Below are 72089 nucleotides of genomic sequence, written 5' to 3' on the forward strand. Positions count from 1 at the left end.
AGTGACCATGAATATTGTGATTTCTGTGATGCTCTATTTGCATAATTAAGTACAGATGTCTGTGGAATTTTTCTATTTAAGGACTGCTTTTAACTCTGCACAAAACTATCAGCACTAGGTTAAAAAATAATAAGACAAACTTAACACCTTTATTCTTTTGAAAATCACATATATGTAGTTAAGAAAAAACCACATAGAAAACATGAGGTTTTGAATAGAAGGTATTTGAACACCCTAGATTCATGACAGTATATATTTGGATAATAATGAAAAATAGATGATGTTTAAAATACAAACAATAAAAAGTATTTCCTTATGCAGTGAAATAAATTATTTCCATATATTACACAGATGCTTATAAAGAAAGCAATTAAATGATTAGTCAGAAATATTTTAAAGATGCATTTCAAAAAATTTCCCTGGAATGAGACTAGGAATGCTCCTAGGAAATAGAGATGGAGATGTGGCAGATGGGCTCAAGTTCACTGTAAATTTAGAGAAATGACTGCTAAGAATAAGATGTCCCTTAACTCTGATGACATTGACCATTGCTATGGAAGTTCCCAGCTAGAACAAGTAATTTGCATCAAATTATTTTTCTATTTGTAGTTGGCTTTAAGCAGTTCAAAATATTCTAATAGACCATAATTATTTGAAGACCCATTGCTACAAATAATCTTCCATGATGGGATTATTGATGAGCCCTTCATCTTGAGTATATAAAGCAAAAATCAAGCATTTCCATTTAACTTAGTTTTTTTTTCATTGTATTTTTTATATACTTATAAGCATAATCATTCAAATTTGTGTCTTCTGATTAAAGACATCTTTATAAATTCATAATGTGATTTTGGAAAATGTTCTTCATGTACATAAATCTAATTTTTTGTACAGATATTTTTATGCACTAAAATATTCATAGAAACCAAACAAAAGAATGGTCTGAACTAAATGTTGAGCTTTTCTTTTTAATAGTCTTTTATTCCAGTGACTCCAAGTGAAGCTTTCTGAGATATTATATTTACACTTTGCTAGCAAAAGCCAGTCCCCATCATGACAGGACAGCAGCTCTGCCAGGATAGTGCACTATATTCTCTAAAGCCCATCCTCCCAGGCTATGGGTGAAGTCAAATTCTTTCCCTGGGACATTCTATGAAATTTTGCTGTGATAACTGTAGGTCATAACTGCACAAGAAAGTGTTAAACCCCTACTCAAAAGATATGGTGAAACAGGGTTTGTTTCTAATAAGAATTCAGCCCAGGCTGCATGTGATCCCTTGCAGAGGACTAATGTTCTGAGTACTAGCAAGAGATGATTGTGCCTTTAAACATTCTCACTGTGCAAAGAAGCAGATCTAATTATTTTTCTTTCTCTACAAAGACAAACAAAATGGGCAACTCTAAATGCCCTTTTAAAATATCCAGAATAGTATTATATCTAGGCAAAAAAAAATTACACACTTAAATATTATCCCCTACATTACATGAAACTTAGTCGACTTTTCCCTGAAATTGTCCTTATCACCAATCACACCACAGCTGAATCTACTCAGCATTCTCCCTAACATCAAGTGCAAGGAGACTGTCAGCTTCCCATCACTGGGGATATAGACATGTGGCTAGAAAGGCTATAATCCTCCATAATGAAAATTGCATTTGACTTTTCCCATGAATCTAGGAGAATCTTTGTGCCAATGCTGTGAATGAAAGTTATCCCAGTGAAAGCCTGACAGTTCCACCACGAGTTAATTATATCCCATTCTTATCCCAGCCAAAAGAATTAGCTTAGAAATATCTCAGGTCAGATGCTTACTAAGACAAGAAAACACAGCTAAGCAAAGTTGGTCCTGCAGGCTGTTGTCATTGTGTTCATCAGGCATATGCTCTTGTAGCACAGAATTTGGGGAAGGTGGTTTGCATCATTTTTTTGGCCAGCAAAGGAATCCTCAGAATCTTTGTTCTTACACCTGCCCCCTCCCCCCACCCCCCCCCATGGGTTTTGCTTCCCTGCTGCAGCTCATTCTAGCCTGTGTCTCTCTAAATTGGTATTCAGCCACCACAGATACAAGGATCTGCTTTCATGTAAATCAGGATGTCAGGTAAACAACTACACACAAGTAGTGCTCTAGGAAATCAGCAATGGACTAAGATGATGCTGTGAGACAAATGAAAATCTAGACAGTTTAAAAAAAAAAAAACAACAAAACAACCCTGCCCTTTATACCTTAGATTTTAGGTGATATTTCTTCCCTCCTCACTGCTAAGCCCATCTGCTTATATATGCAATCTTTTTTTAAGTCCCTTGTTTAAGAGATCTTCTGCAATCATTTCCATGGCAACTAATTTTCATGTCACAAATAGAAAGCAATGCAGGTTCAAGAGGTGAAAATCAGAGGCATATTGAGATAAACTTTTAAAAAAAATCATGCACCAGCAAAATCAGGTAAAAAGGGACAAATTATGTCAGTTTAAATCAACCACTTGCTATATTATTGATTGAGTTTGCTGTGATGTAGAGCTGCTTTTTGCCAGCTTTGTGCAATCCATGGTGTGACTCTAGTGTGAGATGCAAACTTGGTAATGCCTGAATAGGAAACATTTGGACATAGACATGGTACCCAGGAGGGCAAATTTCCTGTAAGGGTTCCAAAGTGGATGTGGCCCCATGGAACACCAAGCCTCAGGCTCAGGTCAGTGCTGCTGTGGCCACTGGACATGGTGGTGACATGGTGGTGCTGCTTCTCACAGCACCTTTGCAAACATTCACTCTTTTCTCTGAGCCCAAAAAGGGCTCCAGGTGTAACAAACAACTTCTCCATTGCTGAATCCTGGATGCCCAGAAGTATAACAACACTGCAGTAACACCAGCTTAATTTCTAAGGGAAAGTTATTTTCCTTATGGTTTACTCTTGAGCAGACTTAGTATAAGGAATGATTATGGAACTCTCATACTGAAGATCTAGTTTTTCTCTCACAAAAACCAAACAGTGCTGAATTACCTACCCAAAAATCCCTGGAGATAGTCAAAATTTCACTAGGCAAAGGCCCTGGGCACCGGAAACTGGATACATGCTGAGCAGGAGGTTGGATTGCAGCTTTCTGGGCTTCTTTCCTAAGAGTGAAGATTTGCAATTCTATGAATTCAGTGTGTTGGTGTCTCACTGAGCACAAATCCAATTTTCACACCAAGATGCTGGACCAAAGCAAAAGAAACAGCTGACACATATTCCCACAGTGCTCATCAGTGCAGCAATTATAGCAATGTCTTAGAAATGATGACATGCTTCTGTTATGTGATTTATGTTGGTATTTCCCCACCTTAAGTGAATCACATATCTCACTTTGGGTCTATAGTGAAGCAAGGCAACTTTATTATATATTAGGTATTTGCTTCACTTTTTTTTTTCCTAGAGAGAAGGCCAGAAAGTTGCATGTGATCACATCTCCAGGGCAATACCATGTTTCATCATATTCAGATATTTGTGTCCTCTGTTATATAAGGAGGATAAATTTACAGAAACACACCATCAGGAAACCTTAAACTGCTAACTAGGACAAATTGACATGTTGCTGACCATCAGGAACTGCTGATGTAGCCAGCAGGAATATGTTTGACAGAAGAACCAAGAGAAATAACAATCATAAAGGATTTGAATGATCTGAAGGAATGATTTTTTTGCATTCCTTTCATGTGCAGTAGGAAGCTTAAATGACTTCCTGGTGGTTTAATATGTTTAAGTCACACCTTCTGCTTTAAGTTGACATATTTCATTATCAATGCTCTTCTTGCATATGGACTAATTAGGCACTTGTGGGCCTCTTACCATAAGATTATTATTTTAAATCACAGAATCAGCTGGGAAAAAGCTTAGAGAGATAAGAAATTATGGCTGACCAGAATCTATGTGAGAGGGAACTAAATCCTGATTTAGTCACATAAACCTAATTCCTAAGATTCAACACTTCCTAAATTTATTATGAGATCAGTATTCATTTACCAGAAACTAGAAGAGTCAAATCTTAGAAAAAATATTAGAGATGCGGGGGAAGGCAAGTTGTAAAACACAAGCTACTGCAACAGTCTTTCATCTCATTCCTGATCGTCCACAGAAAGCAGAGAAAGATTTATGTGGAAGCAAAGAAGAAAAGTTACAAACCCACAAAACCCCCCAAAACCCAACAAACTTGAATAAGGCAATCTCCTGCAAGTGTAAATGCCAGAAGCCAGCATAATAATCCACATCAGAATCCAGTATTTAATTTCTAGAGGTCGAGGTGGATTTCATAGTAAGAGTTGTGGCTTGGTCATTAAGTCACAGAAGCTGCAAGGCTGCAGTGTGCCCCCAGGCAGAGGCATTTCTCAGCTGTCACCACCATGTACTTCTTCCACAATCCATCCCACAAGCAAGCTGCTAATCTAAAATGACATTAGGACACATCATTTGTCTAAACACATCACCTAAGTGAATCCATTTAAATCCAGGTTTAGCACCTCTCAAATGCACAAAGCCAAATATAATAAAGGCCTGGAGAGAGGCCTTTTGGCAACTCAAGTTTGAAAAATGCATAGAGGAAGATATTTAATTTTCATCTCAAATGAAGGAGCCCAATTCCATTGTGGCACACAGAATAGGATGAAACAAAGCAGTGTAAACTTATAGACACATCAAATCTATTCAAGGCATAACTACATGCAAACTTGGGAGTAAGGTGGAAGTGGCACTATAGGAAATACAGTCACGGCCCACCTTTGGATATGGTACCAATTAAAGTCTAGTATAAAATCTAGCAGCAAATTGATTCACTCAGTACAGAGAAACTGCGTGAGAAGTCTTTAATCTCCAAAAAGCTGTGACCAAAACTCTTTAGGTGATGACAATCCTTAATAAAGAACAGAAAAATCTTAGTCTTGATTTTGTTGGAGAAAATGGCAGATAGGAGAGAGGATCAAACCAGCATCTTAAAATGGCTCAATCCCAAAGCCTGAGGAGAAATAAATTGCAAAAGCATTTAGAAGGACTACTTTTTGAATTTATTTTGATATCAGGATCACTGAACCCAAGCATTCCCTTTAAAGCAATTAAAATAAAAATTAACAGCACGTTAAAAAAAGTATTTAAACTTGAGTTGCTGAAATATTGTTGAATATTTCTGAATCATCTTCAGGAAAACAAATGGCTAAAATCTGCTGCAAGTTATAAAAATGAGACCATGAAAAGAGGTTACTTTGCAGATCCAGCATTTCTGAAAATCTAGTTGTTGAATTTCTTGTTTTTCAAATAAATTGGGTAGGCTTTGGGGGTTTTGTTGCATTTTCTGTTTGCTTGTTTGGGGTTTGTTTGCTTTGGGTTGTTTTTTTTGGTTTTGATTTTCTTTTCATTGAGGGAAAGAGAAGGCAGAAAAGCTGTTTGCCTTCAAGTACCAGATGTGGTAATGGGCAATTATTTTGTATCTTCTTCAAAGGCCTGTGCTGTTAAACCATGGTTTTATGGTGGAGAAAACTCAGAGCAGAGTCTGCTTTACTGATGATTGTCTTGTCATCACTGAAAACCTCATCCTGGACTATATTATTTAACTCAATAATTGAATTATTAAAAGTTCAAACCTGTCCGTTATGGAAAACAGCCAATACAATTAAATTCCAATAGTTACACAAATGTAATTCAGCACTGAGTTTCAGGAGACCAAAATAATTTAGTTTTGAAATAGATTTCTCCAACACCTTTAATGTGAGCTTTTGCTATTGATTCCATCTCAGGAAAAGTTCAAAGTCCTGTTTTGACTGCTTGACTGACTATGTGTGATTCATTGGCTCCATATACTCCAGAAGATGTCAAAAGCTGATGCTAAATGTAAAATTCTGGGCACAATCTTGCTTTACTTTTCTCTTTATGCATACTTTGCTTAGCAAGAAAAGGTTCAAGTATCTTCCTGTAACAGGAGTGAGGGAATGGTTATGAAAAAGTCAGCATAAAAGGATGGAAAAAAAAAATTTCCAATAGTGTCCTGGAAGCAATAATAATTAATATTGCTACTTGTACCTTGGCATCCTCTGTTCAACATATGCCAGCTTGAAGAAATGCTTGCCAAGCCTATATTCCATTTTACCCATTGCTCCAAAAAAAAAAAAAAGTTTAATATGTAGCAAGTCTTCTCCCATAAGAAAAGTGTCATGAATACCTAAAAAATTATGTCAATTTAAAAAAGAATATCACTACCAAATTTATTGATTTAAAAACCCAGTTTTTGTGTTACAACATCTAAATGTCATTTAGATTATTCCTTGCTAGCTGACAAAAAAGAAAAATGAGAATGGTTTAAAAAGCCACATTCGATTATTATTTCCATAACCATGAAATTCAAAATACCAATTTTTTTATCAGTCACCAGACTACAGAAAAATTCAAATATTGCTTTGTGGGTTTGGGGTTTTTTAGGCTATATTAAATTTTCTAATTATTTTCAGTTTGAGACAATGTGATTTTCATGAGCCTGTCTCCCAGTAACAGATGCAGTCCCTGCCCTGCCTGCTTATGACATGGCATATCTGGAAAGAAAATTGATAGAAAAAAATAGTGACCAAAGAAGAATTCTCTATCCCCTTTACAGGGCATGTGTTCATGACCCTCTCTGTCACTCTAGATTGTGCTGGTATCTTTCCAGTTCACAGTAGTTTCTATTCAGTTCCAATTCAGGGTACCAGCCCTGAGCAATTCTCCTTGCTTTTGAGACCAAGGAAACAATGCTGACCTAACATCTACAGCCATTTCTCATTTTAATTAGTACATTTTTATATGAGACATCTGTGGCAATCTTATTTCTCTGTATTTTTTTCTTCAGTTCACAGTATATGTTCTGTGCACTGAACTTGAGCACTACAGGTGGGAAAATAAGACACACTGAGCTATTCAGAGTGCAGACAGACGTGCAGAACCTCATTATTACAGCTCTTAATCCTCTATTCTCATTTTAATGATTGTGACATTTAACAGGACATGGGAAACAATTTGGTTGGTGCACAGCCTCTAACTGCACATCAATATTCTGCTGGCTGGGAGACCTTGGTTTAACTTTGCTCACCTTCTTTGGGTCATTATAACCCATACACTGAACCAAATGTACAAAAGCCCCAGAGTCATAACTATGCTCTGCTTTTTCTTGTTGTGGTGCCCATGACCCCAACAGCAGTGAGAATAACCTCTGCTACAAACATCTATTATGGGTATTCTGCGTGCTTAAAATAACATCTTCACCAGTCAATAAATCATACTTGACACAGAGGAGAAATAAAAAGTAGAGGGAATTTACAGAAACATCACACCTTCCTCTTTAGAAGTAGACAATGAGCAGGATTCAGTTTGATACTTCCATACAGGGCAATTAATAGTAAAACCAGATTGGCTGAGCCAAGCAAAAGGTCAAGTGTCCTTGGAAAAAAAGATGATGGTGAAAGAAGATGAGAAACAAAAAAGAAAGTCAGGTAGAAAACCTCAAAATGCCATTTTAAAGCAGAGTGCAAGGAGGAGAAGTATAACCCTGATGGTCCCGCAGTGCCACCTGGCACACAGTGTAAGGGGTAATCCTGGCACTGCATCCTGACACCTGCTGTGGCAAATTTCAGCACAGCAAAAATATGTTTGCTTACAGATATATCCTGTGAGGGAAATAAAAACGGTTTCAAATCACCACAGTGGCCTTGAGCTGCTGTGGTCTCATACAGTAGATTAGCACAGCAATGCAATCTCACAGCCTGTCCTTTGATGCTCCCTTGTGAACAAAGGAGAGAAACAACTGAGGCCTTAAAATCGACCAAGGCCTTAAATTAAGGCCTTAATTGCGTTTCAGAATAAATTTTATATCAGGAGTCAGTGGACAGACTAATGAACCTTATGAGACTTTAATATGGTCTGTCTAGAAAGCTACTTTTGTGACAGATCATTTGCTGGCAGTTTCTTTGAACAGGCTGTCACTGTCGCAGCCACGCAAGGTTACCAATTTCATGTTGGTTCCCACCTGCCTGCTGCCCTGGGGTCCTGAGAGCTCACGGCTGGGATGGGCACTGATGCTGGCTCTGGAGGAAAGGTGGCACCTCCTAGGAGGTTAGAAGGTGGCACTCTTGTGATAGGAGATGGAAAAATAGAAACAGAAAAGCCCTATGCTATTAGGCTGTAAGACAAGAAAAGATCACCAGAAAAATGTGACAAGCTAAAGCAAGCCAAAGGAGAGTAAACTGTCTTCTCAGATGGCATTAAAGCAAAGCTTTTCAGAAAACTGAGGCATGATGTGTGAATGGAGATTTGTCACCTGGAGGGAAAAACATAGGGGCGAAACAAAACTCTTGTGGACAAACAGCTACTAACCAAACTGCGTTTGTACACCATGTATGATACTGATTTCATTCTTAATGGAAACTGAGTTTATAAGAAAACCAAGGTATTTTCCACTCCAAATTGGATGAGAATCCAATAAACATATGCACATGGCATTTATAGTTCCACGTATACTTGCAATGCAGAAAAAGAAAGAAAAAAATTCTGTTTAGGTAAAACAGTAGTTACAGTCTATATGACTAAAAATAAAAATAAATCCAGATTCAAGAACATGAATCACTGTCAACCTAGACAAGAAAAAAAATACCCTGAAATATGAAAAATACATATGCAATTTTAGATATTTCCATGTATTTCTTTTTCTGTTTTATGTTTAATTTATTTATATACCTTTTAGCATATTGGCTGTCCTACAATGTAGCAATTTATATCTGGGTATCTGCTCCCATATTCAGTTACCTGAACAGCTGTAGTTAAGATACTTTATCTTCCTTTAATGTAAAACAAATTAAACAAAAGTCTTTGATCTAAATACAAATTTTACTACATATAACTAGTCTGCAGAATATAAACATTAAACACATCTTTATTATTGAAGACTAGCTAAGAGGGAATTTTTTTATTAATATCTTGGGTTTGTTTTAGGGAGTTTTGGGGTGGATTTGTTGTTGTTGGGGTGTCTATGTCTGATTTTTTCTGTTCAGGTTTTTGCTTATATCAAGATATCTCCATGAGCCTGCTGCCATACAATTCAATATAGAGCAATTTAGGCTGGAATTAGATTTCAAGTACAATAATTTATTCTAAGGTGATGATTCTTTCCTGACAGCCAGGGATGTCTGCAGAGGAACTGTATGTGCCATTGACTGGGTGGCTCCATGTTGCCATGGGTGCCTCTGGGAGAGGAGCAGGTCTTTTGCCCACCTAACAAATGAGGAAAGTTTCATGCTCTTCTGCTGCACTTGATATTTGGGCTCAGTAGCTTTTTAGAGATGAAAGCAAGATACAATAAGACCTTGGATGTGAATCATGAATCCCTCCCTTAGATTACTTGAGTGATATCAGCTCCTGCTTGGCATCTGATGCCATTTTTCTGTCAGCAGGTTTTTGAGTGGTGAAGGAGCAGACTGGTTTTTCACCCTGGATGGACACTGGCAATTAGTCATAAAGTGAGCTAAAGTATCCAAAGTCCAGTTTCCATAATGGATTAAATAGCATAACAGAGAGGATTTACAAGCTACAGAATACACAATTTTAGGCACCATACTGGACTTTGTCTAGGCTGCTGCAGTAATATTTTTATGCCAATTTTATTTATTACACACTGTTTCAATGCCCTTAAATTAAGGAGGCATCTTCCTGCTTCTTATTGGCATAACTCAGCCAGAGAAGTGGCTGAGAGTTAGGCACAATCCCAGAAATAAGCACTGGCCACCCAGAACAGCAAATCCTATCTAGATAGCATTTATCTCCTGGCCATCTGCTCCTGGACCAGTGCTGGACCAGATCCCTCGGATTCCCTTGATTTTTATCAAGAATGTTCGCTGCTTTCGAGGTGAAATTCCACAATACGTGCTCCACAAGCAATTTTGACAGAACACATTATTAGCCGCAAAATCCTAATTGAAAGAATACCTGCCCTATTCTTGAATTTTCCAGATGTGTAGAACTTGCTACACGTTTCCTCTTTGCCATTCAAATTTCCTAAAGAAGCTATTCCCAGTAGAAGTTCCTAGTAAAAAGCTATTTTACATAAGCTTAAAAAGCAGGGAATGTGTCCCATATTTTCCCTGTAGGGCTGCATCCACCAGGTGTTCCCAAGGCCACTGGAAGGACAGAGGCAGCAGCCCAGCCATTTGAACCTACATTTCTTCCTTGCTCCACAGCATCCAGGTAGTGGGGGCAGTTTGCAACACTGACTGCTGCTTCCCACATGTCAAAAGAGCTCCCTTTCCTCCTGAGGTCCTAAACAAGATGACCATACCCAATCCTTCACAAAATAATGTAAATATAAGGGTATGAAGACATTTCAGGGACTCCTGACACAGGGTCATACAAAAAATGAAACCATTCCTTAGCTGCAGATACAAATGAGCCTTTTCACAGAAGAAACAAGCAACAGAGAGATTATTTATCACCTAGATAGGTAGGGAACAAGGAGAACTAGGGGAGATAAGGACATGTGATGTCAAGTAGTATTGCCACTTCAAAGTTCCTTCTCCTTTCTGACTTTTCTCTCTATTTTTAAATAGATATTTTTATTAGGTACTAGGGTCATGGTACAGCTCACATAAAATTGTAGAACTTGCAAACAAGGACACAGTGCCTGCTGCTCCACATAAACTGAAGGTTAATTGGGACTGAGGTAAAGCAATGCAACAGAACTAATAAAAAGCTTTGTAGTTTTTTCCTACATTTTATTCTTAAGTGCACAGACAAAAAGAATCACAAAAGGACCAAAATTATGGTTATGGCTCTGCAAGTATGAATGTTTTTATACAGAATATCATGATAACCCATATTTTCTTAAAAGTGTTAGGAGTGCTGAAACTTTAGAAAGGCATATCCCATTTTACTGGAATATAGGAAAAATAGAACCAGAGAGAAAAAAAAAGGGAGTATGACCAGATTCTAGCCCAAAAGAGAAAATGACACTTTTTAAAAACATTCTAATTAATTCTGACCATTTTCTTTCTGCAATAAATAAATATAATAAATAATTTGTATGTTTCTCTAGTAAATAAATCCAAACATTTTAAGTTTCCAATTGAATCAACTGGAGCTGCACAATCATAGAAGGCCTGTTGTCCATCTCAGTAGATTTCATGCTGACAGAATTGCCTCTGACCCTGATTGTGCCCATGAAACAGACATTGTTATTTAGTTTTGTCATCTTATTTGGATAAAGAGACGACAGCTGTTGGCTAAGAGGATTTATCACCATATTCTGAAAAATCTGTCTCTTAATTACATTTTTCAACAAGTGTCACTTATACTGTATTTCGCCCCCCCACCTTTGTCCTGGAGCCCAATGCAGTTAATGGTCTGTTCCTCACATCTGTAGCTACATCACTGAATTAACTCTAAGTGAAAACACCTGTTGGAAAGTCACCCTACCTCAGCATAACACATGGGATTGTGGGGAAAAACAGTGCAATTCTGGGGATGCAACTGACTGCTGAAACAATGGCAGCTGGCCAAGAAAAAAACCACCACATAAATACCTTCACAATTTCAACAACAAGCAGTATTTGGTCATTTAGTTCCACTACTTCCTGTTCTTTATATTAGCAGCTGAGTTCTTGGGATGGGCCTGCTAAGTGATTTCCAAGGAGGAATTGCAAAGCAGAAACAACAAAAAGAGGACAGCAACAATCACTATTGACTTCTCCCTCCCACCCCTAGGATTTCGCCAGGATCAATACCTTGATAATAGGGGCTGCTTTAACAAAAAAAGTGTACAGTCAGAAGACTAGGAAACAATCATATATAATGGCCTGCATTCCTGATTCTGAAAGAAAAATATTTGGATATAATTCAGTAATCAAGAGAACAAAGGCATGCCATAATAAAGTAAGAGGGAAAACAAAACATTTGAAGAAAAGTGGTGTGTTGTACATATATTTCATTTTCAGTTCACTTTTTCTTTCCTTCTCACCTCCCCACTACAAATGTTTGGTACACATGGCAAAATATGTTTTTCACTAAGACAACCCTTTTCTGCTGGATTTTCCATCAGTTCTATCTATTAGTCATATCTAGTTCAGATTTTCAGTAATACAGAGGTGGACCCAGGGGAAAGTCTTACCCATTATAATAATTAATCAGGTCAAAGTACTAATACAATTTTTCCAAGGTGCTTCAGGGAGACTGCTGGTGAGGAATGCACTTTTGCCATTAGAGTGGCATTGACTGTGCTGAACCAGTCACACCTTCATATTTCTGATTTCTTGCTGCTGAAGAAACCATCCTCAAAGCTAAATCTGTAATTTGTGTACTGTTGAGGAAGCAACAATGCAATGAAGTTTTACAATTAATGTGTTCCCCCAGCAATCCAGATTGGAATTCAGTGATTCCATACTCCTACCACCTTTGCTACCTTGAGTCAGCCTAGCGTAATAACAACATATGCATTTAAAGTGTTATCTGTCAACTCGCATCTCTCAGAAGCAGAACAACTTCTTGGTTTGCTGCAGCCTCACCTCAAATCAAGGATACAATGTCCTTCTAGGAGACAGAGTATAGTCATTATATAACTTCATCTTGAAGGCTTTCTCATCCCTAATCCTTTCAGTGAAAAACAGGGTAAATGAAAACTCAAGAGCTGAGCTATAAATGTTTGCAAGGTCCTCTAATACGTGGAAGCAGCTAAGAGTGTTTCAGATCACAAATAAAATGTCAGTGACTGAATGAAACCTCTAATGCAGAAATGCTGAAGCTTTGCAGCCTACTGTAGCAGCACTGTGCAAATTTAGCAAGAGAGGGAAAGAGTCCTCATTCTGGAGGCCTTACAATCTAAAATGCAAATGGTGAATTGCTAGCCATGGGACACACAGGCAGCCAGTGCTGAAATGCAGATTGAAATTCAGTGCTCTTGGTGCCCAGTTTAATCTATTGCTTTGTCAGAAAGGCACATGAGACCGCTCCACTCAAATCTGTGCAATGGGACTGATTCAACTCAGAAGCCTTTGCTTTGAGGATAATTGCAGAATTGCTTTGTTTTGTCTTCCTATGTAAATCTGCCATATGGGCCTCAAGCTACTGTAATGAGAGAAAAGAGTTGAGGAGTTTGATAATTCTTGGTTTTAGAAAGAGATTAAGGTCTGGCAGCTGGCATGTATGAAGCAGAAAAATTCAATCTAGCATGCCCAGCTGCACTGTGGAAGTAAGATGAGCCAAAATAGACTCTGCAGACAGGGGAGGCTTGCTCAAGAATTGCCAAAAGTGCTCAGGTACAGAATGTCACAAAAAATTAAGAAAAGGCAGCAGCAAAATCAAAGAGCCTTTCAAAAAGGTGGAAGCAGGTTGAGACATGAAAAGCACAATAATGGCTCCTGTAACCAAAATGTGGGTACATAAAAGAAGATTATCTCAGTAAGGAAATTATCTCTTTGAATGACTGTGGGTAGTCATGAGGAATTCATTAGGTAGTGAAAGAGAATACACTCCATAGCTTTGCTGTCTAAGCAATCTTCACAATTGCACACACTGTACAGTGCTCACAATGTAACTCCTTTGAGCAGTGATATCTAAGAAATTCAGCTAGGTAGAGCTATAGAAAGGAAGCAATGCCTTTTGATCCTCAAAACACCACTTTTTACAAGAGAAGACACAACAAACAAGCTAAAAACAAGAGGCCTAATTCAAGAACATAAAATCAAGATGGGAAAGACATAAAAGACTTGGGGTGATAACAAATTTGAAATTATACATTTAAATAATGAAAATACACATATTTAGACATACTTTATATATTATGTAAATATGAACGTTTACATATACACATGCATACGTGTACATAGTAAACTAAACTTAGTTTACTTGATTCTAGTCCCACATGGCTGTAATGGCTGTGATGCCTGCACAGCCAACTCTGCATTACCATACAGTGGAAATAGTAAAATTATGTTCTCATACTGTAACTATTATGCCAAGCGCTGAACTCAAATTAAGCCAGAGAACACAAATGAGATCAAACACAAAGTGTCTCAAACAATGGCATCTTGATCAATTACCAAGGCATTCAATAATAGAAAACAAGAGTTCTTGACTCATTGCCCACCCAATTGTTAATTTACAATTAAAAAAGGGTTTTACCACATGTAGAACATGGTGCAGAACAAGAATCAATTTTCATATAAAATAAGGTAATTAGCTTAGTGGCAAAACCTTTTTCTCAATATATTACAAATCTGTTTTTTTTTTTTTTTTAATTTTGCTTCTTAATTTCTTAACTGTTAACTAAGATTCTGTGTTCTATTCTACATTTTTATTTTAAGGAGTAAGACACCACACATTGTTGTACATTGTTTGGGCAGAAGGCATTACTGTGCTTTCAGAGTTCTGGACAGACAGAATGAAAAACAAAACCAGACCTCAAGCTATTAGAAAACCTTTTGGATGGTTTGAGAGCTGCAAGTGCTGCTTTAAACAAAACTACTTAAAATTAATTTCAATTCATGATTAATCAATTATTGCAACAGAAAGCAATGGAGTACAAAAGTTGCTATGACAATATTTATGCTCACACTCAGGTAAGATCCATCTTTAAACTCACAAGCTAATTTTTCCACATGAAAATGGTTTGATGAAAACTTGTAATTTTTGCTTAGTAAAAAAGAAGATAATCCTTCAACTGGTATGAAGCCTGCACATTAAAAATCTGAGCTAACAGTGTAAAGTTCGCAATAAGTTTTATTTGCATTTATTTATTGGCATCACAAATGTGATGCAACTGCACATTCCACCTGAAAATATCACTACAACTGTATAAGTATTGGCATCTCCCTAAAAATTATGACGTTTTAGTAGAATATGTCTTCCCTATAAAGTCAGTTCCTGGGTTAAATTTTTTGGGTTTTCACAGAAAACACTTTCATAACCTGAAAGAGAATAGTGTGGATGCAGATATACATATAAAAACATGGTAATATTCAAACACGTACAGGTATATACAAAGGCAGAGAAAATTCACACACACACTATTGGCAAAAGGAATTGGGAAAATGTAGAAAAGATCCCTTTCCACTGATGTGCTTTTCAATGTGAGTGTTGCCTTTAAAAACACACTGCAATATTCATTGAAGTGTTCAAACTAATTGCTCCTGACAGAATTTGATCTGTTTCTTTTCTTATATAAGCCATCACTGGAACATTATTTCCACTCATGTACTTCACTGACTTTCTCACTTTGAAAAGTTATTAACAACAGCTATTCACCTACAATCCAAATCACTGTTTGCCCAGATGAAAAATGGAATTGTAGACTACAGAAATTTTAGGAAGGAACGCATTCAGGCCTCAAGGAACCATGAGGAAGTATGAAAAATCCATGCATAGGCTGGAAAATCAGTCCCTGGCTGCTTTGCCAGATTCAGAGCCAAGGAACTCTGGTTCTAATAAAGGAACTAATAAAGCTAGGCAAAAAGTAATTAATTTCCTGATCGCTTAAAGGAATAGGTAAGTTGGTTGAAATAAAGAAATTTTCCATCCTGCTGCTTCTTTGTAAATGGTAAGACTGACTATTTTTCCTCCTCTTAACACAGGGCTAGAGAGTAAACCTTGCCCTGAAATGAGCACAGTGCTCTTCCACACATCTCATACATATGAAGGTAGATACATGAAGCAAAGCTTTTTAAAAAAAGCTGTAAAATTAAATGTGTCTCTACTTTACAGACCACTCAATAAATGGACAAAAAGAGCTTTGAAAACTTTCTTTGATGAAATTTTCAGTAATTGCTGTCTCTGCTGCTCTTTGTGGACGAGTTTCATTCTGTTCTAGAGTAATCCATTAAAGTTAGAGGAGGGAAGTGCTGGTTCATTAAACAGCTAAGGAGGTGATAACACTGAGTTGGAGCTTCCAAATCACGTCTGTGTGCCTGTTAAATTGAAAATTCTGTTGCCAAAGCAAAATAGCAGTCATTATAGAGAAGAACATCAAACAGCAAAACATTCTAAGGCTTCAAGCCACCTTCCAGAAATGCAAGTAACACTTTCTCCTGAAAACTGTCCTGGGAAGGATCTCCACCTGAGCTTAACATTGTAGTTCAATTGCTTTGCTTGTAAATACAACCCTGATAGAAGAGAAAAACATTAAGCATTGAAGACACTGAAATTTACAGATTGATTTGCCTTAATGGATTTCTTCTTTTCAAGAGAAGGTTGAGTAGGGAAAAGCCATAGTTTGTAAACTTTTTTTAAACTGGTGTAAAGGAATTTCTCAAGTGAGTTTGCTCAATTAAGTCTCTAAGGACAGAAAAGTTTATGAAACTTCCACAGTTTTTTGAAATAATTAATAGCCATTTCTCTGCATGTTTGTTTTGCTGCTTCTACCCACCATCAAAAAACTCCACAGCAAGGGAATAGCTTGCTAAAATTTGGAATTCACTGAACTGGCTCTTTTCTGTTCTGTTCATAGTCGGACTACAGCAACAAGAAAAGAGAAATGTGACATTCCTTCAGTTTGCTTTATGGCAGCAGCCTGCTGGGCTCCCTAGTTATTCCCACTGGTGTGCCAGGCTGCAGCACACATGAAGCAAACTATGTATTTCCCAAGGAGTAAATGCTCAGTGCTGCCCTGGCAAAGTGTGGGTTTCTCAAAGATAATGTAGCACATGCTGCATAACCTCTTTGTAGGCACATATTACAACACAGACTCAGCAAGTGGATTTTGGATAGGACTATTTCTTATACCTCATAGCACTGTGCTCAGTTCACTGATGAAAGGAGTTTTTAAAGTGCATGTAATATTACAGCAGTCTACTCCCCACAACTTTTACTGAAGCTCTTTGCTATGGTTTAAACCCTAAGCCCCACAGAGCTGCTCATACATTCCCCCTGCAGGGATGGGGGAGGAATCAGAAGAGTAGCAGAGAAAACCTGTGGGTGGAGATAATGACAGCTTAATAGTGAAAGCAAAAGCTGTGCACCCAAACAAAGCAAAATATGGAATTCATTCACCACTTCTCATGGGCAGGCAGGTGTTCAGCCATCCCTGGGAGAGCAGGGCTCCATCATGTGGGTGCTTGGGAAGATATAAAGTGCACCACACACCACATCAGCCCTCTTCCTTCCTCTCTTCCTCTTCCCCAGGTGTATGTGCTCAGCCTGACACCACATGTTGTGGGATATCCCTTAGGTCAGCTGGGGTCAGCTGCCCTGGCTGTGTCCCTCCCAGCTCCCTGTGCACCCCCAGCCTCCCCACTGGGGGATGAGGAGCTGGAAAGGCTCTGTGTAAGCTCTGCTCAGCAACAGCAAAATATCTCTGTATTATCAACACCAAATCCCAAACTGAGCTCCATACCAGCTACTCTGAAGGAATTAACTCTATTCTAGCCAAACCCAGCACACACTTCCTTCTACAAATGTTGGCAAGATTATGCCTTTTTGTGTTTGTGTAAAGCTTGCAAGGATGCAGTGACTTCATTCAGGGGAGTTGCCAAACACCTCTATTTCCTCTAGAAAAGAGTGGGAGCTGCAGAAAAGGAGTTTGTCTTCTGAGAAAACCTCCCCTCTGCACAACGCAATAGCTGCTTCAGTAATGCCAATTGACACTAAACCCCAGTGATTTAGGTGCTTAGAGAATCTTTCCTATGCAGGTGGATCAGCAGGAGACAAAGAAGCCCTCCTACAGTTTTTGTTCTATCCCTCCTCCCCATTAGCTACAGCTACTGATACATTTTGGCTTCCAGATCTATAAATAACATTCAAGCCCAACATGTAAATGAAAAGGTGGTTCAGGTACCTTTCCACAAAGATGAAATTAAAAATTCTGAATTAAAAAAATACAAAGCTTCTAATCCTCACCACTAAACTAAGGTTAGTAGGAATGCTTAGTTAAATACATGCAGTAATTTTCTTAATCAGCCAGCACTTCAGAAAGACAGATGCTTCTGTTTATGTTGGTCTATTATCAAGTCCTTTGGTGTCTGAATAATTCTTACGCCTATCCTGAAATTTCATTTACATAAATTTCTTCTGTATTATTCTGCCTTTTGTGACAGATAGTACAAGTATTTTTATTTGGTTGGTTGGCTTATACTTATTGGCCTTGAGAATCACAGTATTTTGTGCATTTCCTGTATCTTTTATCCAACTGTAGAGATAAAAAATTAGGAATAATTACACCACGTGTATGAAAATCAAAAGCTGTATAAGAACTAATTGTAGTCTTGAAGCTTGTGCAGGAAATCCACTGCTGTATCTGTTTTTTATTTACCGAATGTCATCTGTTAGAGCTTTCTAGAGAGGCTTATGCAAACAATATAAATCACAGGCTGGCTGAGGCTGCCAGGGACCTCTGGAGATTATCTGCTCCAGCACTCCACTCAGCAGGGCCAACTAAAGCTGGCTGTGTAGGACCACATCCAGAATGCTCTGAGTATTGCCAAGCATGAAACCTCCACATCCTCTCTGGACAGCCTGGGCCAGTGCTCAGTCACCCTCACAGCAAAGCTTTTCCTGATGCTCAGACAAAAATCTGTTTCAGTCTGCTCTCGTGGTCTCTGCTCCTGTCACTGGGCACCCCTGAGAACCTCTCACTCCTCCTTGCACCTTCCCTTTGGGTAGTTATACACACTGAGATTTGCCTCTTCTCCAGGCTGAAGGATCCCAGATGTGCCAGCCTTTCCTCGTGGGACAGATGCTGCAGTCCCTAAATAACCTTTGTGGCCCTTTGTTGTGCTCTCTCCAGCAGTTCCACAGCTCTTGTGCTGAGAAGTCCAGAACTGGAGCACTGGAGGTGGGGCATCACCAGTGCAGAGTAGAGAGGATGGAACTACTCAGTGCCATCACTTGTCACATGTATCTAAGTTGTATAATATCAGAACAGCTAGGCAGAAATATGAAATCTCCAACTTTGAAACTATACATCTGATTTCATCAATATTGCCTAACAGAATCCTTAAGAAAAAGAAATGACTGAAAGAAGACAGATCTTCTTTCATAATATGTAGATTCCATAGGTAAGAGCCTTTTGTATTTATATTTTTGTGTCATAATTAAATAATTAATTACCCCAAATCTGTTATTTGTTGAAAAAAAGACTGAGGACTCAATTTGTATCCTTAAGTGCATTTCACACAAAGCATCATTGTGACAAGATTTTAGAAACTTTCGTGGCAGTAGCAATGATTTCTTTTTTGACTATGCTCTCTTCAGTAACAGGATGCTGAATGCCATCCTTTTCATTTTTTATGGGAAGGTTTTCTACAATGTTCTAGTGAAAGTGCGAAAAAATGCAAAAAATTTATTAAGAAAACAATCTTAAGAGGAACTTTATTAAGAAAAGAACTTAATATTTTTTTCTGTTCCTACACCATTGTTTTATTTCCCTTACTAAAAATACAACCCACAGCCACTCTTAAGTAAAGCAGTAAATCAGGAGAGCTGTGCAGAATTTAGCTGAGTCTAGATTTAGACAAATTACTCAAGCCTTCTTCCAGATTGAACCACCATGACCCTCTTAGTATAATATCAGCTCATTGTGTATCTGTTTTAGCAAAAGTCTCAGTTGGCATCCAGAATGCAAGCAATTTTCCCCCCTTCCAATGAGTGGTTATTTAAGAAGCACAAATAACAATAGAACTACAATCCATTTCTGTCTATTCTTTGAATCATGAGTAAAGTGAAATAAATACACAGTAGAGTGCCTAGGCTGCACAAGCAAGATTACACAATGCAAGAGTGGTATCAATGTTCCTTGGCCAGCATTTCTCAAGTGCTCCAAAACTATTAATCTTAGAGAAGAGGTTTTCAATCTCCCTGAAATGAAGAACTTTCCTCAACTAATAGATTATCAAACCCTGCAAAATATTGGCTGTAGCTCATCAAATCACTAGCACTATTAACCTGGTAAAGAACTTGCAAGTCTTGTTGCACTGACAGGTTTATGCCATAATTAACAGACAACACAAGAACAAATTATTATAACTATTATTCTAAGGACCAAGGGGATATTTTGTGACCAAAAATTACCTGAATCAACTCCATTTTCCCTTTCATCTTTCAGAGAGCCCTGGATACAGCCATCACTAGCCTACTGCACAGCCCTCACTATAAAAAGTGGTGTTCCACCACAAAGCAAAGCATTCTTGAAATATTTGAGCTTAAGGACTCATTAACCTGTTGAATTTATTAGTTGATTCTGTTACAGAAGCTAATACAAACTTATGTGTCTCTATCAAGAACCATTGTAACATCACAACTCATAACACCTTTCCATATTCAAAGTATATAGTACATCCTAGAATTTTCTTGTTTAAAAGGTGCTGCAAACATGTAAGACATTGCTACATGGCTCACCAGCTTCATATTCTACCAGTGCTTAATACTGCCTCTCTTTATCTCTACATACAGTACAGAAAATAGAAAAGAAACAAATTCCTTCCAGCCTTCAGCTTTAAAAACTAATTCACATTAAAATATGACACTGACTTGTAGCAGAAGAAGCCAGGTGAAGCAAACTGCTCTAGCCAGGCTTTGACAGACAGCTTCAATCAGGCTACTTGTCCTCCATGTGGAAGGTGTAATCCAGGCTGCTGCCAGCTGTTTCCCTAAAAGCTTCTTCCTCATTCTGTACATCAGTATTGCCACAGCAACAACTCATGCAGTAGAAGTCCACTGTGAAACGTGCTGAAGACAGATAAGGATAGGGGAAATGTGCTTCTTGCCTGTGGTTGTACCATTCTGCTCCTTCTCGCAGTCCTGGCAGCACAGAGTAACTGCTGTAGTCTGAAACTCAGGCAGAGGCTGCAGACTTCACTTTGGAGCACCAGCAAAAATTTTACCCCAGCTTGCAACAGCTGGAGATGGCTCAAATCCATCCTGCCTTGCAGCACCATGCAAGGGTCAGGCCACACAGGAGCCTGTGCCTGCCAAAATAGGCAAGGCTTCCTCTGCTGATGAAAAGGAAGCTGTCACCAATCCCACAAGGGCCCTAAGAGACACATAAACCTTCATTTTTATTGTGGTTTTTTTTTTACTAATTGTATCACAGAACCTTTCCTGCTCAGATCTTTCCTTTAAAGGAACCAAATAAGTCTCCACAAAACTAACCAAAACAAAACCAAAAAAGCCCCAAAACCAACCAAACAAAACAAAAAACAAATAAAACTACACCAAACTAAAACAAAAACAGACCCCAAAAACCCCAACAAAAACCGAAGTACCTCAGACAACCAGAAAACAACACCAACTGAAAAAAAACCCACAAAAGTAGCACCCAGCACATAAGATGCATATTGTATAAACTGCAGTGGTTTTAAATGTGCTCTGCAGCACAACAGAGATAAAGGTTGGTGCAAGGAAGTCCAACAGAGCCTGCTTAGAGCCAGTACTTCGAATTCCTCAGAGGCAGCCTAGACACTCCATAGTGACACCCTCCCATTTTCACAATAGGACTTTGTAGATTTTTATTATTCTCCCTAAAGTCATCCTCTGACGTATCTGCATCTGTCTTCTAATAAACACATGTAAACATGACATTATATATATATATATATATATAATGTTAGGGATGAGAGCAGCAGTGTGGGATGCCATCCCACCAGGGCTCACCACTGTGACTCCTGGGGACATTCACCTCCCTGACTCCCTGCAGTGGGGGTCCCATGGCAGACACCATCCCTGCAGAATCCCTCTCTGGTTAATGAGGCTCTTTTTGGCGATTCATTAAGGACTCAAGGATAGTTAAGTCACATACCCTAAAATCAGCTATTTCTTTCCTCTCAGTACACAAATTGCAAACTTCCCAGGATAGAGAGTATCTTCTTTGCACCATGCTAGGCACTGCAGGGCTTTTTGACGTGCTGGTAGTAAATAATAGTGATGGAGAGTGTCAGCTGGAGCAACAAGGAAGCAGTTACCAGCCATACTGACAGCCTGGATAAAAATACCACTAAATCAGAAAACCACTTCCTTGTGGCAATGAATCAAAACTAACTGGGTGTTCCTTGCTGAACTTTTATGGAGATCAAACTGTGCTGAGAAACACCATGTGAGTCAGCCAATAATTCCTCCAAATATCCTTTGGAGCATCCTATCTTCTTTAACATCCTCACTAACAATTTCTGTCGTCTTATTTCCTCAATCATAATTTCCCTCTCAAAAAAAAAAAACAACTTTTTTTTTTTCCCTGAGTAACTTCTAATTGTATGAAGTATTATTTTGCTTCAGAATTTATTCTTTAGAGGCAAAGAAACCTTAAAAACACAGCTTTACTGAATTGATAGTATTTTATTGGCATTTTCATCTTCCTTTTTTGAAAGATTTTTTTTCTGATTTTAGCAAAAACATCTGTTCAAAAGATTGTTTCCCAAGCTGTGCAAATTCATCAGTACTTGCAAATAAGCTGAAGCATTTAAAGAATTTAGACCTTTTTTTTAAGAACAATTTATCCTGATAGCAATAATCATATTTCATTAATGAAATATTTAAGGGTTCTGATATACAGCTTTAGAGGCAATAATCTGTAAAATCCTTAGATGGCATAAATTTGCATAATGCCACTAAAATAAATGTACCTGCACAAATTTCCACTGGTAAAATCTTGGGATTTAAATTTTTTATAGTGAAGCTTGCTGGTCAACAGCAACAGTCATTGGAATTAAAGATTCTCTGTATCAGTTCTCCATCATATCAGAATATAATCAGCAATTCAAAAGCAATGTAAAAAGCAGAATCTAAAATAACTGTCAGGGCATTACCTTTTTGCATTATTCATACCAATATCAAAGGTTAGAGTCTAACAAAAAAAAAAAAGCACCTAAAAATTAGCACTGTAAAACTGTCTCATGTATCATCTTTCAGCTCTTTCCCATTTTTCACGAATGGAATATCACAATCTTTTAAAATCTGTTCAGGGAAATCGCAACATAGCTGACTCATTCTGAAACACACATTTAGTGGTTGTACCTTGTCATGATCTGAAAGACTAAATGATTGATCTACAAGAAGACTCCTTCCTCTGACAAATTATTAGCATTGAAAAACCAGGGGGTTTCTTTTTCTAGATCACATCTGAGCTTTATTCTTGTTTCTTTCAATATTCTTGAAAACAAAGGGCAACATTGTTTTGGTGGGACTTTGGTGTGTTCTGTGTTACAGAGAGGGATGCATTGGTACAAAATCAAATTTCCCAAGAAGGTAAATTACCATTCTCCAGTCCAATGGATCTCTATATTGTAAAGTAGTCATTAAACACATGACAGGGCTTTTTTGCTTTATTTGGGCAGGGGTGGTGGGAGGGGATAACAGGGGGTGTGTGTGGGGGTGTAGTTTTTCCTGCCATCTGGAGTGTCAATTGGTTCTATTTTTTGTTCTATTTCATGTCCATAGAGCTTTGTTGTGTTCTACCTGTGGAAACACACACTGTCTGGGGTTCAACTGGTGTTCTCTCTCCCTTCTTCTCCTCCCTTTTCTTGTTTTCACCAGCTTCTTAAATGTACCACAGCCTACAGTGTGGAACAGAAGCTCTCTCTGCTTTATTTTATGCCAGGCTTATCACCAGCAGCTTTCTGTTGTTCTTCCTATTTTTTCCAAGATTTGCTACTAGTCACAACCAAGATATTCTGTTGTCATGTCACTGGATTCCCTCCTAGCTCTTAAATTTCTCACCTGGGCTGAGCACACACGTGGCAGACACACGTGTTGAGCAAACATATGATGCTTTCCCTGACTTCATGTTATTGTCCAACTGATCTAAAAATTTTTTGCCTTCCTTTGTGTTTTGAGGGCTCTAACGATTGTATACAATGTCACACAAGAACATCCAAAAGAGATATTTGGGTCAGGCTTGCAATGCTGAAAGGATGAACAAACTGTTAAAAAAACCAGAAGACTCAAGCCTTTCTTACTGCATTAGGAAGAAATCCTTCACTGTGTGGTGGTAAAGCACTGGAGCAAGCTCTCTTGAGAGCTGGTGGATGCCTCCTCCCTGGGAGGCTGGACAGGGCTTTGAGGAGCCTGGTCAAGTGGGAGGTGTGCCTGCCCACAGCAGGGGAAGGGAGGGGTAGCACCAGATGATCTTCAGGGGCCCTTCTAACCAAAACTTTTGATGAGTCTGTGATTGTAGCTGCTCTACCTGCTTGCCTCCTGGAACTTCCAGGTGGCCTTTTAGTCAAGAAATACCACTTGACTGTTTTGTGTATGGGTGCAGTCAGAGGGCTGAGTAATAAATCAAATCAAATCTCAAGCTGTATCTGGCACATTGAGAGCCTGTGGCTGAAAGCAGCAGTGAGAATTCCTGCAGTGATCCATTACACCTATCAAAGTCTCCTGTAACCTGTATTCTGTATTCCATTAGATGTTCAGTTACAAACTATTCCCCTGGACTTTTTACCAAGTGGGGGGGATTAAAAAAAGTGTAATCACAGAATGACCTGAACATGCTGCATATACTGGGTCCCACTCACTCCCCTCCTTTCTGATCTGATAAAGACCTAGAATTCTTTGAAGTTCTGATGAATTTTAAACCCACTAAAGCTTTCTGCTAAGTTTTAAGCCTGACCAACACATGCCCTGGGCACCAGTTGAGACAGGACATTTTGCATACTTTATTTTGCTTTCAGAAATATGACTTCACATAGAGAAAAACCTAGGCACTGCCTATCTGACTGGGACTTGATTATTCACCACTATCAATAGGAAAATTGTAAACTTCAATGTCCCTTTAAAATTATGCAGGCTCCCCTAAGGAAACTTGGAAAAATATCAATACTTTCAAGGACTAGAAAGTTCAGGCTATCCCAGTGCTGAGATAAAGCCTGAAGTGGCTTCCTAGAGGCTCACAACAAAGATGCTCCCAATTCTGTGTAGCTTCCCCAGGCTATAAGAGGTGGCTCTGAGCCACCAGATAAAGCAGCACTCCCAGGCTGTGACATCTTTCACATGAAGAGACTCTGACAAGCAGGTGCAGCAGAAGACCCAAAGCAGAATCCTGTGGTTATTGTCTAACCCACCAAGCACTGCAGAATCTGAGTCCAGTCAAACTCCCTACAAAATGGTATCTCACCCTAGATCAATGGATTTCAAATGCTAATATTTTGCCAGCATGGAGCTGATGAAACAGGCATATTTTAATGAAATGGATGCTGCAGTGTTCATACATAAGAGGACTTGCTATTCCTATTGCTTAGAGTTTTGCATACAAAGAATTTTAATACATATGCATAATGCCCTCCATATTCAACTTCTAGCCAAAATATACTTTAAAAAATTCAATATATGTATTTTATTTATCTACTCCAGATAATAGAACTGAGGCCAACAAAAGCCTAATTTCGAGTTGGAAAGCGTTATTAGTATTTCTGAACTACCTCAGATATACATTAAGCTACATTATAAACAACAATTCAGTTGTAAAGTTTTGTCCTAAATATGTGTAAAACTTAGTTTTGGATGAAAAATATTTTGTGGGAAGCAAAGAATTTTATCCATAGGAATCTGGTGCATGGTACAGCTGTTAGGAGTGAGACTGTCAGTACAAGGGCAGCTCTCCCTTTGCTATAAAGGACAATTAGAAATAACAGTACTGACTTTGAGTAAGCCCATAGTACTACCCCCTCACACTGTTTTGCATGATTACAGGAGAGATCTGAGAAATTTCTTTCACTGTTACACACAATATTCAAAGTATGTAACAGAAGACTGTTATGGAAACTGAACATGGGTAAAATATAGCTGAATAATCACCTATTTCCTTACCACCTCAGTGCAGTGGTGAGGATATGAGGCAAAACCAGTTTTATTGTGTTTTTTTTTTCCTAACAACTTACAAGAAAAATTGCCAACCACCACACAACTTGCTTTGATGCTGTAAAGCTGTGCACATTTGGGCTCCCTTTGACTTTGCAAAGCTTCTTTGAGCTAAAAGTGGTATAGCCCTTGAACACATGAGAAGCAGATAGTACTTAGTAAGAGAAAAATGTTAAGAGCTAGCATTTTTTGTTTCTAGATTCCCAGTCAAAAGTAAATGCATTAGCTGGAAAATGAGTTGTTATTTCTTCACTTCAAATTCAATGTTGATATTAATTTAATCCATTTTTTCAGCAGTAAAGGTGGAATACATCATCTCCAGAGACCCCCTTGCAACATTAACTGCTCCACATCTAATTCACTGCTTTTTAATAAATATTGATATTTTTCACCAGGCCACTATACTTAACTGAAATTGTTAGATTACAGATTTTATACTGAAGAGATGGATAAAAAACAAAAAGAAAGCAACATTTCTGCAGTCCTTGTGTTTCTGTAGTTCAGGCAACTTTCTCCTTAATTCTTGCCAAATTATTTTCTACTAATTTTCATGCCAGTTTTTCTCCTGCCCAGTACTGCTGTGGTTTTGATCACCCTACCACATTTCTTTGATGTTGTCAATTAAAACTGAGATTTTTTAAAGATGTGTACCCATATTGCTAAAAAAGGACAAATTTGCTAACTTTAAGCATCAGATTTAAATACCCAATTTGTTAAAAGAGTTGATGGAGCATCCAAAACCAAATTAGTCATTCTAAATTAATGCTGTAAGGTATCAGCAAGTAAACCAGGGCCAGAAAAAGCAACAGGAAGACCTATCCCATCTCCACAAGAGCCTTAGCAATGAGACTCCTTTGAAATGTATTTCCCAGAACAACTTTTTCTTCTCTTTTGTCTAAGTTGTTGTTCCTGGGAGTTCAAACACAAGAGGTTATGTTTACCCAGGGGAATGAAATTGCACTACCCCAAAGCCATCCACAGCCCAGATGGGATTCTTAGACTGAAAGCTCCAGTACTTACTGTGTGGATAAATAAAAAATGAGCATAACATCCTCTACATCAATTTTCTAACATATTTTTATATTAAACCCTTTTTCTAAAGATAAGAGTAAAACTAATTTTCTATACCACAAGTAAACTAAATGCTGAAATAACCTTCCTTATTTTTCAGATATTTAAAAGAGAGATAGCTGTATATCCCTTGTTGTTACTGATGCCTACTGTCTTTGCAATTAAAAGAAAAGAATCCCTGAACATCATAAATAGCACAGTTTTCCAGTGATGTTTTTGAAAAACTTTAAAGGAACCCAAACTTTTGCCTGTTCTGATGCACAGTTACTCAAGAAAAGGTCAGAACCTTAAACATCACATGAAGTAACAGAACAGGCATCTTACAAACATCTCTCATTTTTGGTTTCAGCAGATCTTTGCAGATGGCATAAATGACCAGTGGTAGGTTGAACCATACTTAAATTTCTTATGTTTCCATGCTGAAATGCAACACACCCTTTATCTGCACAGGCTGAGCACAATACATGTATCACCACGTGCTCCCCTAAAAACAATTTGATACAGCTTTACATTACTTAATGTCTTATTTTTTTTAATACTATTTTAAAAAATCCAATTCCTCCAAGGTGCCTCATTCAGTAGCTTATTACTACTACTACTACTTATTAAATTTCAGATTCAATCTCTTTTTATATCACCACATTCACAGGATATAAGAAAAGAGGCTGAGAATTTAGTTTCAAAGGCTGAAACAGCCTATATTAAATTTTCTTTTGGTAAGAATTCTCTAGTGTAACTGGCTATCTTGTGAGGGCAAAGAAGAGAAAGGCAGGCAATGCAAGATTGAATATAATTCACAAAGAAAATTCAAGAAGCTTGATGTCCATTTTAGCTCTCCCTGAAAATTGTAAATGATGTTGCTGATATTCAGCACTGGGCTGCTGATACCCGAAGTGAAGTTCCAGGCAGCCATAATTTCTGCCTAAGACACCTCTAGGATAGGAAATGTAGGCAAAAGCAAGAGATGTAATCACATTGCCTCTGCCTCTGATGGTAGTGCAGTCAGAACTTGTGGGTAGCTGTCTGGAGCAAGGTGACTTGTGCCAGCAGATTGGTCTTAGTCCTTAACCAGGTACACCAAACATGCTCAGAAAATGACATTCCTTCCTTGAGTTAAACAGCACCTACATGACTGAGGCTAGAATAACAGCTTGTGAGATGTACTTCTGGCTTTAGGAGGTTTTTTGTCTTCTTTTAAAAACTCCATTCACTTTCACTAAGTTGAACAGAAGATTTTGCCATTCCCCAGTGCCTTTTATACTGCCAAAGCACTGTACATGGGATTGCTTTGCAACCAGAAAGGTCAGCTAAAGACTGGGCTCCCAAAAAGCAAGTTCATTTTATTTCTTTAAAATGTAATCAATATGATTGGAAATTTTCCATTGTAAATTTCATCTTAACAGACTTCTTATAGCATATTCATCATGAATTAATATTGTTTCTTTGAGCTGCTCCAGACATCAGACAAGCTGTTTTCCTTCTGTTCTGAGTCTAATAGACTAAGAAAAGTTGTGACTTACCGGGTTCAACTGCACTTAAACCATTAAGCTGAAGAATTTAACCATCTACACTATTTCTGCTAATATTTTTTTGTGCTGCAAAAGTAACAAATTCTATCCTCAGTGTGAGCCTCTCTGCTGTTACTTTCTGTCCCTCTCAACTCTGGACACTACTGTCCTCAAACTTGCTTTTCAAAGCTGCTTTCATTTTTTACCTCAATAAACTTGCTGAATATGGCAGCACCAGTAGGGAAAAAACCTAACAGGAGTTCTCATACAAGCTACTAACAATTGAAGTAAAGAAAAAAAAAAGTCCAGATACACAGCAACATTTTGATGTTAGCTTCTGTACAAACATAAGTAGGGAAAGCATAAATTCCACAGCAACTGAAGAATGTAATTATCCCCAGGCTACATGACAGTGAAGGCTATTCAGATATGAAATGAAAACTTCCCTGGAAACATGAACTGCAAGTTCTCATCATATTTTCTGTTGTAAGAAAAGTATTCAGCAAAGCTGGGAGCCAGTGAAAGCTGAAGACTGATGGAAAGAGGTTTATTGATCTAAGTGAAGTGTGAATATTCATTAATACCCTCCTCATGTTATATCTGTGTTTTTAAACAAATGGCTCAATGACAGTTTCTCTTAGAGATACAGAATTGCACTAAACCTACGTGAGGTAAGGGATTGAATTTGCCAAGGTTTTCTGTGACCTTTGCCATTTTGCCAGCCATATTCTTTTGGTATCTACATCTTCAAGTGCTCATGAAAATAACTTGTCACATGAACTCTCCCCCTTTACATGTAGTGTGTATGGGTGGAGGGGTTTTATGTGAAAGGAAAGAAAATCCCTCAGAGCAGCAGCATGGTTTTGTTTGACTCTAGGTATAACACTCGTTTTGCCATACTGCTTCCCCAAAAGACATTTATAAACATATTTTAAAAGGTATTTCAGTCATGAACACCTTTCACAATATAGTCATGCTTACAAATTTCATAGAACTGCTGTGATCTGACTGCAGAATACATTTTTGATTAATCAGACCCAAGGTTTTAATAATGAAACAGCAGGTGGGGTAACTACAAAATTAAAACTCTTAACAGCCTCACAGTAATACAGTCATAAATATAAAAGATTTGAAAACAGCTCATTTGCATTTTTGAAAAACACTCCCAAGAGTTCTGCATTTCTGTTCCAGGAGAGGGCAATGTCTGTGCCAGCTGTGAGGCTCCTGCTGCCTTTGGGGGCTTCCAAGGGAAGGCACATCCCATCCCACATGGCTGAGGGCTGCCTCTCCTTTGGGAAGCACCTGCTGCTTTTCTTGAAGCAGTTTCTGGAACTGTAGGATCTTGTTCAGAGACTGCACACACGCTTTGATCAGCTGCTAAACACCGGGTATTTCCCATCTGAGGAGAGCACCAGCAAGAACGAGGTAAAAGAGGCTTGTCCTAACCTTGCCATTTGAACAGTCACCTTTTGTTCCCATGAACATCTCTGAGCCAGTTCTGTCCTTTCAATTAGCAGCAGTTCAACATTTGGGATATACAGAGTTGTCTTTTTTTTTTTTTTTTTTTTTTTTAAGCAATCTTCTCCATGTATTTTAAGGATTTTGTAAAAAAATTAAAATTAAGTCTGCAAATCCATCCATACTGTAATTTATACTGCTCAGGCTTAAACTGCCACCAGATTGACATTGTGTAACAGTAACTGACACCAATTAAACTGAGGGCTAAAAAGCTGGGCTAATGAGAACAGAATCAGTCTAGGTATTGCATCAAAGTTTAAGATGTTTTCAAAACAGTGACTTTTTATTTTCTTAGCTGAGGGAAAACTTCTGCTTCTAACAGTGATTGCAGAAACATTTCCAGGTTTAAACTGCTGCATCATAAATGAAGGCACTATGATTTATTCCTAGAATTTGTTCTTTTTTACCCTTTTCTCCTTATATAAAATACCAACACTGAGAAAAATGCAGAGTCCAGAAAGGACTCTATTTAATACTTTCCCTTTTCTATAAGAATACCTACTACATATATATATACTACATATACACATACATATAAATACCTTCTTCTGAGATCTCCTTATGGACTAATCAACTTTTAAGGGAAATTATTATTCAAAACCAAAATAACGTATCCTATGGACAGACTTAGTTGCATCCATAGCAGGGTTGAATTTTACATACATACATCAACTCTTTGCTTTCAGCCTCAGGATTTTAGGAAAAGAAACAAAAGCTTTTGACAGCAAATTGTTTACAACACTGACCTATACAAGAGTTAAAAAACTAGAATATTAAACAGATAAGTTTCTTAAAAAAAAAAAGAAGAAAACAATTTATTTGCTAAAGAAAGCTAAGTCCTAAGAGGAAAATGTACTAAAGCAGAGACAATAAAAGGATAATGGTAAAGTTAGGCAGGGTGAAGTAACACCCTGAAGAGTGATGAGATTAGAGATAGGAAAGACTCGCCACTGCTCTTTGTAAGTATTCAAAATTGGCACAGAGGCAGCATGGATCAGCTGATTCCATGTAATACAGCAGCAGAGGGAAAGATATCTCAAGTATTCCTTCCATAATCCAATAAAAAAAGCCACAAACACCTGTTGCAGCATTTCTGAGAGAGAGAGGGCATGAATTATGTCTGGAATGAGATTTGAGCTACTCCAGTCTAGACCTCAGATCTGGACCTTGTGAGGCCATCAAATCAAGGGACCACAATAACCACAAGAAATAGAACCAACCTATGCACTTTTGGGAATTAAAAGCTAATGATTTAATGTGTTTATGTGGCTTGCTGAAATACCATCAAACTGATGATCAACGATTGACAGTTTGTCAAGGGCCTAGACATCCCCTCCTCTGAGAAATAGAAAAGCATGGGAGCAGTTGTCATGCCAGAATATTCCTTTTATGCTATAAGAAGGTTTATGTAACTGGTGGAAAATGAGTTTCTAAGAGTTTCTCTTAGAAGGGAAGAGGATGAATTCTTTGCAGATTTATCTTAAAATAGTCTTCAGAATTAGAGGGATTGTATATATGATTCACCAGGCCAGAAAATAAAAACAGGTTCTCTCTTCTTTCAAGAGACAGAGCAACTGCATTGACCCTAAGATCCTGTTGGAAGTGCTCATTAACTCTGCATAGAGCATGTGTCCCATCAGAATCCTGGTTTGCCTGCCCTCTGGCATTTCATCCCAGGACTAATAATTTAGTGAGATTAAACCAACTACCTCCACCTGCATCATACCAGTGCACTGACCAACTGCAATGGCCCTGCCAGAGCAGATCCACCTGTTCACAATCCAGAATCTCCCATATAAAACACTTGTAAATTCAGATAAAATGGAAGGAGACAAATATATAGGAAAGGCAGAGATAGTTAATAAAGTTTTGACTACTTTTCTTTAATCACAACACTCCCACATAGGTTAAGTGGTCCAAAAATCTCTCTAAATATGTCTGTAGGTAGTTAAACCTGTAATTAGCACAGGTGTAGGTCATTAACTCCTGTAGGTGCCATGGAAGGGTATGGTTGAGGTTTCATTCAAGAGCAATATATTGTGTATATATTACACAGGAGTTTACTCAGCTGTTTCTGGGATAATAAAAGTGGCTTTAAACTAAGCTAAGGTAAAACCAGGTTCAGATAGCAAATATCTTCAGGTGGGACTGAGCCTTGTGAAGGAGCAGCTTGTGGTTTGTCATGTGTGCAGCCATGCAAAAGACTCTGCTAACAGAGGTGGAAAACAGAAATGCACCCAATTTTCCCATTTCATGCATTTTTAAGGAACTGAGAACTTACATCTAAAGGATGTAAAAGAGGACCTGCATAAAGAGGACCAAGCAGATCCAAATCACTGTCTAAGTATCACTGTCTAAGTAGGAAAGTTCATTTCATTTTGAAGAATTCTGTTTAGTTCTAATGAGTTCTGGATGTGGAAATGGGAGAAGCAACTGCCAGATGGAATTTATTTCACACTGTCTGAACTCTTTTCCCCAGAGAGCCACAGGATTCTAACTACAAGGGGAAAGAATACTAAAAAATGGAAGGGGTCTCATCTGTCTCTTGTATTATACTCATTCATAGTAACTATTCTGTTTTACTTTGAACCTGAAACAGAATTCTGAAGGTGTTTTTGTTAAAAAATATTATAAAATAAAAAAATAAATGTGTATATTCATTCATAGAATAACCAGGATAGATGGCTTTTGAAGGTACAAACCAACCAAAGTCCGACTAGAAATGCACATGTAATCCATTGTTCAGCCTTTATCATTTCACCCTCATTCTTTCAATATTGTTGTATTCTTGGCCTCCTCAGAGACTCTGAATAACCACAATGTTATTGATTAAAAGGATAAGATAACTTCAAGATGAGGAAACAATGTAAACCACGTAACCAACTCATTTCATACAGATTACTCATGTGCTGGTAGCTGCCAACAGATTCTGGTTATGCAAGAGTCACTGAGAAGAAATCTAAAGCCCCCCCTTGGATTTGCATTACTGATGAGTCCCTAAGAAATTCACCTTTGGTGGAAAAAAAAAAAAAATCAGTCAAATTAAGTGTCTACCATCCTTTCTAAAACAACAATCAACTTAAATTGGGAAACTTCTGCCCAGACCTGTCAGAGGGTACAGAAAGATACAGAGCAGCAGTGCCACAGAGGATTCTGATTTATAGTAAAACATGAGGAGATGCCAGAGGAGACTGTACAAAATTGCAAGCAGCATTGCAAAATTGTTGCCTCTTCACAGGAAGAGAGCACTCTAGCATTGAATGACAAAAGTATTTTTCCAAAATAACATAGAGAATTTATTATCGATCTGGAAATTAAATTCAGACCTCCTCAGGCCCTGAATCTAAACTTCTGCTGCTTCACATGTCTGGTATCTTTCAGAACTGCACATTTCCAGTGCCTCCAGTTCCCATGTTAAAACAGGAATGTCACTTAGAATAAAATTTTGAGTATCTCACATTTTATCAAAGGCCATTTTCAATAGAGTTCCTTTATATCCAGATGGAGACATCCCAATGAAATACACAGAACATGTTCATATCACCACACTTTTCAAAGACAAACTGTCCTTCTGGCTCCTCCAGAACATAAAAGGAATTTGTCAAAATCACTTAAAACACAACACAAAAAAAAAATGTTTGTTAATTACTGGCAGGTTCACATGTCCAAGTGTTACCCTGGCTGTTGTAGCTGGGCCACAGGTCCAGAGAAAACAGCTACAACATTCAAAAATACAGCACTAGATGTACTGAGAACAATCCACTTGTTCAAAGAAGGGAAAGATAACAGGAATTATATTTATTTCTCCATAAATAACTATTGCACTAATTGTTCTGAGTGCAACATGAGTGTAAAGCTCAAAAAAAGGTAATTGACATTTCATACAGAGCATTGCCAAGGCAACACCACAGCCTTCCACAGTCAGGTTCACACTTCACCCTTTGGCTCAGCTGGATTTGGCACCACCACTTGCACAAAGTACCTAAGAAAAAGTGTGCCCATGACCCTCAAGACCAATGGGTGTCATTTTAAAAGCAGAAAGGCTTCTGTGCATATCACATCACAGATGCTCTAAAAAGTCCACTACATCCTGCAGATGAATAGCCAAGCCTAATCACACATTTGACCTTTACCAATATACAAACAGGATGGCAGGAGAGACTATTTTAATCAGATTTGAATGCATGTGAGAGGCCAACACGCAAATTATATGGATTATGCAATTATGCTTCTATCTAACATTTCAGCAGAAAGCAAGAGAGATTCCTGTTGCAATTGCCACAAATCACAATAGCACTCAGATTATAAATTAAAACACAGTTTGTGAAACACTCATAGACTTCCATGGGCTAAAAAAAAAAAAAACTATTCTCAGACTGACTTTTGTAGATGTAACAGCACAGGCCCTGTTGCTGTGTGTCAAACAGAACTTCACAGGCTCACTGATCTTTGCTGCACAGGGAGGGTACATTTGCAATTATTTTTGTTGCAAGATTTCTCCCCATCTCCAGACAGGGTGGGGAGCAGGAGATCCAAAAAATGGTATAGAAAAAACCCACACATTCTCAATACAGTGGAGTGACACAAAGAAAACTTAGAGTGCTTATTGAGCTAGCTCTACCCTCACAAACTGTGCTCTCAGCCCTCAAGAAAGTCTCCACATGCATGTTAGTAGCCAGAATAGATGACTATTGGATATGTTCAGGGGTGACCTTTGTGCAAGAAGGAATAGATGAAGGAAAGAAACTAAATGAAGAGGAAGACGGCAAATGAAGATGGAAGCTGCCCAGAAATAGCCAAATAAATAATTGAACCAGACAATGAGTCTGTTGATTCTATGGCCTCCATGAAAATTATAACAAATGGTGGAAAGTAGTTCCCCCAGGGACAGACAAAATTATGAATATCACTGGGCAGTAATGGATTGAAGAACAATAGAGGACAGGATTAGATTCTGATCTTCAGGCTGATCTCTTGGCTGGGGTCAAAAAGGCTGAAACCTCTGGTGGATCAAAGCTGGAAAGGCAGCATGTTTCTCTGTGGGCTGGCAGGTCAGGCAAGAGAAGTAAACTTATAATTACATAGAGTTAAATGTACATGGAGTTAAACTATGTTAGGCTTTTACTCTCTTTAATCAGGGCCCTAACACGCCTACCTAAAATCTCCCACCATGTTTCTGGAGATGCACCTTCCAGCTTTTTTCTGTGGTTACTTTACCATGCAATATTTCCATGGGATCTCTGGAATTAGCATAAACCACACATTAGCTGTTGTTCCAGACCACATATGCTGATTTTATGGCTTTGCTTCTGCTTTTGATCAAGCTAAACCTAAGTTCACTTTTGACCCTTGCCTCATTTCCAATCCATTTTAATGATCCAATAGCACAAAGGCCAGTAATTTATTTTTTTTTAGTCACACAGAAATTAAATTGTTTTCTTTAGCAACACTGTCTAAGTGCTACTAATATTCTGGGAGGCACAAACTGGCAATTAAATAGATTTTTATAAAACTGCCATTTTGTTAGATGAAAAGCTGTCTAAAAGAATAAGGAGAACATAATTTCAGCTGCAGGTTAAGGGAAATGTAACTTTAACACTTTTTTTGGGGTTTTTTTTTTGTTTTGTTCTTATTTACACCTTCTATGTTGAAATACTGACTTATTCCAATAACAGAAGAGGACATGTATTAGCTCTCCACTGTAGATACCATATTGTATCTGAAATAAAATAAAAGGGGTTTAAAAGGATAAAAAGGAAACATACATTACTCAGAGAAAAAGCCATTGATGGATAACTGTTATTGAACCAGAAAGAAATAATGAGGCCATGGATAGCAAGTGAAAAAGATGGGTTTAAGAGTGAACATTTAAAAGACAGTGACACATTGCATCAGGAGCTTTCTCTTCTTTCTCTGAGAATGCAAAAGACATAATAAACAAGAAAGGAGGAATTCAAGTATGTGAATCTAAGAAGAAACATGAAGGAAATTGCAGCCTGTGAGATGTGGTCTAATCAGGAAGCTGACAGAACTGCTTAACTTCCAGAATAAAGTCTATAGAAAGGATGGATTCCTATAGACAGAAAAGGGTGCAGAGACACATTGCAGAAGGAGGAGCAGCACATGGTAGAAGAAAAGAAAGATATGCATGCTGACTGCAGGAGCACTGCCAATTTGTACTGAATTGAAAGATACATGGTTGGAATATTATAGGAAATTGCTGTAGAGCTCCAGGGCAAGATAAGAAGCCAGACATGGCAATTTAAAGTAGGGGAAAGGCAAGAGTAGTCAGAACAGGGATCAAGAAGAGTTTGGGTGATGTACATCCCAGAGAGGATAAAGATTGCAGAATATTGAAAGAAAACATTTTTCCTGTGATTCTGAGAACATGTTCATAGCCACTTCCTGCTTGATATTAAAAATGAGCAGAAATCACCTGCTTAGCAAAAGAGCAGGTAGCTGATCAAAAGGTGATGAAAACAGAGTTTGAAGACATACTTACAAGATGGCACTGAAAATTCATTTCATTCTCTTAAAGCAAATATTTCGGGCATATAGAAAATGCCAGATATGCCTGAATAAAATCCCTTTAAAAAAAAAAATGTTCAGAATACATTTACATTTCAATTGATTCAGCACTCAGGAATGAAACAAAATAGAGAAAGCCAAGGACAACCTCAGGAAAGGGAAGAATTGCAGGGAGTTTCTAGCTCTGGAAAGAAACCCACATTCTGTATGTTCTGTCAGTACTGGGAGCTGGGACCTCAGACACTGGAAGCACCAATGGCAAAGGCAGAGGAGACCACAGAACAATGCTGTTGTGCAGGTCCTGGTAGGGGTTGGCCTTTCAAGTGTGAGATGCATTCCTTCTCAAAAGGATCAAACCTGATTCAGAAATCAGACACCAAAAAGGCCAGCCCTCAGCCCAGGCAGTACAACCCTCATTAGCAGAGCCCAATTAATATTTTGACACTTTTAGATTGATCTATAACTTGATAAGTTATTTGCTTCAGTTTTATTCCAGAAGTTGGACTAACATTTCATTACTGAGTAGTTTGTCAGACCTTCATTTGTTTTGTTTTTACCTCCCTTCAACCCATTCAGCCAAAGTAGAGCAGCCTGGTAGTAAGAACAGAATTATCAGACAGGGCAAGCACCAGAGAACAAAGCTTCTCCATTTCATTTGATCTACCCATACATAAATTTCCCAGGTCATATGTGGTAACAAGATTTACAATATCTATTGTTAAGTTACTGACAAAAACACACAGCAGCCCATTTACACAGTCTTACTGTGGTAATATATTGCAATTCTACGTTTGGACTTTGCTATTGAGAGGCAACAATGGCAAAAAACATTTTAACTTAATAAAAATAGTATATATTTACCTTTTCATCAAATCAAGAAAGGTTTTCCCTTCATGTGTTAGCAAAACATTTTGTCACAGTTGAGGAAGAAACAACACAGACTCACCAGAAGGATGGTTTACAGAGCACAGCTTTACTCCGGATTCTCCTTTTCATACATTGCTCGGATACACATAGACCTGATTGGTCAATTAATCAATACATTTCACCTGATTGGCTAATTAACACCTTTCTTATAAGCGATCTTTGAGAAAAACAAGAAAACAACACCTGCAGGTCGTTTGTAATAATAAGCTATCATTGTTTATCTTCAACTCCCTGAAGTCTCACAAGCTAATTCTGGAAAAACTTAGCTAGTTTTCTCACTCTCTGATCAGGCTGTCACATCCACAACATTTGACTTAATTTTTTTTTGCCTATCATTTTGCAAAGCTTTTTTAAAAACTGTTATCTGTGATCAGCTTTGATGCTAGTTATATTCTTATGCCTCAGCTTAAAAAGAAAAGCAAGTCCTCAGTCTGGAGCAGTCCACCTACCAAGTTGCCTTGGAATCAGGAATCTTAAAAAGCCTGCAAGTTTCACCTTTCAAGGAGCAATGAGAACAAGTGCCAGAAGCCTCGGGTTTGTCATGTGCTGCTGCTTGTCAGCCTGGCAGGCAGCTTGCCAAAGGCTGGGGCAGGAGAGGCTGCTGCAAACCCAGCAGGGCTCTGTCAGAGCCAGACCTCAGCCTCGCTGGAATGCAAGTGTCTGTGCAAGCCATTCTGATTTCAGCAAGCCAGCAAGTTCTGCTGCACAGATTGGTCACTTCGAACGAATGGACTGTGGCTGAAGTTATCCTTTTCTATATTCCTATGAAGAAAGTATTCATGAGAGTTTTCCTGGCTAGCCTTACTCAGTTAAGTCACAGACAAATCTTCTTCCCCAGGTCACCTTCAGATATGGAAACCTGCACTGCATTGTGTACAGATTTGTCTCCTGTCTAAGCCAAATATCCTTTTCCTTCATTGTATTTTCCATAGTAGCAGCTCTGAAGGGTACCCAGTTAACTCTGAAATTACTAAGACTGCAGGATTCAGTTCTGTAAGAGGTCTGGTCACTGCTGTGAACGATGTATAAGCTCCCTGAGCTGCCCCAGTAATCATTCCAAGCTGGTCTGAGCACCCTCATGGTGGAAAGCAGCTCAGAGGAGATGGGCAGAACCAGTGAGCTCAGGGAATATTGTAAAGAATGAGCAGCAGTTATCAAAGCAGGTTGGAGTTATCTCAGTGCAAGGAGAGCTTGGTGTAACCTTTGGTTTTAGGGCACTGCTGCACCAGTGGGCCACTGGTTATGTATCTCAGCCTTTCCTGAGATAAGTCTCTTTTCACAACCAGAAGAAATTTAATGAAACTAAGTGAGACCACCATAGAGCAAGGAGAAGTTTAGTTGATTTCTATGTCTATGGGAAAAAGGATGTGAAGTTTATGAACTAAAACACACTTTATTTTACAAAGAGGCTCTAATGGTGTAAAAATTTATTCTAGAGCTTCTGAGCTGGCCCTAAGCATGTTAAATCTCTCACCTATTTGATCAAATTTACAGTTTCGGTACTCCTAAGCTTCTGTTTTTCCATTATACTAACTATCATATACCCAAAATGCCAGCATCAGCATTCACCAAAAAAAGGATTTCCAAAAAAAAAAAAATTTGAAAACTATAAATTTTTAAGAAGATGAAAACCTATATAGAGATAAATGTTCATAGCAATTCCAAAGATATGTGGCAGCATGAAGTGGAGTGGGTTGATGAAGAAACATGGCAATTATAAAACCCTGTAATCTGGAACAGGGATAGCTGATTCCTGTGATGGTGTAATTCTGCTGGTTTTAACATTACATTATGTAGCTATGGTATCTGATTAGGTAATTTACATGGAGTGATTTGACAGGAATTTTAAAATATCCTTGCCAGTTTATATATCTATTAGAAAAGAACATTTCTATTTTACTGTCTATGCAATGAGGCAAGGAATCTTACATCTTTGAGAATGTGAATCCAGCAGACCAGAATTTAATTACAAAGTACTTGCTACAGAGTAGAGACTAAGGTGTGCTTTTTCTTCAGTCTTCCAAATAAATAATTTATAAATTGGAGGGATACACTCATTTAAATGCCTACATTTTATTAAACCAGTTCTCAGACTACTCAAGATTTTCAGTTTGTTTAAAACTGTGATCTGCAATTTCCATTTACTTTGGCCTTTCTTTAACACCACTACAATACCCTATTTTGTTTTTCCATCTCTGATTCTTCCTACAATTTGCTAGAGCTTTACTTTTTTTTTTCATTGGAGGCTCCTTCTCCAACACTCCACAGCTGTTCTCCTTTATCTTTGTGCTCTTCTCCAATCAATCTTACACGCACACAATTTTCACAACTATTTCAAAACCTGCATCTCACAGTTCTATTATCTATTCCTGACTTTCTTCTTCAGACTAATATTTAGCCTTCCTGTAAAGATATCTCCTTCAAGGTAGCACAGGTACTTTCAAAGGGTTGATTTCATCTACTTGTGCACAGCTCTGCATTATGCACTGCTTATATTTTCAGTGGGAATTTCAAGCAGAGAAGTTAGGATAGGAAGAATTATTTTGTTATTTCTCTATCAGCTGTTGCTCAACACCTTAGACTAGATTCCTAGATTTAAAATTAACCCTATCTAAAGGTACTTTATGCTAGCAAATTAAGTAGTGCCAGAAAAGAGACCACCAGTGTTAAGAGGCATTGAAACTTGTTTCGACCATTACATTTTAAAGTTTCAAATGGTTTTTGCATGTAGCAAATCACACCCCACTAAACAATTCCCTGGAGACAGCAGATAACAAGGATCATTCCCAGAAAAAAAAACACGTCAGTGTGAATTTTGCCCACCTGTTCCTTATGCTGGAGGGTAAAACTTTCACAATACAGACATGTTTTTTTCCATGCCAGCTGCCCTCACTGTCTGAAAATGGTCCAAAACATATCTAATTTAATTGTAGAAATGTAACCAGTAAGGCCACTAGTATTCACTATCAATCCTGCCATTTGAAATGACTGTGGAGTTTACTCAGGGGGAGGAGAGTGAGAAATACAAAAAGTGGGTCTTTAATTATTGAATCCTCAAGCAATATCATTTGGGATCAATCAATGAGGGAGTTTGCACTGAACATCACATTAACTTCTCCAAGAGCTTTATCTCCAGTGTTTATTTTATACAGTTTAACAATTGAAAGTTTATTTTTAAATGTTTACGTATGGAACTGGGAGACAGCTACAAAAAGAGCAAACATAACTGATGCATGTGAAACTTCCTACCTGGACTTTGCATGGGAATTTAGCATTCATGAGACATCTGCAGCACATCTTTATTGCTGCTGGCATACTGATAGCACAGTGCTATTTCACACAGCACTTCAGCAATCCAGTATTCAGAGAAGTTGCATGGATACAGGTCAGAACTGTAAATCCTATCTCCCAGGAGTTTCGTGCTGAGCAGCTGACATTTCAGCAACTCCCCCCCTTCAGCAATAGAGAGTTTAAATAATAAGCTCAGCAAACAAACCTTGCAAAACAACAACTCTGTCATTCACTTACTTCATAAGAACTCTGTGAAATACATAGATCTGATGAACACACACAGCCTTACAGGAAAACTAAAAGTGCATTCAGCAAAAGTTTTTGACATTCTTGTTCTAAACCAATAATATGCAGGTGTGAAAAGACCTCAGGGGAAAAATATATTCCATCCTGGTTCTGCACAGCAGTTCCACAAGGGTTCAACACTAGACCTAGAAGGGTCAAACCCAGTTATTAACAACTCACTTTGCAATGTTTCAGAAAACTGATGTTTTCTACAACATCTAGGTTTTGAGTTTTCTGAAGCATTTAAGGTTTCCAAAATATTTTCCCAGTATTTAGTTATATCAATAGCTGTATTGCCAGCTGTGAAAAGTGACCCCATAATCTTGAATCACATTCAGTCAGTGTAGTATCTCTATTTTAAATTTTGTCGGTAAATAGAAGTAATTTTTTTCCTTTTCCAAATCTAGCATCTCAAAAGGTATGGTCTCAGCTGCATAATAATCACATCCCTGCATTTTATCTTTACACACTTTACACACCACCAAGGAAGAGTGTATCTCTGCTCCTTTCTCATCACAAAACAGTTTCTTTTGCCCTTATGAAGGTTCTCATACCATTCTTATTTCCATAACACTAAGTAGTTCTCAAGTAATAAAAGAGATGCAACCACTGTCTGATTACACATCCCACTTAGCCTCACCTTTGCCAAAATGAAAAACATGACTTCTGACTGCAGAAGAAAAAAGAAAACAAGAAACAGCTGCTTTTCCCTTAAATGTCTTTGGCCGATGTCCAAAACTCACTGGCAGATCCTTTCCTCTCTAGCTGCATTCAAAACCCACTTTCTTATTAATTCAAGAGGCATATGGTGAGAGATTCCTTCAGGAAAGACTGTGAGGAGGAGGGTAACCCTGTCTGTTGAGATCCTCCCTTATCTAAACCTTCATGTCATGTTGAAGCACTTTTTAAACTACTTTGGCAACCGAGACTGAAAAATAAATAGCTAAAGCAATGTGAAATTGATGTGAGCAAGAAATTCCCCACTTTGTACAATTTTATACCAGTGCAGAGCACTCCCTCTATAAAATAAGAGGTATGCTCCTATTTACATAGACTCTTATTTACATTAATACTACACTCAGCATTGTGCAGTACCTCACAGGGGGCAGTCACAGAAAGTGGACACAGAGCTGTGCACAGTGGCTCAGGTAAGGATGAGCTGGGACTTCTGCCAAAGGTCAGAGGAACTCAGGTGCAAACTTGATGAAACCACAGAGGGAAATTTCACCAGCCTCCCCAGCTGATGTCCTTTCCCTGACAGAGCCTGGCTACTTATGGAGCAAAGCTCCCAATTAGTCCCTTGGAGACTCATGACACCTCTCAAATGAAGTTCTGAACAATGCACTCAGATAATTGGCATAATATTAATTAAAACAGGAAAAACCCAAAGGAGCTATCCTAGAAAAAAACTGTGAAAAAAATATTTCTTCTTTTTTTTTCCATTTGAAAGAGATTTGCCAAATTCAAATGAATAGCAAACTAATTCCATGCAACGCTTTAACTAGCTTTTGAATTTTTATTGTTGCTAACTGATAAGCACTTAGTAGAGCAATAGAAGTTACATCTACTACTACCTCTGTCTGAGAAACCCAGTTAATTAACATTGGAGTGAACACATCATTTAAAAGAAGAACAATGGAAAAAGAATTCTAAAATTATGAACAAGCCTGAGCCTTGGAAAATTGATACTGTTAAGTCACCTGAAAGCTGAGGTAACTATACATTATTTGCATTAATCAGTGACTAAGAACAGAGTTCAAGGAAACCTGCAGAAGGGGTAGTTTTTGAGAAAAGGCACCAACAAACAACCTGTTTATGTTCATCTGAGATACTCATTCCAAATTTGCACACATCATGAAATAAGGCCCTTTTGGATGGCAGATCCATGAATGATACCAACACTGTTCTGACAGTTTCAGGTGGTATAACAACCTGGTATTGACATAACGACCTAGGATGAAAACAAGATGTTTAAAAGCATAAATCTACTAGTTATTAACAGTTTCCATCAGCAGCTACATAATTAAGATAAAAATAGCCCTCTGAGGGATCTCTACAACTTTATAGCATAAATAGCTAAAATAATTTTATGTTTAAACATATGCTAAAAGCAGGAAGAATTATAACCTGTTTGATTGAAAGCCTGATCTTCAATACAGTTTAGGAAAATGTAGATCTGCTTTAAAGTCCAGCAAGATACACATGTTTTAAAGTAGTATTCCAGAGATAGGAGACTGTATCAGCAGCTGGAACTAACCAGGAACAGAAGCATACAGGATAAGTCAGCCATGTCCTCAGGCTGATGATTTTTCAGTGAATTAGAGAGGAACTTTCTATTTGTACGTTTTGGGCTTTGGGCAGTTTTTCATTAAAAACAAAACCAGTGAATTAGTAAAATTTACGTCCCACAATCTGCATGATATTCATGCCAAATCTGTCCTCTCATCATGTCAGCTCCTCTAACACCGCTGCAGGTGGCAACTGTCCATGACTGGCACAACTGAAGACAAACTGGCATTTTTTTAAAATCTGTTTTCAACAAAGGATCCAATAGACAACAAGAAAAGCATTCAAACAGTACTTAAGTTCTGATTGCTTGACTTGCATCAAAAATACAAGAAACCATAAAAGCTCAACTTAGAATTTCATATTCCTTTTCTAATCCAATATTTCACAGTGCCCCCCTTTTTAGTCAAAACCCTCCAAGCTGAAATTAGTGCCTCATCCTGTTCCCACTTTTTCCACAATTAATATTATTTATGAAGGTTTTTCAGCTAGTTATTTACTTACACTGCACCTGCCACCTTGAGTTTGGGTTTTCTTGGTCTTTTAAACCCATGTAATGCTGACTTCATCATACATATCTAAGTAATTACGCAATCACCTCTCCATAGAATAATGTTGCACTTTCAACTCTTGGGATTTTTGGAAGGCCTCTGATAGATGGAATTCCTCCATGTCCCTTTTTGTCTCTGTGATTCAGTTTGAAGGAGCAGAACAAAGAGTAAGTGATGTTCTACTTCAGTATTGTAATTCACCCTCTGCTGGCTGGAACTCTGCCCACCAACCAAGACATTAACCCATGTCCCCATCATTGCATGTGCAGTTATACCATTGCTTACATTACTAAAGCATAACGCACCAGATTCTATTTATTTATACAGAACTTGCCACAGTAAGATGCCATTTCTTGTTTGGGGCTTCTACAAGCTACTGTAAGAATTTTTTTAACTTTTATTCCAATAACAAAGCATTTTTCAGTCTTTTCTAAACAACTCGCTGTAGAATCAAAAGATTAAAGATTATTTTTTCTTTGAAGGTAGCATGTAGCAATGAATACACAAACAACTGTAGAAAGGAAATGTGCAGAGAGAGTAAAAGAGTAAAGGTCCTTGCCAAGAATATCAGTGTGAAGTAAGACTTCAAACATCAGTAAAATTCCAAGTCATATTCTCCTTCCAAAACTTACTACCAAGTATATTAAGCAACGAAAATGCTGAGAAATGCCAAAGCTGGATAATACATTTTTGTCTCCCTGTGGGCTTTTTGTTTTTTTTTTTAATTGAAATCCATTACAACACTGGATTCCTAAAGAATAAGGTTCAAAAACCAAAGGAAGAACTGCTCTCTTATTCCATTAAATCTATTTTAAAACTGCTTTAGGCCTGACACAGCTTAGCACAGCAGAACCAGAAGTTTAGATGTTGGGGGGGTTTTGTCAGATTTTTCAGCATCTGCCTCCTTCATATGCAATGAGTACAAACAATTTAACCTAGGATTGCTATTTAAAGTGGCTCCCAACTCTACTGGCTTTGTAATACACTTACTGTAACAAGGACAATTGCAAGCATCCTCCCACAGTTAGCATTAGAAAATGGAAAATAACCATCCTCATCAATTTTTGTAGTATATGAGGAGGGAGTTTTTGAATCACTGCCCTTTGAGCTATGCCGATATTCCAAATGTTATTGTCAGATAGAGAAAAAGCAAGCCCATGAGATCTTACTAAAGCCAAGGATTGCTTTAGTATATTTTACAAGTTGAATCTAGAAATGCAGCCCATTCCATAAAACTTGACACCATAATTCCATCAATACTTGACACCAGAAGACAGAAAAAATAAATCAAACCCCATGTCTAAAGCTAAATATTGAAGAGTATGTCAAATTAAAAAAAAAAAAAGCTGATTGTAATTGCTTCCATTAAAAAAAGAATTTTGCAAATGAGCACAGAAAAGTGACTTGTTTTATAATGATCTAGATTAAAATCAGCCAAAATAGCTTGACTATATTAGTCAAATTCATGTAAAAATTACATTGAATCATTTTGGTTGGAACAAACCAGCAATCTTTATGAGTCCAACTGTTAACCTGACACTGTGAGTCCACCACTAAACCATGTCCCTACCTGCCACACCTTTTAATACCTCAAGGGTTTGGAGCCCAGCTCTTTCCTTGGGCAGTCTGTTCCAAGGACTGCCACAATTTTTTTTCTGTGTATCCTAAAATCCAATCTAAACCTCCCCTCTTCCAGCTTGGGGCCGTTTCCTCTTGTCCTATCATTGTTACCCTGGAGAAGAGAGCCATCCCTTCCTGCCTACAGCCTCCTTCCAGGGAATTGTAGGGAGCTGTAAGCTCCTCCTGAGCCTCCTTTTCCCCTCAACAGCCCAGCTCCCTCAGCTGCTCCTCTTCAGACCCTACACCAGCTTCATTGCCCTTCTCCGACCCCTAATCTTAGATTTACAAGATAAATGGACAGAATTACTATTTGAAGAAAAACTAGCAGGTATCAAGTATAAATAAATATATAATAATATATAATATATAATAAATATAATAATGTTCACGTTAAATGGGCTTCTTTATTAGACTTCATGAATCAAAATAAATTGGCTAACATAAAAACCTACCGAAAGACCTAATCACTGTATTAGATTAGTGTGATCACTTAAGAGATCAATCCAGAATTATTGTAGTAAATTAATATTTAACAATAATTTGTTAAACATTAATTTACTACAATAATTCTGTATTGAATAATTAATGTCTTTGGCCAATGTCCAAAACCCACTGGCAGATTCTTATTACTTCACTGAGCCTACAAAAAAGTTCAGATGTAGGAATTTAAATCTAACAAATTTGTGATCCTTGTGTGTCTCTTCCAACTTCTGATATTCTGATATTTACCACAAAAATCATTACACATGATCAATGATGATTCAGAGACTGAAACATGGGACAGAATTTTACAATACTTTTTTAAAGTCACAAGATATCACAGACATTCAGCTCCCCTAAGATTTCATCTTAATAGTAACCTTTTGTTGCAGGTTCTTCTGCAATGCAGTGGAAAGAATGAGTTAAAAACTTTTCTCTCAGTATCCTGACAATTATCAGAATAATAAGGTGGCTTTGGATGCAAATAACAAGGCTTAATAAATCAGCTTCCTAAATCCTTGTGGAGTTAGGATTTTATTACACATCCCCCAAAAATCCCATAGATATGAATTTAACTATTTCTCTTTAGAAGCTATTGTGATGGGAGTAAGATACTCCAATGCTTTATTTGCTGGCTTATTCTTATTTCTTAACTGCAACACTACTGAAACTGAAGGAACTCTTAATTCATGGTCTCAGATGAAATTGCAGTGCTTTACATTCCTAAATAATCACCCAGCCTAGAGCAGATAATTTTACCTGTACAATTCCAATACTGTAATATTGAGACAGCGAGTACACAGAGCTCCTTAGATTTGTCTCAGAAATTGTCTTACAGCATTTCATCATTTCATCCCCAGCCTGGATACTGAACTCCTAACAATTTGATCAGCAGAGCTTTTCCTATTCTAACATAATGGCCTGTTTACACTCATACATACAGTTGCCAAGATACTCTTTAATAAACTCCCTTAATTTAAAGCAGATACCTTGGGCATTTTCCTCGCATGACACGACTCAGCACCATTTACCTATGGAGTCACAAAAGACAACTCAAGATGCTGCCAGTGATCAAGAATCTCCTGTCTAAAGATGTGCAGGACCCTATTTCATTTCTGCTTATGCTAAATCTGCCTGCCTGGCAGTAGTACAGCTGCTTCTTCACCCCATTATATCAGGTTTATGACTCTAGCATTATTGACATCAAAATGGACAACCATGACACTACCTTCTTCATCTACCAATAGTTGCTTTAATTAGAACTCAGTATATTAATAATAATTACCTGGTAATGATGTTCATCACCTATATGCCCTAATTTTCAAAGCAGTGCATACATACCACATTAAGCAATTAATTCTCAGAACAACTTTATGTGACAAGCAAATTCTATCTCCATTTAAAAGACAGGGGAGTTGTAGGTAAATCATACTCCCATGAAACATTATTTAGAAGTAAGATTAGACCATGAATATGACAGTGTACTCATGCTTTCATCTTCTGCCAATACAACACAGCTTTCAAGGTAAGATTTATAGTATGACTGTACTAAAAGAGGTATAATTTGCAAGAAAAATAAAACATAAAATTAGCATATAATGTAGCTCAATATATTATAATTTCAAATAATGTTGGAGACCTTGGGCTACATTTCAGACTTTTACACAGCAGAAACAAACCACCACCATGATTTCCCAAGTATTCATTACAATATTCTTTCCCAAAGTGACAAGTTCCATGGAAACCATCACACTGAATTCAGTTTTCATTTTCACTCCTTAGTCATTCTAGTATTAGAGACCTAATTTCTAAGCAAATTTTTATGATATATGAAAAAAACACCAAAACACCTTCACTACTAGAAACAATAAACTTGTTCTGTGAATCTGTATTACCTGTGGGATGCTTTGATGCTTTTTGGCTAGTTTAAAGGGAAGAGTGAAGTTAACTTAGTTACCATAGCAATATCCTTCCGGGAACAAGACTTTGTTTGAAGTTGTTTCAGGTTCTACTCTTTTTTACCAGATGCTCCTCCAGCAGTGCCAGACTGAACAAATTTTGGTTTCCTAAGTGTCAAATATTTGACAGATGCTTCAGTATTTCCACCCTAGAACTGATGGCCCAGTTTAATCTCATCTTCTGCCTCTGTGTAGAGGCAAGCAGCTGGGGTTAGATCTGTTTGTCATGTCTGTACCATGCAGAAGTAATTGCCTTGCTGTAGTTTCTGGGTTCAGTATTGCACTTTCCCACCTGCTTCATTTACAGATGGATCCCACAGTCAGGCAAACCAAGACAAGGGTTTACAATTTGATTTTGTTTGTTGTCTTTTTTTTCACCCCTCTGATCTCGATGTTATAAAACATGCTTTAAAGTTGAGCTCTAATTTTCTGCATCTCAAGTTACCACAAAGGAGTTCAGTGACTCTGAGCTTGAATCTCCTGTGTCAAATCCAGGCTTCCATAACCACTAACTCCAGCAATCTTCATTATCAGCTGTGACCATAACTACTTTGTTCTCCTCTGTAGGATTCCCATAACCTTAAACTATTAATAAAAATGCCTCTGGCTAGTCCTACTCACTAGGGAAAATATAAAGAAAAAGAAGCAGGAAACAACACAAATTTCTTCCAAACACCTGTTAGCAATGCCAGGCATTTCTCAACATAACTCCTCTTGAAACAAATAAACTGTAGTGTTTGGTTGGCTTTTAGAGAAGAAAGTAGCCACAAGCTCTGTACCTTTCAGATCAATTTACCTTTTCTACTTTACCTGGCAGATTATTAAAAAGCAACAGCACCAGCTAAATTATCAAAGTGTGATATAAATCCTGTCCTTCATGCAGTTACAAACACTGCTGGAAAGGCTTTTAACTGCTCTTGTCTGTATGTTAGACACTTCTAACCCAGCTGTGTGGAGCAAAGTGACTACAGGATGGGAATTGTGCTGAAGACAGGTAACTCAAACTCTTCAAAGGCTTGTTGAGCTCAAGAATAAGGTTATGGCCACAGCTCTTGTACTCCTTGCTTGGAGTCTCTGGCTGCAATAGCTCATCTCTTGCAGGAGAGGCTGACAACAATGCTCAAGCCTTTGGGAGACCTTTTGCACTGCGACCTTTGCAGCTGTGCCTTCTCTTGATTGAAGTAAACTGTGCTCTAACAAAACTTCAGTCATGATCTATAGCCAAGTACTGCATGACTGGGGCAAGTGCCATACTAATGATTACACTAATGAAGTACAATGAAGAGATACTATAGGAAAAAAAAAAATCACAATTCATTTGAAAAGACATGTTTTTAATACAAATCGTAATTTATAAATATAAATGTGTTCCATCCCATAAAATGAGAAACAAGACACTGCAAGGTAGGTGACCATTAAAGAGAAACAGTAAGCTGATGGACCCACATCTACATCATCCCTAAGTTCTCCAACACTTGCTGTCATCACAACAGTTGGAAATAAACTTCATTATTTGAGTCATCAGGCAAACAACACAATAAAAAGCAGAAACTTACAAGAAACTCAACAAGAGTTTCTTGTAACTTCACAACTTGTAGCATCAACTCAAACCACAAAAGAAATACAAATTAAATCCGAGAAGCAAAGCCAACAGGAAATGTTGGTACAATTATTCACCAGGTGGGCCTGAAAAGAGCCCTCTCCCAAGTCAAATACACACCCCAATAAAACACAAGAGATACTCCTAAACACTTCTAGGTCAGCCCATCCTTTCCCTGCCACTTTAGCTTGGAGCAGTCTCAAGCATGTGTGAAGAGCTGGGTGTCAGTTTAGTAATAGTCCATACCTGATACAATCTGCACAACAGATTGTAGAAGACCTAAAAAGACATTTTATGTATGCCTAGAGACTTTAAAATATGATAAGTAGAAGAAACTGCAAGTTGAAGATTAGTTAATGCTATTAAAATGGACAGCTATCCTAAGGGATAGTTTTGCACTGAAATGTTTAGCAAGTTTGTTCCTTTTTCAGCTGAAGCAAGAGCTAGCAAATGCCTGCCTGACATGAGGATAATTGGGACATAGGAAACTTGCATTAGAATGACAATCCAAGAGCGCTTTGTTAAAATACAAAACTCTATTTGCATTTGCTGCATAGAACAGCATTGAACATAAACCAGATGTTACTTTCATATTCAAAATTTGGAGACTTTGTTTGAAGTAGCCACATATTAGGATAGAAGTTCACAAAATAAACCAAGAAACAAAAAGAAAAAATCCCCTCCACCACCTGACAAAACAAAAACTGCTCCTATTTGGAATTCTTGCTAGGCAACACTCTCAATGAAGTTATGTGTGTGGAGGACTTGCTGGCCTGAGTACCCAAAACTTCTGTTGGTACTGCAGAGAGAACCAAAGCAAGGGAAGATTGCAAGGGACCAGCTGGGTGCTCAAATTGCTGCCCTTCCATCACCTCCCTTGCCCAGGGGTGGCTGGGCAGGGTCAGACAGACATTTCCTGATGCAGCAGCATGGGCAGTGCCCCCCAAACCCACCGAGCCCCAGGCAGGGAGCGGGGGAGCCCCAGAGCCTGTGCCGAGGGCCGGCCAGCCGGGACCACGGCTGCTCCGTTCATGGCACAACAACAACAACAACAACATCAGCAACAACATCATCATCAACAACAAAAACATCATCAACAATAACAACATCAACAACAACAACATCAACAACAACAGCAACATCAACAATAACAACAACATCAAGGATAACAGCAACCACCACCTGAGGAATCTTAAGATCCCCAGCCAAGACATCCCAGAGAGAAAAAAGCAAACAAATAAAACTCACAGCAGCAAAGCTGCCCATTTGTCAAAAGCTAAAGCATGTGCAAGAAGGGTTAACAACACTACTCCATGTAAAAGAGAGGAACCAGATCCACTCCAAAACTGTCAATAGGCAATGAAGGTATCACTGCCAAGCCTCACCCAGAGATTAAGTAGAGCTTGAAAACAGCTTAATTTGTTATGAATAACCATCTGACCATAGAAGTTGATTGTATTCACCCATTAAATATTCCTGTAAAATAGGAAATAACGAAGCACAGAAGTCAGTTTTTCCAGCCCTCCCAGCATGCTGCTGGCAGCACTGCTCAGGCTCCACCAGCTGTGCTCGGGACTGAGGGCACTGACACTGTGGTGCTTCCTTGGCACTTACATTGTTGATTTTCTGTCACCATTTCCTTTAAAGTGGAAGTCCCTTACCATGAAAGCGTGTGACATTTTGTAGGTATTAACGGAACAAGATTTAGGGCTATTTGCAAGAGGACTTCCCTTTTATGTCCTTTTCCCAATATGAAGGCATCCCTCAGTCTTGCCTTTTATCTAACCTTGTTGGTACTTAAGTTTCCATACATAAAGTGGCACAGGCTCTCATGTTTGGCTGTGCTGCTGGCACTCAGCCACCCCTGTGTGCCAGCACAGGTCTGCCTGGTGTCTGGGTTATGGGTTATGTGTCTGGTGTCCGGGTTATGGGTTATGTGTCTGGTGTCTGGGGTATGGGTTATGTGTCTGGTGTCTGGGTTATGCTCACCAACCCAGCCAGTGCTCACAGAGGCTTTGCTGCCTGTTCTGTTTGCTGGGCAGATTCTGTGGCATGCAGATTGCAGTGCTCTAGGAGCACAGAGTTAAAAGGGGCTTCCTGACCTGCAGGGTCCTGGCTCCAAAGCTTTTTGTTAAAAATGTCAGAAATGCCTCTTGTAGACAAATTCAAGCACCATCACACAGTGGGAGAGACGCACTGCCCTGTACCCAAATGTGCTGTATTTTCACACAAATGAAGCAGTAATAATAGAGTCCTGGGGCTAATAACATCCCTATAAAAGCAGTAGCTTTCCTAAATAAAGCTCCCAGGTGAGCCTGGTGTAATATCATGTCTCAGTCTGTAGAAAAGGGTAAAAAACAAACCTTAATACCTGCTCATGATCTGATACAGAGACAATTCCCATTTGGCTCCATATCTGTGCTTGGCTTTATGCTAAGTGGATTAGCAAAACACCAACCAAACACATCTGAATTTCATGCTCTTTGGTTTTTTCTGTCAGCTTACTAAAACATGTTCTCCACAGAATTCAGATTTCCCTCTTGTGAGAAACACATAATACATCAAGTACAGATTACTGTCTATACCTTGCCAAAATCCTACCTGAAACTAAAGTCGAACTACAATGCTGCAGAGGTTTGTAGAAATGCTAGTACAAAGCCAAAAAACAAATCAAAATAAATAAATAAAAAAGCCTTCCTGATCTCCCATGGGTATCTTAGAAGATACATGATGCCTGAGATTAACATGGTGTAAACACAGTGCAAATAAACTGTAATAAATTGTAATATGCAATTACAGCAGGAAACTAAACATTAATAGGACAGGCTAAGGGAACAAAGATTTTCTTAAAGAGAGAATTGTTTATGAAAAAAAGGTAGTAGCCCACTTCTCCTATACTTCCTTTCCACACCTTTATCTTTTAAATTAATTTGCTTTAATTATGTGCATCTGCTGGATTTGAATGCCATTATTTATCCATAGTTCATCTTTCTAAATACAAACCATCTGGCCCATCTATTTTGACAACACTTTTGAGGATGGTCCAGCCTGCATAGCAGCATAGTCAGCTAGACCTTTCCCTTGAAGCAGAGCTGCCCTCCAGTCTCCTCCTCCCCTCTTACAATGGATAAGGAGGCAGTCACCTGTACTTGAATTTGGCACCTGTTCTTCATCCGACAGAACACACATGCAGGGAACAGGGGATGGATGAGCCAGCAGATCAGTAGATGTCCCAGTCTCATGACCCAGCACTTGGATGCCTTACAGAATCACCAGTCTTAGAAACTTCTGGACACTGAATGCTTCTAACCAAAACCTTCACTATTCTGCTGGTTTGTTCAACCACAGGAAAGCACCAAGGGAATTTAATTTGAATGCCTGGGTTGGCAAACTTTTCCACAGTAGAAATATTTGGCATACATTTCTCCGCTAGAAAAAGTGCTGCTGTTTCTAGAATTGTTTTTTTTTTAACTATTCCTAAGCAATTTATAGGTAGTTTATTGGTATTTGCACTGGGAGTTATTAAATCTTTGTGTAGAAATAGTATTTATTTTCTTCCAGCAGATTTTTGTTCAAGCTACAGTGTACTGAGCTGAGGTTTAGTCACCATATTCTGAGAAAAGATATTCAGCTGCTAGAGGTTTACTAATAAGGATTGACCACTGAGCTGACATCTGAATGAATCAGTGTATTACATGAGATTGTTTTACTGGCACAAACATTAGTCAGAGATTACTTTCTGGTAATTCCCTGGTATTCCTAGAGGATGATTGATATCCAGTGTCATGTCAAACTTGTGTTGTCCTTGCTCTCCCATGTTTGAGGAACTACATGTGATGTACCACGACAAAATCCACTAATAGCTGACTTCAGACCTATAGACTTCTTTCAATAGAATTACAAAAGCAAACTAATTGACATAACTTGAAAAAACTCTCTATGGCAACTTTTAAAAATTGTGAAGTATGCTTCTTTTGGATAGCATGCTATCTTTAGAAGACCACATTTTTGGAGAGGAAGAAGAGAGAGCAACTGTCAGACTTCAAAGCATTTCTAATATTTGGGATGAGGGATTGCATTAGGAAGCCTGATGATCATGAAATGCTTCATGAATATTGTTTCCTCTTCTCTAGTAATCCATGCTTGTTTCTTTCAAAAAGGTCTCCCTTCAGCTGTTTAAAATAACATAGTGGCCCAGAAAAAAAAGCTCAATTAGAGTTTGCCTATTTCTGAGTTGCTTTCATGTGTTTGTATTTCTCATGGGCATCACTAAGCACCTTTTTCCTCCGTTGCCTTGTTACTGTTATCTCTTCATTTTCCTTCTGTTCTTTTTTCTTACTAATTAGACACCTTTCACCTCCCAAGTTACAGAACTAAAGTGTTGTTTAACAGCATCTCATAATTCACTCAGGATGTGTTAATCCATGGCCATTCCATACATTTTGTGGAGTACCTGGGACAAGGTGAAGGGGCTCTCAGGCTCAGAATGTATGTCTGAATCTTGGACCATGCTCCTTTTGCTCAGAAGGGCAGAATCAAGGATTCTCTGCAGCATGCAGAGGCCAGGAACCGTCCTGTGTGCCAGAAAGGGATTTAAAAACCTCCCAATGGTGCTCTTACTGTAGTCTTGTCAGGATTCAACTTTAGATCCTGCCAACTGCTTCAGGATAAGTGGGACAACTCGGTCACAGTTGCTTCCTAGGCATTCGAGGAATTACTACATTCTTTAATAATCTATGCAAATATAAGGCTCTGAGATTTTATCCAGCACAAATACTAAGCATCGAGTATGGATCAGGACTCATGTTTCAGAACTGTACATTAATCTGCTCTTCTACATGGTCATAATTTTAATATTTAATGGGGTTTTGCTGCTCATGTAGAGAAACCTTTCTCTAAATGAACCTTTCTGATTGCTGTCTTCTTCTCCATTGCTTCTCTAATGCTGTGCTGTACCTCAGCCTTTCATTCAGGTAGCCTGAGATTTGAGTTTTTGAATGACAGCTGCACACTGGGTTTTCTTTTAGGGTAGCTCTGCAACCTTTAATTGTGTCTGAAAGACCGAATTGGCTCCTGTGTGCTATTTTAAGGTATCATACAAATTAAGAGTGGCTCTCATTTTCCATTCACTTGCTTCCCATTGGGAGAGCCTGCACAAATATTTTTTATTCATTGATGCTGAGATCATGTCTATGAGGAAAATATGTGCTTCATGCACAATTCACCCTAATTTCAATTGACATAGCCACCTCCCTGGGCATTTCACAAACTGCAGCCTCGTGCATTTTAGGAGACACTTTACCAAAGCAAGACAGAATCATGCACACGCAAACATAAGTATATGGACATTTGAAAGGATTTTGTAGAGCCTAATAACAATCAAAAATTAATTTATTATTAGAGACTCATTTGATAGATGATCAAACCAAATACACAGGATGAAAATAATGCCACAAAACACATTGTACTGAGACGGTGTTAGTAAGAACAGAATTCTAGTTTCTTAACCTGCTCCCTTAATTGAGAAATCAAGAAATCCCAGGGTAGATGTGGATGAAACATTTTACATATACAAGCCTTTTGAATTAAGTCTTCCTTAATTTACATCAAGAAGTTAAACTTTTAGTTGCTACCCTTAGGGATATAGATTTAGGTTTGGAAGTATCTGCTTTCATTAGTTCAAGTGAGTGATGCCTGCAAAGCAACATGAAAATCCCAGAGGAAAAAACATCATCCACTGATTAGTCCCAACTGTAGTTTAGTGTAGGTGTGGGAACTCATGTGCACTTGTGGGCTTCAAAACCAGCATTTTCGACAATTCAGAATTCATGATCACTCCCTTTGAATGGACAAAAGGGGAAGTGCCATCAGACACAGCCCAATTGCAAGTCAAAACAAATCAGTTCCCTCAGAGAACTGTATCACATGAGAATTAGCCTATGTAAACCACCCATGATCTTCCTCTCTTTCCCATTAAAATTAGATCTACCTTTTCACTCTGAATTCCTGTCTTAAATCATCGCCTCATCATTTTTTGCACAATTTTCACTTTGCAGTTCTTATGGCATTGAGTTATTTTGCTGCCCATCATGCCCAGGTGCAAGAGCTGCTCTGTTGTACTGATGAATTGCCAGTGGTGGTAGCCTGCCAGTAAAACAGGATAGAGTGGGCCTTTAAAATAATTCCTGGGACACTTCCAGGGATGAAATGGTATTTTTTAGCTCTTTTTCCTGATATTGCCTACAAGTCTATAGATTGTCATGATTTTTCAGTGAAACCATTCAAGACTGGAAAATAAACTGAGACCCCAATTGCTCATCCCTCTAGAAAAATGAACAGTCCTGCTGGCTGAGCTGACTTCACTGGAGTTCAGCCATACAGAGAGATAAAAGATTTTTATCCTTCTGCAAATAGTTCTGTCCAGTTCTACCTTCATATGGCTTGAAGAAGCAGAGAACTGTTTCTCACAGCAGTAGGTTAGAGCTAATGAAAGAAATGGAGAATAAAAACATTAAGCAAGCAACAACTGAAAAAAATAATTGTATTGATAATGAAAATAAATTATGTTAGTAATTGTGCCTTGCGCTGTTTTTTAATATTTTGTATTATCAACTTTACCTACACTTTAATCGGATTAATGTTGTCATCTACATATTTTAAATGCCAGAAAGACTTTAATAATATAGTCCCAGATGAACTAATTGGTAGGAAAAAAAAATCCACAGTTCATAGAACTACCAGAATACACTAAAGGCACAAATGGAAATACACACTCAAGAGAGAAGCAAGGCAAATGAGTTAAGAAAACCAATGCCTTTTACAGAGGGAAATACATTTTTTAATGAAGTGCAAATCTAAGTATTTCTAATCTTCTACAGCCTTTGTCGTCAAAGAGATCAGGTTCTGAAATCATGTCTGCTTTGCATTCCAAATGCAAAGAGTGCTTTCCAATAGAGATGGTGCCAGGCAGCACAGCTTCTGCCCGAGCAGTGAGTACGGCCAGTGGAGGTGCCCGCAGCGCATCCCTGGCATGGCTCAGGGTGCGACTGCGCCGCTGCCTCGCTGCAGCACTGCCAGGCACTGCTCCCACAGCTGCAGCTTCCCGGATTAGTCTCAATCACTGCAGAGGCATTTTCTTGCAGATAAAAACAAATCTGAACTACACAAGCAGAACGAGGGAGCACTTTCATAGGAAGCAACAAATGAAAGAGTTGTCCGAAGTGTCCAGGGCTTGTGGTGAGAGAGAAGATGTTCTGTGCATAGTAAACACTGGATTTATTGCAATTAATCCCAATCACTTGTGTGGGGAAATGAGTTTTTAATTATGTTTCCATATCTGTTCCCCAAAGGTTTCAAATGGCTTTTTCAAAGGAAATGGCTTGACTTTGAATTTTCTTTCTAAAATAATTTGGTGTCAGATTTAGCTACTCATTACATATGAAATTCAAGATAAGGAGGTCAGCTTCTGGTGGATGCCTCTCTGCAGCAGCAAGTGGGGTTCTTGAAAAGAGATACAATTTTATTAGAAGGATGGTGCTAGAAAATTTAGTTTTTTGCTGATGGAAACAGAAATATATAGGATGTACTTTAAAACAAAGATATTCAAAAGCACCTTTTGCCTTTTTCATTAAAAACATCATTCCAGATTCATAAAAATATATTTTAGTTTATGCTTGCTACATTAGTAAAAGGAAATAGTAGTTCTAAGCTTTATCCCATAGGAGCTTGCATAAAAGAGAAATTTGACTTTGCCAGAGTAGCATCTTCTGTCTTCTCTGCATAATGCATTCAGTTCAGCTGCACACTGCTCTTTCTCCTGGCAGTCAGCATATGCAACAGTATGTTTATGCAAGTTTGACCTTCCTGTTCTTCCCTGTCTGATTTTTGTTTGCATGAGCACTGTGAGCTGATAATGTGAAGTACATTTTTAAGGTCTCTCTATTTTGAAAAGCCTTGAAAAGAAGACATCTCTTTCTCTGACACAAAGCTATTAAAAATACACCAGACGTATTCCTTCCCAGTACAATCATAAACCAACAGTTACAACCCTTTGTTCGTGGTTCACGTGGGTGAATAAAGTCCAGTACACTTGTGCTGTGCCCAGCAAAGCTCTGTGAAACACGAAGTAAATAAACCTGCCCTCCCTGCCAGTAACCTACAAAATTATCCTTCCTAATTTTCTTTATTTTCCTCTTTAAAAGAACAAAATAGTTGCTCTAAACAGAGCTGATGCTATGCTCCCACATGTTTAGCCACCCTATGGCTCATTTGATTTTAATCTCAGTTGATGCTATCAGGGTTTCAAGTTTTTTTTTTTTAATCTACACCTGAATGCCCCTTTCCCCTAATAAAGTTACTCCCATTAATTAACCTTAAAGTTAGAATTAATTTATTTCTACCAACTAACATTATTGTTATATTGGCTTCACAGTTGTCTTTTCAAAAGCATGTTCAGTACAACTCAATTAAATTAACTAAACAAATAATGGGGATTTTTTTTTTTCTGACATTTGAGCCAAAAATCAGCTGGTAATCAGTTATGAAAGAAAAAGCTCAGCTGTAGCTTTTGTAAAAATCAACATGAAATAATGAGAAAAATTTAATTTCCATGTTCACATAAATATAGTTAAATATTAATGTTTCCTAAAGACAAAAATATATTGAAAAAAGATCATTTTCCTGCCGAGTGACTCATAGAAATAGAAGGACTGGGTCATTTGATCAAATCAGCTGATTTTCAAATTGAGTAATTTCTTTGAAATATATTTTGAAGATGGATGGAATAGTCAATACTACAAAAAATACAGAACATTACAAATGCCAAGGCCAGTTTTTCCTAACTGGAGGTTATTGATTTAATTGAACCTCCAAACCCAGCAGTTCTAGTTTCTTAACACTGTCAGTTATGGGAACCTATTATCAGTAGCTTATGGCTTTGCCACATTTTAGCATCATATTTTGCATAAACTTTACTCATACCAAGAAAAACTCTTCTGTCAGTTATTGGGAAGATTCTGGGGAGAAAGCTCATAGGTTAATCTGTAACACAAGTAATTTAAACCTGCTTAATTGGGAAATGTAATATCCCTGTAGCTTGACAAGTGAACTTAAAACATTGTGACCTAAAAAAAAAGAAAAATGGCAAATAAAAAACCAACCAACCACCACTAAATTACTTTGAGGGCATTAATAAGTTTTTCATCCACAGAGAGTCAGAGTGGTGCAGTAAATAATGCACTGAGGTCACACGATGAATGAGAAAGACTGAAAAAAAATACTAAATAGAGTGTAGGGCATGAGAAGAAAGGTCAAGAGCAGGGAATGAGGCAGGAATCTGGTGGAAGAATAAAGCAAATTGATTTAAATGGTGAGTTAAATGGAGGCAGTGATAATTTTGATACTCCCTAAACTCTTAGTAAATTCATTTTACATTATTTTCTTTGCCCTATCATAATAATGTCAGCAGTGCTATTTTCTGTTCCACAGATTTGCTTTGTACAGAAACACATTATATACAGGCAGTTTTTAACAAATAGGTCAAAGAAAGTATAATAACAAAGTTACAATCAACACATGCTATAATTATATTGTACTCCATGGATAATAAATCACTTTTAGAAATGCTTCAGCATATATATTTTATTTTTTCAACTCATGCATCTACTGTACTTGCAGCACTCTGCTCACCAGGTTTTCTTTGTTAATGGAGAGTGTGAATAGGGAAAAAAAGATAAAAAAGCATAGCTGAATTATTCATGCTAATGATTTCACACCTAAATATTATGTGAAACTATACTGTTAAAATAAAAGGTAGCTTGACTTACTAAATGATTCTGAGAATGTTTCACCTGTGAAAAGGTTTTCTGTGCATATTACTTGATGCAATATAATTGAATATTGCAAAAGTTTAATTCCAAGGTCTTGGCTATTGGAAGGAATTGGCAGGCAGTGGATTTGCATTTATATTCCCTTAGGGGATGTGGACAGCCATGCAGAGATCCTTAAAGAGAAAGCAGCCTAATGCCAGGTAATCTGAATGTCCCCTGGAGAATTTTGGGAAAGTTACAAATCCACGAAAAGAACTGGAAAGTACTTGCTTGGAAAACCTGGCAGGAGATAGCAATTTAAAGGACCTGCACTTAAAATCCAGTCTGGGGCCCAGCCTCATAAGCACATGACCCACCTGCATAAAACAAAACACGTGGATTTTAGCACCAGTATAGCAGTTTTGTGTGAAGGATCTTGATAACATCTGTGAAAATGTTTGATTTATTTCTCATTGCAGCTGGAAACTTAAAAGATGAGTGAGTTTAGAGCACAAAATCACCTCCAGAGTGGATGTCTATATACAGCACAGACCATTTTGTGGGGTTTTTGTGTTGTCCAGACCCCTCTGTTTCTTTTAGCACAGATTTTTCTACAGAATAAGACATCCCTGCTTTATTAGTGGTGGTATCAATATGTCCTGCAAGAGCAGTCTTGCTGCCTGCCCCCAGCGCTTAAGGCAGGGTGGGTATGAAGCTGAAATGAATTAGGGCCCCCCCCAGGTGGGACTTTGGTGTCTGTGTGGCACCACAGCCCCTCAGCAGCTCTTTCACAGCATGCTGGCAGGAGCCTGAAGGGCTGTCACTGTCCCCATGGCATCTGGAGCCACAGCAACACCACAGAGTCAGGGCTGAAATGGATGCAATGCTGGTTCCGTGGTCTCCTCTGTTTTATCTTCTGTCCCTTTGCTGAATCTTGGAAAACAGCTCATATGGTGTGTTTTGGCTTTTGGCAAAATGTTGTAGCTGAACTATTTTCAGCCTCAAAAAAATTTACGTTTTCAACGACAAATTTAAACTAATTGCTGGTTTTGCTGTTGCTTCAGAGGCTTGTTTTTTGTTTGATCAGTTCAAATATTTATTTGTGAGTGCCACTCAGGAAGCAATTTAGCCCATCATCTCTTCTACAGCTGAGTGCCACAAATGTGGTTTTAAGCCAGAGCTTATCACCACAGAGTAAGTAACAAGCACAAGTGGTGATTTGGCTTAGGCTGAGCTCTTCCTGGGATGTTGGCTCTTGCTCAAGGAGCAATAATTTGGCATCCCATGAAAAGGGCAGCCTCATCTTACAACTACAGGACAGACAACCTCCAGGTACAGGCACAGAACTGAGATGATTACAGACTTCTCATTTCTGTAGATAAAACTGACTTTTAAAACTCAGGTGGAATGGGAGAAAAATGAAGTAAGGATTGGAAGAAGAGAAAATTCATATTTAAAGCAAAGCTTTGGTTAAAGGATAAATTTTAAACGTGAGTGACTGATTATTCTGCTGCCTTAATATTTGACTCATCCTCCATTCAGACCACCACAGACCCTTCTGGGAACTTTGCTGGACATCTGTGTGGGCATTGTGTTTGTGTGAGGTTTGGCTCCTTGCTTAAGAGCAAATCTTCAGCCTTTTAAGCAGTTAGACTACTGCTTATATTTAGCTTATAGGAGCATACTAAAATCTGAAGGCTGTTCTCCTTTCCTGGATACTCAAACAGGCTGCCTCTCCTAGCACTGAGAGCTTGCCTCAGTGAGGAACATCTGAGGGAAAATTAACTTGGTACCTAGCTCACACACAGGACTGAAGGACAGCAGGAGACAGATGTGTAACCATCTCACTGGAAAAATAAAGTAATGCCATTTGAACAATAGCAACCTCTGTAGGCTCCCCTAATTTATGGAAGATACATATATATGTGACATTTGAGTTTGGAAAAGAAATTTCCTTCAGTCTGAAGTAGGAGGAATTTAGCTCTTGCAGCAAAAAATACCATCATTTTGTTGTGATTGAAAATAAAATAACATTTCCTCTTTACATTTGATTTCTGTCTTTGCTGGTTTTGTTTTTCAGTAAGGTTCATCATGCACAGAAGAGAAAAGAAGAGAAACAAGATCTGAATTTTAGTCCTTTTTTCCTGCTAGGTTTAAAAGTGAAAAAAAATAAAATTTCCTCAGACAGGCTCCAGTCCTTTTCTTCTTTGCCACATTGTGTATAGCATATGTTTGTGAAAAGAAAAAAGAAATCCTTAGACTTCTCAACTGAAAATTTGGGCATGTAATTGGAAAGCTATGACTTATTTTTTTTTTTTTAATTTTCAACATTACAGAACAATATGTATAAATATAGTATCTGACATGAGAGAGACTAAAATGAGGCAGGCCTCACTGGCACTTCTCATTCAACAATCTAGGAGAGGAAACAAAGGTGACTTCTGAGCTGCAGGCAATGTCACACTGTAGGAAGCAGTTCCATGGCAGCAGCTTTCCTGCACCTGTGACAAAATGCAGAGCACAGGGTTGTTTTGCTAGAGAAGGGAACAATAATTCAGACTTTGATTACTTAAAAATAATATAGAAGGGGAAAGAATATAGAGGGGAGAAAAAAGGTGAAAACACTAACTGAAATCTTGAGAATTTTTCTATGGCAGGACAGGAGTAAATTTTGCCCAGCAACAGAAGGAGTAACTGCAGCATCCTGCAGCAGGAGGGTGAGGTTCATGTTATCCTCATGACCCAAATTCCTCTTTCAGAGCCTGGATTTCATATTCTCCCCAGAATATGAATATCTATAACATGCCAAATCTATAGGTAGATACAGGCAGTATCACCAGGAGTGCCTGGGGTACTTCTGCTGCAGCCTCAGTTCTGAGGAAGCATCCCAGGGCTTGGGAAAGCCATGCTGCAGTAGCTGCAGAACAGACAATAGACACATCAGAAATATTCAGTAAATATGCATTGAAGTAACAGATCAGATCTTCTAGTTGTAGATCAGAAGCCCGAAAGCCCTTTGAACTCCAAAAGGAGAAAAATAAGAGATGCTCTGTGATGTTTGCCATTCCTGCTTTTCTGAAGAAATGCAGATCTCAGCACACACTGAGCCAGTGCAATCTCCTGTTATAAATGATCTACTCATGCAGGACTCTGAGTGCAAGTCCAGATTTGGAAAAGACAGAAAGTGAGGCCTTGGTTATTCATAAAACTCCAAGGAAGCTTTACAGACAGGACTGCCTGCAGGACTTGGTATTCTCTGAGCACATCTGTTCAATCCCCCTGGAGCTGAGACTCAGCTCTATTTGGGGTGAATGGAAGGCAATTAGTATTGACATATCATCTTAAGTCAGGTGCTCGGAATTGATGGATGCTTGTCTGGGGACTCATATTCCTTGATAGAAGTTATTTTAACCAGGAAGAAAAGACAAAAATTTGGTGAGGCTTAATTTGCCAGATAATTTGTTTACTTTCAGATGTGTGTGATAACCTTTGCAGTAGGTGCATATGAGAACATGACATTTTAGATGAAGAGGAGCATCATTGGGTTTAGCTGAAATGCCTCTTGGCAGGCAGTGAAATGAGTGGCTGCATATTTACATGCAAAATGTCATTTATATAAATCAAACCTTGAACACAAATACCTGGAGATATTGTTTTCCTGTTTGCAAAAGTTCATCATGATATTTTGTGTGTTCTTGAGTGCAAGGCATAAATTAATCATTTGAAACAGCATTCAGGAATCATAGACAATCACCACTCCTATCTTGGACAGCAGGTAGAGAAATGGCAAAATCTGTTCCCCAAACCAAGGATTTTAAGATTTTATGCCAGAATGTCTACTGTGTGAGAATGCCTTGCAGAGCAGAATCCGATGCACACAGGGACTCTAAGCTAGAAATAAGCTAGTTAATACCTTAAAAAATAGCCGATCACTCTTGAGAACTTGAAACAGAAAAGAAAAAGAATATCTTATGTGAAAGAAAGTGATATAAGAAATAATTAAGTACAATGCTACTTTAATTCCTCACCTGAGATTGGACCCTCTGCTATGATTTGTTCTGTACAAATCTCTCAGGTGTAACACAGAGGGACATAGATGGGAGATTTGAATTGGAGAAGGAGTAAAGAGGATTTTTTTTGAAAGGTATGGGGATGCTTGAAGATGAAGCTGGTGGCCTGGTGTTTACAAATTGTGAATTTTTAGTGGAGTGGACTCTACTGACTCTGGACCTTTGATTTGATGCCTGCTGACTCTGAAAAGGTTTTAGTGCTGTCATTTGAGGACTATTCCATATGGATTCCATACCTAAGACAGCAGCTTCTCCTCAGTTTAGCAGATCTGAAATTTAACACTATCTTCTTCATGTGAACATTTTAGGTTTTGTTTTTCCCCGAGTCATTCATTGGAAATGGACTCCATCAAAGTACTGTGCACTACTGAGCACAGCAAGGCACAGAACAGGATCTGTTTTGTTTTATGTCTGTAATCTGGAAAGTCACCTACAGGTTTCAGAGACAAACCACTGTTGAAATTTGTGGTTATCTTTAATATAAATAGAAGCCCTTTCAGATGACCATTGTAACACTTCTCTATCCTGAATAGTATAAAAGGGTCGAAAACAATCTTTTGGAATTCATCCTAAATGGAATTGACTACTAAATGTGACCAGGATAAAGAAAAATTGGCTTCCCCCTTCCATGCAGGCTCCTCTTAACTGCCAAAATATAAGATGAAATAAAATATTTTTGTGTCAAAGTCTCTAGAAGTGACTGCAGTAAAAGTGGCTTGCTCTATGGAACTCTGTCCTTCTTTCAAGTCTGAAATGTCACAGGTGCTCAGGTGAATTCAGCCTAAGTTAGAGACATTATCCTCCTAAAATTGCTTCCTGTGAAATACTCAACAGTTTCAGACTGGATCCAAAAGCATCAGGAGATGTTTAATCCTTCCTGTCTCCTTATTGAGGAAAAATGGAGAACTGGGACACATTTGAACAGGCGGAGAAGGGTTACTACAATCTTAATTTCCATTCTCTGAGAAAGCCCACAGGCCTGATACGAGTGAGTTTCAATTGAATTTCCACAGTGGAGCCAGTTGTTATTTTATCCATCTGACATACAGAGGGATTGGCTTGTCACAGTCATTTCAGTCAGGGACATCCACTCTCCACTCCCTGTGCTTTCACAGTGTTTAGTTTCTGCAGGAAGGGATAAGGGATACCTCACTTTGCAGGATGCCTTCTTCATACCAAAGATTAAAATCTGAGATAAGGTCGTTTTTATTACATTTTTGCATCCCTTTTTGTGTGTTTGTTCTGTTAGATACAATGTGATTTTACCAGCAGATTGGGGATCTCCCTGTTTTATGGGGAAAAGTAATAGCTTTCATTGACCCATCTGATACAGCTGGGAAAAAGAAAAGTATTTCCTTGGGCCCATCACCTCTTTTCAGATCTGAAAAATAATTTGCATGCTTTCAAGAGGAGTCCTAGCTATGCAGCTGTCTCTTATCACACACTGTTCCCAGCTTCAGAATGTAGGAACAAATGTATTTGGAGTGATGAATAATAAATAATCTTTATCTCAACGCACTCTTTTAGTCCGCAAAGTCTCGAGACACTTCACAAAAAGTAATAAACTTCCTATAAAGAATAAGGCCCAATGTGCTGCCACCTCCACAAGGGGAAGTGGCAAATCAAATATACACAGGCACTCTACAGAGGACAGATACACATTCTCATGCAGAGCACTTGTGCATTGAAGCATGCATAAAAGATAGGAAGAGTTTTCAGGGTTTTTCATCATATCCACAAGCACTTGTCTGCTGATGAAAAGAAAACTGGAAATGAAAGATAATGCAACCTTTTTTTCTTGGTTATCATGATTTCTATATTAAAGTCTTAATTAGATTTTAAAAGTACAGTAATCTATATTTTAGGTGAACTTTAAAAATAGGGTGGGACTGACCAGCTTGGAATTTGCCCAGAACACCAATTTTGAGACTCTTGCCCATTAGGAAACCACTCAGTCCCTGTCAAACCTCTGCATTTCTTGATATTAAGAAGCACAGGAGCTGCAGGAGGCCAGTGCCCTTTCAGGCCAGATTCTGGACACTTGTTAAGTGCCAGCTCACTAACCTACACACAGGAATTTCCTGAAAATGTTACTGCGCTGCAGCACCATGTACTTACAAATTTTCTTTGAGCTTTATTCTGCAGTTCCTTATGCCCCTGGGGCAGCTGGTGTGAGTTGGGTTGAAGATACAACCCTTTGTGCCCTGTGGCTGAGGACTTTAGCTGTCTACGCACCCCAGCCTTGTTTCACACAACATGATTGCCACCGTGGCAGAGTTTTAGGGAAAAATGCTGTTAAGGTGTGAGAAAACCTATGAGCCAAAGCCACACAGGCTGAGAAAAGCAAAACGATAGGCTCAACAGTCTTTGCTGAGACTGGCTTACTTAAAGCTCAGGGATTCAAGAGGAAAACACTGAAAACATGAAAAGCTGCAAAATCCTAGGGAAAGAAGAGCAAAGAATAGGAAGACAGCAAATCTACAACATCAAAGATCAGCCTACACCAAGGAGCAGAAGCAGACTTTTCCCTCACTTGATTTATGACTGCCTGTTCAGCAGAGACTCATCCAGAATGAAAAGAATATTTGTGTGGCCGTGTAGCATAGTAGTCCCAGCTACCCACTGCATGTATTCACCAATAAATAAATGTTGTAGACTCTGAAGTTGTTTTTCTTGCTTGCAGACTTGAAATATCCAAGCAAAAGCAACCCAGAGGTGAAAGACTAAAGGAGAAATTAGCTTTTCCATCTCTCTTCCTCTTATTAATTCCCTAGTGGCCATTTTCTCTGGGAATCCCAGACTATCAACAAGCTGTCTTCATGGCAGCTGAAGAGAAGACAGGAGATACATTACTGAAGACTTTCCTCTCACCTTTTTGGCTAAGGGAGCAGGAAGAAGGAACAGACATAGGTAAGGAATCCAGCAAGATGAGGTAGCTCAAAGAAATACAAATTAGTATTACTGCCTTTGGTATGATGGTTGTGGAGCCTCAGAATGTGCTGGTGCTGATCCAAACAAACCAGAGGCATATTTCCATTTCTGAAAGGAAAAGCAGGAAACAATCTAAAGCTAGGTGTTCCCTGAAGAAGGAAAGCAAATGCTTTTGACCCCTTCTAGATGTTCTTCTCCCCAGAAATCCAGTAGCACTGTATGATTTCCATCTAACCCAGGCAGTAGGAACTCAGGCATTTATTCCCATCACCTACAGGCTTCCAGCAGCCCAAAGAGGAAGGAGCTGCATAAGCAGGGCTGTGGAGAAAACCTGTGCTTCAGAGAGCTGCCACCACTGCCTTCTGCAGTACAGGCCTATTCTGATCCACCTGAGCTCTGAAACCTGGCTCACAGCCCAAGCTGGTAATCCTTCAAGCAATTCAGATTTTCTAGTTCAAAGTAAGTGTTTCTTTCTCCCCATTTTCATGCTTTAAAAGCCTCCCTTTTTAAATCAGGGTTAAATCGCAAACAAACAAATGCTAATAGAAAAGTTCACGTGCATAACCCCTGCAGTGTATTTACCTATGTAAATAACATGTAATTTTCACTATTTAATTACTGTTTCATGTCCCATTTCCTGCTACAGTCTATATTTAAATTGCATATTTACCTCTATCTACTTTCTCATAATGTGCTTGATATGAATATTCATGCCACCATTGAGTGGTTGATTACTTCTGTGCTAACCTTGAAAATACTTCCCTTGCAACACAGCAAACAGCCGGGTGCTGTGGTTGTATAACAGCAAAGAAAATACAATAAATAATGATCAGGCTGCTTGGAATCAGACCATATTCTCCTTTGTTTTTTTTCTCAGCAGGTATTTTTTCCTCTTCTTATAAATTAAGCCAAGTTACTCCTGACTACAGTTCCCTGAATTATAACTCTGGAGACAGGTTTTCTATAGAAAAAGGAGTAGGCAAGTAATAGGTAGTGCAGAATTCCTGCTCATGGTACAGCCTTTTCAGATGGGAGAGAAAAACAGTTTCTCTTGCAGCTGGATGCACATTTCTTTTTAATTATGTGAAATTTGAAAGAGCCTTCCTATTGTTCTAGATCAGAAAACAGTCTGGAGGAGTTATCTGAGGACAAAAGAAGGGAGCAAGACCAACAGAATTAAGCCTGATGAAGTAACACAGAACCAGTCTGAACTTGAACATATATACATTATGACTGGTTTCTATAATTAAACTTTGATGTCCAATTTATATTTCAAAACAAAGGCTTTTTTTCTCTTTTTAGGTGGACAGAACAATTTAATTTGGAAAATGAATGAAGACGCATTTTTACAACATTTCTCTTTTTCATAATTCAAGACACAGGGAGAGAAACAGGCTAATTTTCCCTGATTTCTTTTGTACTTTAATCCCTAGGATGGAATGGGCCATGGCCTGGCAAAGCCTGTCCCCCCCAACAGTGATTATGGAGAAAGTCTAGAGTCACTGTGAGCCTGTCAAACACAGCCAGGTGTTTCCTGGGCTGGGTGACTCTCCATGTGCAAGAATATTACTCGTACAGAAAGACAGGTTTGCAGATGGTGGGAAAGGAAATTATCTCATGACAACGTGATCTTGACATATCAGCCACATATAAAACAGTCTGTCACTCTCCTAGTTCTCATTTACCTCCTTTTGAGTGACACCTGCACTCCTCAGTTTCTCCATCCTGCTCAGCTCATCTCCCCGAGGTTGGCTTAAAGATGCCGACAAGCAGCTGCTGCTCACCCTTGGAGCACTGAGCTGGCAGCCAGGTAACTTGTCCTGCTTTTTTGTTTGAGAAGAACACATTACTTTAGTCTACACTGCTTATACCTTCACCTTTAGGGGAGTCTTTTAAATATCTTCACACCTAAGGCATCATTCCCTGACAACTTTGCAGTTATGACTCAGTGACTTCAGAGATTTCCAGCCTACAGAAGAGTGAAAACAGGTCTGAGGTATGAATTCACTTCTGTGAGAAGCCAGGGGGTGTCTCCTACTGAGACACGATTTTATTTCATGGCCTCTGCTGGTTTATCACGCACTATGGAGTGGTTAAGGAAGTGGGATAATGCAAAAAGTTTAGGCTGATATGGATTTTCACCTAATTAATGTCCAGGGATTGAGAGTTTTCTCAGCTCTGCTGTCTCCACTGCTGCCTGTAGAAGGCTTTTTGGATCTGCCCAGGGATGCTGTCCCACAGAGGCCAAATATATTCATTCACATTAAGAACAGAAATGAACACAATCAGCATGGCAAGATTTTGATATGGCAGCCTTTCTCCTGGTCCTTATCATATCTGTTACAGCACTGGCTAAGGACCAGGCTAAAATGCAGTCCTGCTATTCTGCACGTGGGGGTTTTGTGGAAGGAAGGATGGACAAATGTGCCTGTTGTTGAAAATCAGATCTTAACAACTGCATTTTATGGACAGGTCAGAGCATTCTTTGCTGAGGACCACTTCTTTCCTACACAGTACTTTTAAGAGCGTTCTACTGGGACAAAAAAATGCAACAATACAATTGCCAAAGTTACTAAATTAGATCATTGTTACAAAATATGCTGTCATTTTTTTAAATCTATGCAGGCTGTATCTTGCTCTTTTACATAATTCAAAGTTGAGGTGGGCAAACTTTAAGTAACTCTATAAGGAACAGCAGGAAACTATAAGTTCCCATAACTGTTCTGAGTTTTAAATAAGATACATCTTTAATGATTGTGTTCTGCCTCCAAATAAACTGAAAAATGACTAGAATCTAAAGCTTATTTAGGAAGTTGCCATAGTAACAATTAACTACCTCTAAGCCCTTCAGCTTTATTTTATCTTTTTTCACTGAGGTGCCCTAAATTACTTGAATCCTGAATTGCTACAGTAATATATCCATGTCTTTGAACTAAATGACATGGTTTGGCTAGAACCCTCATTATGTGAATATTGATTGAATTTCTAATTGGGACTAGACATCATCTTGCTGACAGCACCACTGCAAGAAGTCATGTAAGACCAAGGAAGATTAACAGAAAAAAAAGAGGGGAAAAAAAAATAGGAATGTTTTTTCTCTTGGGAAGCAGCTGGGATGATCAAACCGGGGAAGCAGTGAATGAAGTAGAATTAACTTTAATGATTGATTTTATATGGACAACAAACCTCCTCCAGATGCAATGCTATTTGTTTCAACTATTATCCTCTTACACTTCAATAAATAAATAAAAAAAAAATATCAGAGGAACCCAAAGAGACTGATTTGGACCTGTGAATTAAATAATTACTCATTACAATTCAAAGGGCCTATAAACCCTAATTATTCCAATTTAGGTGCATTTTTCACTCACTTTGTCTTGACATGGGCAGTCCTGATATTAAAAATTGTTTCATTAAATGTTCTGCCCTATATTTTTCTTTATTATTTTGTCTGTTGTCATTTGACTTCATCCACAGAAAACAAGCATTTATCCCCTATTTCTTAGACTCAAGTCTGTTGCATTAACACACACTGCTATGCACACTCATATCTGCTCCACATTCACATATTTCAAATTACTCCTGCTTGTTTCTGCATAGTCCTTATTTATTTATTGTTCCAGGAGTTCATTTTCATCTCATGGGATTTTTTTTACCATGTTTCCCAAGTGAAAGTGGGAAAACAACACTTATGCATGGCATTTTTCAAAAAGGAAGTAGTCTTCCTTACATCAGATAACTACGAGCAGTAAATGATAAATACTGAACTTTAAAGGAAGTAGAGGAAAATAATTCCCAATTTCACTTTGTATGCCTTTACTAATGTCAGTCCTAAGGGAACAAGGAAAAAGCAGATGACTTTACTATTGCTTTGAAGAAAACAATATTCATCTGGATTACCCTTAAACCTGTCCTGGGGTTTAATAATTACTTTAACTGCAGATAGCTTAAAAGGAATAGCTCAATGCTGATTTTGTACTATTTTCTCCATGTCTGAAAAGAATCTCTGCGAGTCTCCTGAATGCCTTTTTGATAATAAAAGAGCAATATCCTAAAGCAAAGATGTTAGCTTCATTCCTATATCTGACAGGAAGAAACATAATCATGCAATGCAAATAAAATCTGGAACAAAAGGGTAAGATGTGGTCATTTCTGAACCAGAGAAAATGATTCAACAGCCATAGATCTTTTTGTCTGCACTGCAGTTCTCAGAATTTTCATAATTTACATAACTAGGAGATGTTTGGCAGCTCAACCTTGTAATTCACAAGGAAATAGCATCTGGCTATTTAGACTGTTATACTGACCTTGGAGAGCTTCCTGTACATATTTTTCTCCTGCAAAAATGCATATTGCTATCACATAAAGCAAAATAGCAGTGACACCAGTCTTCAGAAGCTTGTATAGCATGAAGTAGATCCAGTTCCTGGGCCATGCCTGTTCACACAGCACAGGACAGGGCAGTCACATCTGGCTGAATGAGGGGTTTTCAGCCACAGCTGTGCTGTATCTTGAACGGCACAAATTTGAACACTACAAAAAGGTATCTGTCACCTCACACATTCCAGCTAAATCACCCTTCTCCCTCATTAGTCAGCTACTGGTTTCTATCTCCTCTTAGTGTTTTGCTAAAATTGTTCTAACAGACTGTGCCTGCTGGGACAGGGTAGCTGGAGGTGGCTGACTGTGACACATCTGAATTGCAGGTATGATGGGTGGGTGGAAGAGGACAGCCACCAGGGCTGGGGACAGTGTCGGTGTGGCACTGGCTGTGGCCATTACACACTGACCAGCTGTGGGCTGCCTTATTGACAAGGGGTTGAGCAGGGCTGGCAATGCTGGAGAGTACAAGTTGTGTCCTCAGTGAGTGCTCAAGGCAATGTGGGGCTGGAAGTGGCTCTGAACAAGCTGAGCCCATGTCAGCCAGCAGGTGAGTGAGTGCCCACCTGCTCTCAGCAGCACTGGGACAAACTTTGCTGCTACAGGCAGCTTCTGTGGGGGCAAATCAAACAGCTGAAGGGCAGATGTAATACACACTAATCAGCAGCAATTTGCAGAAATGACTTCTGATAGTACCTTCCCCTTCTCCCTGTTTTTCTTCCCAGGATGGACATGCTGTATTTTCTGAAGACATCTCACCTTGGAAGAACTTCTTACTGTGGCCAAGCAGCCACCACATCTTTAGGTCGTTTTGCCCTGGTGCCCTATGATGCTCTATCCTCCTTCTCCTCTGCTCTCCTGGCTCAATGGAAGGGCTGTTTGCCAGTCCTCTCCTCTGAGACCTGTGTGGCAGCAGAACCGACAACCATCACAACCCTAGAGACTGCCCACACCTTTATTTCAAGGAAGACTGTGGCAATTTGCATGAAGGGTCTGTCTCCCTGACCCTTCCTCTGTCTGCTCTGCCTTTCCTGGACAAACTGCACGTGGCCTCCACAATCTGCCCCCCCGCCACACATGATGTTCAACACAGAACCTGCATGTACAAACAGCACATGCTTTTTTTATACATACACTTCATTCGTTCAGCCAGTTTGATTCACACACATTGATTCATGCATTTACTTTCTTTGGAGATATTAATTCCAGCTCATACATACAGAATGAGAGAAGTAGCAATAGCATTGAAATTGGCCTGTAACAGATGTTAGTGAAGATAGTTATGATGTCTGCCTGGCATATATCTTTGTTTCTTGGGTGATATGAGTGGTAGAGAAATAGAGGAGAAAGAGAGAGGATTGTAAACCTGTGGTGTATGTCTGGAAATGAAACAATTTTGTACATTCATTGCTTCTGTCTGGAGAGAAGCCATTTTAAAACCATGAATTACACTCTGAACCTGAAGAGAAAAAGCTAT

Source organism: Lonchura striata, chromosome 6, assembly GCF_050655825.1.
Source record: "Lonchura striata isolate lonStrDom1 chromosome 6, ASM5065582v1, whole genome shotgun sequence".
Classification (NCBI taxonomy): domain Eukaryota; kingdom Metazoa; phylum Chordata; class Aves; order Passeriformes; family Estrildidae; genus Lonchura; species Lonchura striata.